Genomic DNA, 72,089 nt, shown 5'->3' on the forward strand with positions numbered 1-72,089 from the left:
TATCTGGGACCCGTGGTATTGTACGTGGCTGGGGTGAAGAACAGACCGTCAATGACATCTGTGAGGACGAGGAACGGGAAATGAGTAGCTCGGCATCCAACCTTGTGCAAATGGGGTCTTTCATGCTGTCATGTCTGTTGAGGGACCTTGTATATAAAGGATGAAGGAGAACGACCTGTACTGGGTGGCCACGCTACTAGACCCCCGGTATAAGCAGAAAGTGGCGGAAATGTTACCAACTTACCGAAAGTCAGAAAGGATGCAGCAGTTCAAAACAAAACTAAAAAATATGCTTTACACAGCTTATAAGGGGGATGTCACAGCACAACGGGAATCTAACAGGGGAAGAGGTGAAAGTAATCCTCCTACGACCACGGCGGCAAGGACAGGACGCTTTACAGATGTGTTGTTGATGGAGGACATGCAGAGCTTTTTCAGTCCTACACATCGCCACAGCCCTTCGGGATCCAGCCTTAGAGAACGACTCGACCGACAGGTAGCAGACTACCTCGCCTTAACTGCAGATATCGACACTCTGAGGAGCTATGAACCCCTTGACTACTGGGTGTGCAGGCTTGACCGGTGGCCTGAGCTATCCCAGTTTGCGATAGAACTTCTGGCCTGCCCCACTTCAAGTGTCCTGTCAGAAAGGACCTTCAGTGCAGCAGGAGGCATTGTCACTGACAAAAGAAGTCGCTTCGGTCAAAAAAGTGTTGATTACCTCACCTTCATTAACCCCTTCAGGACCGGGCTCATTTTCACCTTAAGGACCAGGCCATTTTTTGGAAATCTGACCAGTGTCACTTTAAGTGCTAATAACTTTAAAACGCTTTGACTTATCCAGGCCATTCTGAGATTGTTTTTTCGTCACATATTGTACTTCATGACACTGGTAAAATGAAGTCAAAATTATTATTTTTTTTTGCACAAAAAAATACCTAATTTACCAAAAATTTGGAAAAATTTGCAAATTTCAAAGTTTCAGTTTCTCTACTTCTGTAATACATAGTAATACCCCAAAAAATTGTGATGACTTTACATTCCCCATATGTCTACTTCATGCTTGAATTATTTTGGGAATGATATTTTATTTTTTGGGGATGTTATAAGGCTTAGAAGTTTAGAAGCAAATCTTGAAATTTTTCCGAAATTTACAAAAACTCAATTTTTAGGGACCAGTTCAGGTCTAAAGTCACTTTGCGAGGCTTACATAATAGAAACCACCCAAAAATGACCCCATCTAAGAATCTACACCCCTCAAGGTATTCAAAACTGATTTTGCATACATTGTTAACCCTTTAGGTGTTGCACAAGAGTTATTGGCAAATGGGGAGGAAATTTGAGAATTTCATTTTTTTGTCTAATTTTTCATTTTAACCCATTTTTTCCACTAACCAAGCAAGGGTTAACAGCCAAACAAGACTATCTTTATTGCCCTGACTCTGCCGTTTACAGAAACACCCAATTTGTGGCCGTAAACTATTGTACGGCCACACAGCGGGGCGTAGAGTGAAAGGTGCGCCGTTTGGTTTTTGGAAGGCTGATTTTTATGGACTGGTTTATTTACACCATGTCCCATTTGAAGCCCCCTGATGCACCCCTAGACTAGAAACTCCATAAAAGTGACCCCATCTAAGAAACTACACCCCTTAAGGTATTCAAAACTGATTTTACAAACTATTTTAACCCTTTAGGTGTTGCACAAGATTTAATGGAAAATAGAGACACAATTTCAAAATTTCACATTTTTGGCAGATTTTCCATTTTAATATTTTTTTTCCAGTTACAAAGCAAGGGTTAACAGCCAAACAAAACTCAATATTTATGGCTCTGATTCTGTAGTTTACAGAAGCACCCCATATGTGGTCGTAAACCGCTGTACGGGCACACGGCAGGGCGCAGAAGGAAAGGAATGCCTTACGGTTTTTGGAAGGCAGGTTTTGCTGGACTTTTTTTTGACACCATGTCCCATTTGAAGCCCCCCTGATGCACCCCTAGAGTAGAAACTCCATAAAAGTGACGCCATCTAAGAAACTACACCCCTCAAGGTATTCAAAACTGATTTTACAAACGTTGTTAACCCTTTAGGTGTTCCACAAGAATAAATGGAAAATAGAGATTCAATTTCAAAATTTCACTTTTTCGGCAGATTTTCCATTTTAATATTTTTTTTCCAGTAACAAAGCAAGGGTTAACAGCCAAACAAAACTCAATATTTATGGCTCTGATTCTGTAGTTTACAGAAACACCCCATATGTGGTCGTAAACTGCTGTATGGCCACACGGCAGGGCGCAGAAGGAAAGGAACACCATATGGTTTCTGGAAGGCAGATTTTGCTGGATTGTTTTTAGACACCATGTCCCATTTAAAGCCCCCTGATGCACCCCTAGGTTAGAAACTCCAAAAAAGTGGCCCCATTTTGGAAACTACGGGATAAGGTGGCAGTTTTGTTGGTACTATTTTAGGGTACATATGATTTTTGGTTTCTCTATATTACACTTTTTTGTGAGGCAAAGTAACAAAAAATAGAAATTCAGAAATTTCATCTCAATTTGCCATTAACTCTTGTGGAACACTTAAAGGGTTAACAAAGTTTGTAAAATCAGTTTTGAATACCTTGAGGGGTGTAGTTTCCAAAATGGGGTCACTTTTTGGAGTTTATACTCTAGGGGTGCATCGGGGGGGCTTCAAATGGGACATGGTGTCAAAAAACCAGTCCAGCAAAAACTGCCTTCCAAAAACCATATGGCGCTCCTTTCCTTCTGCGCCCTGCCGTGTGGCCATACAGCAGTTTACGACCACATATGGGGCATTTCTATAAACTAAAGAATCAGGGCAATAAATATTGAGTTTTGTTTGGCTGTTAACCCTTGCTTTGTTATGGGAAAAAATGAATTAAAATGGAAAATTTGCCAAAAAATAGCTGTTCAGGCACTGTTTTTATTTTTTATTATTTACAACGTTCATCTGACAGGTTAGATCATGTGCTATTTTTATAGAGCAGGTTTTTACGGACGTGACGATACCTAATATGTATACTTTTTTATTTATTTAGGTTTTACACAATAATATCATTTTTGACACAAAAAAAAACATGTTTTAGTGTCTCCATAGTCTGAGAGCCATAGTTTTTTCAGTTTTTTGGCGATTGTCTCAGGTTGGGTATCATTTTTGCGGGATGAGATGACGGTTAGATTGGTACTATTTTGGGGTGCATATGACTTTTTGATCGCTTGCTATTACACTTTTTGTGATGTAAGGTAACAAAAAAATAGCTTTTTTGACACCGTTTTTATTTAAAAATTTTTACAGTGTTCACCTGAGGGGTTAGGTCATGTGGTATTTTTATAGATCAGGTTCTTACGGACATGGCAATACCTAATATGTCTACCTTTTTATAATTTATCAGGGTTTTACACAATAATATCATTTTTGAAACAAAAAAAAATCATGTTTTAGTATCTCCATAGTCTGAGACCCATAGTTTTTTTATTTTTTGGGCCATTGTTTCATGTAAGGGCTCATTTTTTGCGGGATGAGGTGCCGGTTTGATTGGTACTTTTTGGGCGTACATGCGACTTTTTTGATCACTTTTATTACCTTTTTTGGGAAGTAAGGTGGGCAAAATTTAAATTTCCTCATAGTTTTTATTTTTTTATTTTTATGGCGTTCACCGTGCGGGGAAAGTAACATGACCGTTTTATAGATCAGGTCGTTACGGACGCGGCGATACCTAATATGTGTAGTGTATTTTTTATTTTATTTTTTTATTCAGTGATAAATGTGTTTTTTTGAAACTTTACTTTTTTCACTTTTTTTCACTTTTTTTTTGACCCAGACCCACTTGGTTCTTGAAGATCCAGTGGGTCTGATGTCTCTATAATACAGTACAGAACAATATATATTGTACTGTACTGTATTTTACACTTGTCTGAACAGATCTATGCCTTTTAGCATAGATCTGTTCAGCACCATGGACAGCAGGACGCCTGAGAGGCGTCCTGTTGCCATGGGAACCTTCCCCGTCCGCTCAGTACTGGTCAGAACTGCGCAGACGGGGAAGGGTAAGCACAGGGCTGAGGGGGGCTCTCTGGGGGCTCTCTCCCTCTCCCATCGGGGGGCTACAAAGGCACAGCAGCCCCCCGATGGGAGAGGGAGGGAGCTCCCTGCGCTGTTAACCTTTTCCATACAGCGGTCCGTACGGACCGCTGTATGGAAAGGGTTAAACGGCTGACATCGCATCGCAGATGTCAGCCATTTATACCAGGGTGCCAGCAATGTGCTGGCACCCTGGTATACCCACTAGACACCAACGATCATTGAAGGGGAGGCGGGCGGGGGATCGCGATCCCGCCTGCCGCACCGCCCGCCTCCCGCACCTTACCGGCTTTTACCGCACCTCCGCACTGCCTGCGACACCCCTTCACCACCCGCCTACATAACATCATTCAGGGGTGCAGGGGGTGAAAAATTGTTATTTTAGACATACTAAAGTTTCTGATCCCCGCGGTCAGGGACCGCGGGGATCAGAAACTGCAGAAAGCGCTACAAACCGCAGGTCTGAATTGACCTGCGGTTTGCAGCGATCGCCGACATGGGGGGGGTCACAGGACCCCCCTCGGCATTGACCCAAGGTGCCCGGCTGTGTGTGACAGCCGGGATCTCAGCGCTGTCATCATGTCTGCAGACATGGTGACAGTTTATGCCATGACGTGTATACTCATCATGGCGCGCTAAGTAGCAGTGCGCCATGACGAGTATACTCGTCATAGATCGAGACGATTTTCACACTATCTCCTTCTCTGATCGCTTCCCTGACAGGAATTGGGGCGATCAGAGAAGGAGAAGCACATAGTCCCTCCCTAACCCCCCCTTAACTGCCCCGATGCGCTGCGATTGGTACCTCTGCAGTAATGGACCAATCACAGCGATCGCGGGCGGGTCAGAGCTCAGATACAGCTCCTGCCGGCTTCTCTGGTTGCCTAGCAACCCCAGCACGCCGGCTTCACTGAAGCTTCAGCGCTTCGCTCCCTGCGCTGACAGTGAAAACCGATCACGTACATGCACGTGGGGATGCGGTGAGGCACCACATTCCCCCACGTACATGTACGTGATGTTGCGTGAAGGGGTTAAGATGAATGAGGCATGGATCCCGAAGGGACTGACAGTGGGGGATACGTTTGACTAACAAAAGGCCTGATGACATGCCTTGGCCTCAAAATGGTCCCCACGCTGCTATATTTAATGTCTGCATACCGGATGACTTTCGTGAATTCTCCGCCACCAACTAGGGTTCAAGCCGCAATGTTTTAGTCACCTTTCTGCCTTGAAAACATCAATTTTTCTGGCCACTGCTACAACAGCGGCTGCAACAATAACATTATTTTTCAGGCATGTGTAATTTTTCTGGCCTCTGGTGCTGCACTGTGGCTGCAAAAACAAAACAAAACAAAAAAAGGCACATACAAGTGTCAATTCCCCTTCGTGATCGTTACCTTGTTGTGGTGAAGGGGCTTGCATATCACAATGAAGCGATCATCACCTCTGAGTGTGTTGGCAATGTTGCCACACCCCAGATGATAAGGCCGTTGCTTCATTATGATCAGACCAAAAGCGATCGGCTGCATAATTTTTCATAGAAAAAACTTTTTTTTTTAAAGATGTATGGGTGGGTTTTTAATACATAAAATAAAAAAAATCATAGTAAAGTCTCTTAATAGTTTATTAGAAATAATGCAGACAATTTAAAAAATCCCCATCAATTCCAATACAAAGCAAGTACAAAGTTCAGAACTAAATTATTCCAGGATGTCGTAATGGTTCGTTAATTCGACAATGGTTAATCAATTCGACACATGTCCCCGGATAGGGGACGTAACAGGGATTAAACTGATAGGAATAGTACTAGTTAAGACACCACTCATATAGGGTGTCACAGCACATTGCTCCGTGCACGCGCAGTGCCCCAACTTGGGAGTAAGAGGACCGACCAAGCTGCTTTTTCCATCTCCTGGTTCCTAAAATCAATTCAGTTTGGTGTATCAGAGTTTGGTCTGTCACTGTGAAGGCATTTGAAGGTACCCGGCCTAAATTTATTTTCACAAAAGGCAATCCTACCCTGATATGGGACGTAACAGGGATTAAACTGATGAGAAGAGAGAACTACAGAAAATACCACTCATATCGGGTGGGACAGTAAATTGCACGGCACAGACGCAGTGACCGTGGATTCAAACAAATGGGAGGGAGCCAGCGTTTTTTTAACCATCTCCCCGTTCGAAAAATCAATTCAATTCACCTTTCCGTGACCCTTGGTGTTGTACGTGGCTGGGTGGAGGAAGAAACCTTCAATGACATTAACGGGACATGGCTAGCTTGGTATCCAACCTTGTACAAATGGTGAGTTTGCGGTTGGGCAAATGGACTGTTTGCGGTTGTTTGCGGTGCATTAAAAGGGGAGTTTGGTCTGTCAATGTCTGTGAAGCGGGCGTAACCCTTACACTACCTGATCGATACAACATCATACCTGATCGTATACACACACTGGATGTTTTAAACCACGTTGTTCAAAAAAAATTTTGATTGTTAGTTGATTTATGCCCTTTATGGATTAAAATCCAACTCTGCGTCAACTATGTAATTTTCCATGGGAGTTTTGCCATGGATCCCCCTCCGGCATGCCACAGTCCAGGTGTTAGTCCCCTTGAAACAATTTTTCCATCACTACTGTTGCTAGAAAGAGTCCCTGTGGGTTTTAAAAATCGCCTACCTATTGAAGTCTATGGCGGTTCGCCTGGTTCGCCCGTTCGCGAACATTTGCAGAAATTCGCGTTCGCCGTTCGCGAACGGAAAATTTTATGTTCGCAACATCTCTAGTCTCCAGTCCCCTGACCAGCCAGATTTACCAGCATCTGTTCCAGGACATGAAGTAGTGGAATGACGTTATTCATCCCGTCCTTTCAACTGACAAATAACGTGGACTTTCAAAGGGCCTTAGCAAACACCAGGTGTCACGCATGAGCTGCAACTGGCTAACATCTAAGTTACACAGGGGAGTACTCCTGTCTGCTTGGATCATCAAGAAATCGTTTATGGCCTTTCTCTGTTCGTATAGTCAGTCCAACATATGGAGGGTGGAATTCCAAAGGGTGGAAACATCGCATATCAGCCTATGTTGGGGGATGCCGTTCTGCCGCTGTAGCTCAAGGTGGGTGTGCTTTGCAGTTTACAAGTGGCTGAAGTGCATGAAACGTTTTGTGGCCATTTTTAGGTTGAGGAGGAGCAGGAGCATTGGGACCAGCAGATGATGGGAAGGACAGAAAGCTCCCTTTCGGCTGAGGTGGTGGAGACTTGACTGCCTGAAATCGGGTGCGTGCCACTGTGTGATGCAACGGTTGCTGCGGCAGGCTGGACCACCACATGGGAGCCACGGTTCTCCCAGGCCACTTTATAGTGATGCTGTATATGTCGACACAGGGCTCTGGTGCCAACATTGGCACCCTGGCCACGCTTCACCTTCTACCCACAGATCCTACAAAAGGCTATGTTCACCTACTCCGGCAGCTTAACATAAAACTGCCACATTGACTGACTGATACCCCCGCTGCTTCTGTGAACCCCTGAACCAGTGGCGCGCTTAGCGTGTTTGGCACCTGCGGCAGGTCCTTTCTCTGGTACCCCTTCAATATTTTTTAAAAAATATACCCCCTCACAGCAGTTATGCCCACATTGTTCCCCCTCACAGTAGTTATGCCCACATTGTGCCCCTTTCACAGTTGTAATGTCCTCTTTGTGCCCCCTTCACAGTAATAATCCCCATTGTGCCCCCTTCACAGTAATAATCCCCATGGTGCCCCCTTCACAGTAATAATGCCCATTGTGACCCCTTAATAGTAGTAATGACCACTGTGCTAGTAATGCCCTCTGTGCCCCCTCTATAGTAGAAATACCCATTGTGCCCCATCACAGTAATAATGCCCACTGTGCCCCCTTCACAGTAATAATGCCCAGGGTGCCCCCTTCACAGTAATAATGCCCACTGTGCCCCTTCATTGTAGTAATGCCCTCTGTCTCTGTGACTCCTCCATAGTAGAAATGCCATCTGTGCCCCCTCCATAGTAGTAATGCCCTCTGTGCCCCAAGCTGATTGAAGAAAGGGCAGCGCTCATATGAGAGCTACTTTGTCTGTTCTGTTCACCTGTTCAACGTAGCATTTGCAGTGATGAGCAGGTAAACAGAGCAGAGAAGGCAGCACTCATACAAAATAAAAAAAAGCGGGCAACACCTTTAAAGACATACTTGGAAAACATTTCATACAGCGCTACAGAACATACAGGATAATACAGCGCCACATACCTCTTTCATCCAGTGACTTCTATTCTCTGATTTAGATATTCTCTTTCCTCTTCTCCTGTTAGACCAGACAACCATGGTGACTTCTTTCAGCCACACCTCGTTTCTGCAGAGTTTAACAAACGGACATCTTATTTTCTTACTTTTCCATCATCCTCCCACCTTCTCAATACTGCACCCCCAATACTGTGTCCACTGTGCTCCCCTTTACTTTCCTGCAGAAACAGTCTACCTGAAAATACTGGTACCACACAGTGCATCAGTACAAAAACAAACCTTTATTTTGTGCACTAGTACAAAAAAAATCCCCCTTCCTTTCAGATCAGACCCTCATACAAAACCCTAAATGAGATCCCCCTATCTCAGACCAAACCCCCTTTAGAAAAAAACATTAATAAAGAAGGTGCACTACTGTGGATGCAAACAAACAAGTCTGACTAAACCCTCAAACTGGTGTTAAAATTTAGAATTTAGCCAATATATCTTTATATGAAGGACATATCTGAACCCGAGCACCGCGCCAAGGTATCTCAAGTAGCTCAGGACCTAACGCTAACCTACCTGTGCCGTATGGGCAATAGCAGGAGCCAGTAGGCGAATTACAGGAGTGTAAGGTCCGGCTCACAGCAAACTCCCTGGGAGTTGCCCATACGGCACAGGTAGGTTAGCGTTAAGTCCTGAGCTACTTGAGATACCTTGACGCGGTGCTTGGGCTCAGATATGTCATTCATATAAAGATATATTGGCTAAATTTTACATTTTAACACCAGTTTGAGGGTTTAGTCAGACTTGTTTGTTTGCATCCACAGTAGTGCACCTTCCTTATTCATGTTTATTTCATATAGCTATTTACAGCCACACATTTTTCTATCTTGTGTAGGATGTCTTTTTGTGGTACTTGTGGTCCGCTGCGGGCTTCCTCCACTGTATGCAATTTTTCTGGGGATCGCCATTAGCAACGGGCCACAAGTGCAGGATCTGCTCCCCTGGCTATAGAAGTACAACTGCATATGGGGTTGAGCACTTTCTGACTTTTAACACCATGCCATTTTCTGTAGTTTGTTTCAAACCCCCTTTAGACCTCTGTATCAGACCCCTTATAAGATCACAGTTTTAAACCTCCAATCAGACCCCCATTAGACCTCCATGTAAGACCCCCACCCCTATTAGACCTCCAGACCCCCATATCAGACCTCCAGACCCACATATTAGACCTCAGATCAGACCCCCATATCAGACCTCCAGACTCCCATTAGACCTCCAGACTCCCATTAAGCCTCCAGACCCCCATATTTGACCCCCATTAGACCTCCTGACCCCCATATCTGACCCCCATTAGACCTCCAGACCCCATATAATACCCATATGGCTATTTATGTTAGGATCATTTTGGGAATTTTATTTTTGGGGGATGTTACAAGGCTTAGAAGTTTAGAAGTAATGCTTGAAATTTCTCAGAAACTTTTTAAGGACCAGTTCAGGTCTGAAGTCGGTTTGCAGCGATTGCCGACATGGGGGGGTCACGGGACCCGCACGCGCATTTAGCCGAGGTGCCTGCTCAATGATTTGAGCAGGCACCGGCTTCCGAGTGCAATGTGATATTTCAGAGTGCAATGTGAAGTTTTTAATCACGATTTCCAAGAGTTAAATATGAAGAACTTAAAAAAATAAAATAAATAATAATAATAATTAAAAGCTTCTAAGTATTTGGAGCTCATGGCACCCTAGGCACTAAGTCTGAATATAAACCATTGATGTCTTAAGAATGCAGCCTAGTTTGTTATGTGGTGATTTTTTTGTCTGTTTGTCTTTCATTTATCTTCGCTTTTCAAATTCTATAACTTCTTAACATTTTGTTTAGGCAACATTTGCCATGATAAGTTCTGTAATACAACTATCAGTGGCTGACTGCTATGTATACACACTTACACAGAGAATGCTATCAGTCACTGATAACACCTCCCCTGTGTACAGCTATCAGTGACTCACAGCTATCCATGTATACACACAGAGAGAATGCTATCAATCACTGTTAACATCTCCCCCGTGTACACCTATCAGTGACTGACAGCTATTTATTTATACACACTTACACAGAAAATGCTATCAATCACTGTTAACACCTCCCCTGTGTACAGCTATCATTGACTGACAGCTATCCTTGTATACACACTTACACAGAGAATGCTATCAGTCTGTGATAACACCCCCTCCGTATACAACTATCAGTGACTGACAGCTATCTGTATATACACTTGCACAGAGAATGATATCAAGCAATGATAAGACCTCCCCTGTGTACAGTTATCAGTCACTTACAGCTATCCTTGTATACACACTTACACAGAGAATGCTATCAATCACTGATAACACCTCCCCTGTGTACAGCTATCAGTGACTGACAGCTATCTATGTATACATACTTACACTGATAACACCTCCCCCTGTGTATAGCTATCCGTGACTGACAGCTATCTCTGTATACACACTTACACAGAGAATGCTATCAATCACTGGTAACACTTAACCCATGGACAACTAAAGCTAGAAACAACGGAGATATAAATGTATAAATTGCTAGTTTTACTAAATATTTTCCCACAAAACTATATATATATATATATATAAATATATACAGTACAGACCAAAAGTTTGGACACACCTTCTCATTCAAAGAGTTTTCTTTATTTTCATGACTATGAAAATTGTAGATTCACACTGAAGGCATCAAAACTATGAATTAACACATGTGGAATTATGAAGGAGTGTGAAACAACAGAAAATATGTCATATTCTAGGTTCTTCAAAGTAGCCACCTTTTGCTTTGATTACTGCTTTGCACACTCTTGGCATTCTCTTGATGAGCTTCAAGAGGTAGTCCCCTGAAATGGTTTTCACTTCACAGGTGTGCCCTGTCAGGTTTAATAAGTGGGATTTCTTGCCTTATAAATGGGGTTGGGACCATCAGTGGCGTTGAGGAGAAGTCAGGTGGATACACAGCTGATAGTCCTACTGAATAGACTGTTAGAATTTGTATTTTGGCAAAAAAAAAAGCAGCTAAGTAAAGAAAAACTAGTGGCCATCATTACTTTAAGAAATGAAGGTCAGTCAGTCAGCCGAAAAATTGGGAAAACTTTGAAAGTAATGGCTATTTGACCATGACGGAGAGTGATGGGGTGCTGCGCCAGATGACCTGGCCTCCACAGTCACCGGACCTGAACCCAATTAAGATGGTTTGGGGTGAGCTGGACCGCAGAGTGAAGGCAAAAGGGCCAACAAGTGCTAAGCATCTCTGGGAACTCCTTCAAGACTGTTGGAAGACCATTTCAGGGGACTACCTCTTGAAGCTCATCAAGAGAATTCCAAGAGTGTGCAAAGCAGTAATCAAAGCAACAGGTGGCTACTTTGAAGAATCTAGAATATGACATATTTTCAGTTGTTTCACACTTGTTTGTTATGTATATAATTCCACATGTGTTAATTCATAGTTTTGATGCCTTCATAGTCATGAAAATAAAGAAAACTTTTTGAATGAGAAGGTGTGTCCAAACTTTTGGTCTGTACTGTGTATATATATATATATATATATATATATATATATCTGTTCAGCTCCTCCTGCTCTATAACATGCTGCCTGCAGACTGTGCTGCATTTTCTGGTGACTGGTTCTCTTTAAGACACTGTTTTTAATGTCCCAGACAACCTCTTGAATAGAATTCCTACATGTCTGTCAAGTTGCCATGAGCTCCTATATGTGACGGTCTGCAACAAAAGCCCTCAGTCACAAACTCTAACTTCTGTTCCCAAAACGTATTGCGTGCTGCACCCACATTGCATGATGCTTTGCCTCTGACAATCACTGTTATCCTTAGCATTCACACTCTTCTTCATTACATAAAACTTTCAATACATCTTAAACTGATTTTACAACACCTGGGGGGGAGAGGGGGGGGGGGGTTCTGATTGGCTGCCTTGGGCAACTAAGTCAGATTTCCTTAGCACTAATTTTGATAAATATCCACTATAGTCTTTCAAAGTGTGTCCTGTCACAGAGCTTTTCAATTTTGCGTCTCTGTATAATAAGTCCACAGGTGACACATTTCCCAAAACGGAAACAGCCTTGAATTTGTTGTTCTAGCCAGGTGCCTCCCTGTGGGGTCATCTGAAAGGGCCTATGGTCCTTCAGACTGCATCCCCTCCTGAAAATGATATAATTGCTGATTCAAGGTTGGGATCCAAGATGTAGGAATATAGGGCCTCCACATCGATTGAGGCCAACCTGGTGTCACAACTGAGAGTGGGGGAAACTCTCAGCCGTGCGATGTAAGAGGATGGATGGTAGCTGCTAGGCCAGAACACAGGATCAGGGAGCAGGTCACCTCCTATCGCATCCCTAATGCTGACCCTGACTCCTAAATGTATGAGCCAACCCAGATGGTAGGAGGGCTCATACTCTGGAACCTAGGGTCCCTACTGTCCCTCAGGACCAACCCTGTGCTAGGAGCAGGGTAAGACAACCTGTTCCTCCTAGACACGGAGGAACAGGAGTCTCACTGGCCAAGCTGCGAGGAAAGGGGAAACATATACAGAATATGGATATGGCAGGTGAGTGAAACCACTTCCACACCTACCTGCCACAGACACACTGACTGGAACCCGTGCTCAAATGCTGATGTCCAAACCAAACACAAAAAGGACACAGCACACAACATAACTCACACAGGAAACCAGATCCATAGCTGCAAAAGGTAAGACACCACACAAACATAATCATAACATCAGTACATATATTTTATGACCACACGGGTGGCCCTCACTGGAAGATGGTATAAGGATACCAGTAGGATGACTCCAGCATAAGGCATAAATAGCCCAAGTATCCACACTCACAAGATGCCCAGAAGCTGATTAAGGCTATTGACTCCAGATACAATGGGTCTTCTCCGTCAGTAGTGATCTGTCCTTTACATTGATACGATTTTGGGGTGTGTATGACTTTTTGATCATCACTTTTTATGAAATTTTTTGGGGGAATGTGAAGTGACAAAATAATGGGCAATTAGCGATTTTGCTGTATTTTTCCATTATGTAGTCATCTGTATCGGATAAATATTTTAATATTTTAATAGTACGGGCTTTTTCAGATGCAACAATGCCTATGATGTATATTTTTGATTTTGGGGGAAAGGAGGGTGATGTATTTTGATACAAACTTTATTTTTACTTTTTACCCTTTTTTTTTTTCCCTTTTTTTTTACACCTTTAAAAGTTTTCCTAGGGAACTTGAACACGCTTTTCTCATAGAGTCTATGAGAATTTCACTATGTTCCTATGGACCCCTGCTACAGGCAGGGACCATGAGTAAGGACACGTTTGTGGTTATCCAAAACATGTAAGTACATTTGAATCATTACTTTTGTAGCTGTGGATGGTATTTCTAATATGAATGAATAAAAGCAAGTGTTCTTATCTTCCCTAGTTTCCAGGCCCAGTTACTGTTCCCCTTTCCTACTGTGTTTAGTGTGCAGTTTTTCCCCCACACTGATCGTGACATTATAAACCGCCGAATAACTGTCATTTTGTTGTCTGTATCAGTTCAGCCATGGATGTTATCGCTGAACTGCAGTGACCGGCAGCTACAGGGGCTATCTCTGGAGGTGGATGACCTCTGCACGACTGTCTCACAGATGCAGAGACCACTGTTGGCTGATCCTAGTATTGGTTACCAGATCTGTCCTGAACCTAAAGTTGCTCTCCCGGATAGATTCTCGGGGGGGGGGGGGGGGGGGTAATAATTTTATTCGGTTCAGGGAAGCATGCAAATGGTACTTTAAGTTGCGTCCACACTCATCTGGGGACGAGAGACAGAGAGTGGGTGTGATTATTTTGTTGCTTAAATGGGACGCCCAGTCTTGGGCTTTTTCTCTGCCGACCGGATCACAGTCTCTCCGATCAGTAGATGCATTTTTCGGAGCTTTAGGTCTCATCTATGATGACGCGGACCAAACCTCCCTGGCCGAGACTAAATTACGCAGCCTGCGTCAGGGAGAGCGTTCGGCGGAATTTAGGAGGTGTGCTACGGATACTCTGTGGAGCGATCCAGCTCTCTGTAGCCAGTTTTGTCAGGGATTATCTGAGAGGCTGAAGGACGCTTTGGCCTTTCATGAGAATCCTGAGTCTTTGGAAGCCGCTATGTCTTTGGCTGTACATATTGATAGACGCCTGAGAGAGAGATCTAAGGACCCACTCTCTTGGGACGTTCTATTGCATAACGTACCGTATTCCTTTGACTCTTTGGTTGAAGAGACTCCTGAGCTTATACCTGGGGATGAACCCATGCAATTAGGGGGAGCGACTCCTGGATATGCTTGCAAAAGTAGGAGTCGCAAGCAGGGAGTATGTTTTTTCTGCGGTCAAAGGGGACATTTTGTCAATATATGTCCAAGCATTCAGCAGCAAAAAAGAGAAACAAAAAGGGGTGTCTAAATCCCATCTGACTATCGGAGGTGTGAGTGGGGAGTCAGAGAATGTGCATTTTTCCTTTGCTGGTAGTACCCGATTTCTCCTGCCTGCCGAGGTGGCGCTAGATAAAAAAAACTGTGGGAATTTAAGTATTTATCAACAGTGGGTCTGGGGTGAACCTGATTGATGCTCAGTTTGTCCACATGCATGGGTTATCACCAAGTACATTAAAAAAAGACATCCCTGTATTTGCTATTGATTCTGCCCCTCTTACTCAAAGGTGTTTGTCGCAAGTTTTGCATGATATCAGATTAAGAGGGGGTGACTTTTATCAAGAAGTTATCTCGTGTTTTGTCTTGGAAGGTCTCCCTGCACCTATGGTTCTGGGTTTACCAAGGCTTACCAAGCATAATCCAACTATCGATTGGCAAGCTAGGCAGATTCTGGATTGGGGGGACTATTGCATTGATAATTGTCTCAATACATCCTTTTCTGTTGTTACTACTAAGGCTGTACCCTCTTTTATATCTGAGTTTGCCGATATGTTTTCTGACAGTGGATGTTAGGATTTACCTTCCAATCAGGAATATGATTGCCCTGTCAATCTTATTCCCTGGGCTAAATTGCCTAAATCTGGGTTGTACAATCTTTCTGAACCTGAAAGGCAGGCCATGAGAAAGTATATTGCAGAGAGTTTGAAGAAAGGGCACATAAGACCTTCCAAGTCTCCAGTGGCTGCAGGGTTCTTTTTTGTAAAGAAAAAAGATGGAGGTCTTCGGCCATGTCTGGATTTTCGTGAACTCAATCAGATTACTATCCGTGATCCTTACCCTCTTCCTTTGATTCCCGATTTGTTTAACCAGATTATTGGTGCCAAGGTGTTCTCCAAGTTGGACTTAAGGGGGCATATAATCTGGTTAGAATCAAGGAAGGGGATGAATGGAAGACGGCTTTTAATACTCCTGAGGGGCACTTTGAGAACCTGGTCATGCCTTTCGGGTTGACCAATGCCCCAGCGGTCTTCCAACATTTTGTGAATTACATCTTTCATCACCTGGTGGGAAGGTTTGTGATCGTGTATTTGGATGACATTCTTATTTATTCTCCTGACATGGATAATCATGTGAGACAGGTGTTACAGATTCTAAGGGATAATAAATTGTTCTCAAAATTAGAGAAATGTGTTTTTGCGGTACATGAGGTGCAGTTCTTGGGTTACCTGCTGTCATCTTCAGGTTTTCGATTGAATCGTGAGAAAGTCCGTGCCTTATTGGACTGGAATCGACCCAAAAATCTGAAGGCTCTTATACAATTTTTAGGATTCACCAACTATTACTGAAAATGTTATTAAGAATTATTCGACAATAGTAAAACCCTTAACGAACATGACTAAGAAAGGGACGGATGTCTCTGAAGGGTCTGATTCGGCGTTGCAAGCCCTTTCTGCGATTAAGGAATGCTTCTCTTCTAGAGATGGCCTTGCGGTTCGCCCAGTGGTCGTTTCACGGCGAACTCTGCGTGTTCGCGATTCGCCGAACATGCGAACATATGGAGAAATTCGCGCCCGCCATATAATTTTACATTATGAAGAACTTTGACACATGACACATCCATCAGGTGGTACAGGACAGCCAATTGAGACATTTCAGCTAATGGACATACCCCCTACCTTATAAATAAACCTGATCTGGCCGCCATTTTTACATTCAGTGTTTTACCAGTGTAGGGAGAGGTTGCTGTGTGGAGCAGGGACAGGCTGTTAGGGACACCAAACGCTAGCTAATAGGGCCACAAAAGTTTGCGGAACGGGTGCAGACCCATTGATGTTCAATGGGGCCAGAATGTGCTGTCCGTATCCGTACGTATTTGCGGATCCGCACTTCCGCATCTGTGCTTCCATTTCCGCAAAAAAATGGAACATGTGAATGGACCCTCATAGTAAAATTATTAAAAGGTTACGTTTTATGTTTATGTATATTCTAATGGATTGCCTTCCTTGTACAATGTTATAATATACTTTCTATGTTAGAAAGTATATTATAGTGCATTTGTATTGTGCGGCAGTTGTGTGCGGTTCTGCTGCGATACTGCAGGTATATAGAGGGACAAGCGTTATTGGAGCAAATAATTTCTACTGGTGTGATATACCAGTCGCCCCCTGATTTAAGCGGGGTGTTATATACCATTATACTTTCTTTATAGTGCATTTGGATACTGTATAGTGCATTTGCGCATGCGCGTACGTGAAAATTATATTGCCGATATTTTGCATTGAAAAAAATGATAAATGGAGATCGCAAATTCAAATAATACATCTGGTATGTCACTGTCCATGTTGTGGGACTATTTGTGCACTTCTAGTAATTATTTCTTGGCTGCGAACATGAGCTGAAGGTTTTTCAGGTTCGCCTGCCATTAAAATGAATGGGACCCGCCGCGAACTTGCGGTTTGCGAACATTTGATTATCACTATTCTCTTCTGATCCCATATTGTGGAAGTGGAAGCATCCAAGGTGGGGGTAGTAGCAGTTTTGTCACGGGGCCCATCACCTGGTAAATGGTGACCATGTGCATTTTTCTCGAAAAAACTATCCCCCGCTGAGAAAAATTATGATGTGGGTAACAGAGTTGCTGGCCATTAAATTGGCTTTTGAGGAATGGCGTCATTGGTTGGAAGGGGCGATTCACCCGATCGCGGTATTCACTGATCACAAAAATCTGGCTCATCTGGAACCTAAGACAAGCCAGATGGGCCCTGTTTTTCACCAGATTCAATTTCACTGTCACCTATCGTCCTGGGATTAAGAATGTCAAAGCGGACGCCTTGTCACGTAGTTTCCCTGGAGGTGGTGATTTTGAAAACCCGAGTCCCATACTGTCTAAAGGGGTGGTGATACCCACCCTCTACCCTGACCTTGAGGTGTAGTTGTTAGAGGCTCAGGGAGACGTACCGGACTCGTGTCCCTCTGGGAAACTATTTGTGCCACCGGAATTGTGTCACAAGGTGTTGGAGGAACATCATTGTACGGTTCCTACAGGACATTCTGGGAGTAGGTCCACTGCCAACCTCATATCTCGCAGATTCTGGTGGCTGGGGTGGCGTAAGTGTGTAAAGGACTTTGTGTCAGCCTGTACTACCTGTGCACGGGCCAAGGTGACACATACTCGACCTTCTGGATCTTTACTTCCGTTACCCATTCCGTCCAGACCATGGACTCATGTATCCATGGACTTTATCACTGATTTACCTAATTCTTCAGGAAAGACAGTTATTCTGTTGGTAGTTGATCGCTTAAGTAAAATGGTACATTTTATTGCATTACCAGGCCTACCTAATGCTAAAACCCTTGCACAGGTATTTGTTGACAACATTGTGAAACTTCATGGCATTCCCTCTGATGTGGTCTCAGATCGTGGGACTTAGTTTGTTTTCAGATTCTGGTAGGCGTTCTGTACTCATCTGGGAATTCAGCTGTCCTTTTCTTCGGCTTTTCATCCTCAGTCGAATGGACAGACGGAGCGCACTAATCGGAGTCTGGAGACTTACTTGAGATGTTTGTATCTGAGAACCAGGAGGAGTGGTCTTCCTTTTTGTCTTTGGCAGAGTTTGCCATAAACAATCGTAGTCAGGAGTCCACTGCTGCGTCGCCGTTGTTTGGGGCCTATGGATTTCACCCACAGTTTGGCACATTTTCTGGTTCTAATACTTCTGGTATCCACGAGGAAGAACGTTTTTCATCATCATTGTCATCGATATGGCGAAAAATTCTAAATAACATGAAAAATATGGGCAACAAATATAAACGTATGGCTGACTGAATGGTCCGAACCTAAGTGTGGGTGATTCTGTGTGGCTGTCCACAAGAAACATTAAGTTGCAGGTACCTTCCTGGAAGTTGGGTCCAAGGTTTATCGGCCCATATAAGATCACGGCCATTATTAATCCTGTAGCTTTTCGTCTTGAGCTTCCTCAGGCCCTGAAAATTCATAATGTGTTCCATAGGTCTTTGTTGAAAACATATGTGGAACCTTTACAGCCATCTTTCTTGCTCCTCACTCCGGTTATGGTGGACGGTAATTTGGAATTCGAGATCATAAAAATAGTTGATTCTCGAGTTCTCCTTGGATCCTTTCAATATCTAGTCCACTGGAGAGGTTATGGACTGAAGGAGAGGATGTGGGTGCCGGCATCCGATGTTAATGCCAATCGTTTAGTGAATGCCTTTCATAGATCTCACCCAGATAAGGTCGGTCCTGGGTGCCCGGAGGTCACCCGTAGAAGGGGGGGTACTGTCACGGACGTTCCCGTGGCAGGTACCAGGAGATCGGAGAGGCTGGCAACTCGTGCGTTAAATTGACAAGTTCACTGTGGATCTTATTGTGTCTGTGTTTTGGTGAATGCCACACCCCTTGCTTCAGGTGTTGCTTGTTGGTAATTTACCTTTCCCATAAGTAGACGCTTCTCACTCTTCGAGGTGCGGTTTAGTAATTTTCTTCCTGCCTTCTAACTAGCTGGTCGGTTGTACTCTGTGGTGCTTCTGGAGTTGCCAGTTTTCTACTTTCAGATAAGTCTTGTCTTTTCTTATTGTTTTGTGTTTGTTATATTCCTGTAATGACCGGCGTCACGCAAAGGGAGGGAAATGGGAAGGCCCTGTCCAAGGGAGAAGGAAAGGTGGTGACCCCTGACTCACCTTGCGGCTGGCACCTGACTGCCCTGACGTCCCTAGACGGGTTCCTCACCCGTACGCCGATCACGTGCCTAAACCCTGGCTTTCCCTAAGATGAGCCCTATGTAGTGAACAGGGCGGTGGGATCACTAGACCGCACCACTGACACTAAGAGGAAAACACCAAGGAGAGGACAGACAATACAGACAAACATATAATCCCAGGTGGGCGACAACAGCAGACCACGAAGGCCCAACAGGGATCCGGAGGGTAACGTTCTGGAACAACAACCAGGGAACACAGCTACACAGTTCCAGTGAGTCAGTATAGAAGTCCAGACAGGAAGCTCTATATCTGGCAACCAGAGAAGTGGGAGATGGGAATATAAGGAGGTTGGGAGTCCTGGACAAGAAACAGCTGAGGAGAAGGAGCTACGGATCCCTGAGTGAGCCAAAAAGGGTTGCAAGGCAAACCCAGAAAGCTACCATAAAGAAACAGCACAATCTTTCTACATAGAGCGCGCAGCCACCCGCTGCGACTTCCTGACCCCAGGTATAACGGAGTCAGGCGTGGCTCTTGACACCCTCGTGACAGTACCCCCCTCTCCACGAGGGGTCTCTCAGGATGAGAGGCATGAAAAGCCTGAACTAACCTGTCGGCGTTTACCTCAGACGCTGGAACCCACATTCTTTCCTCGGGACCGTAACCCCTCCAATGCACCAGATATTGAAGAGAGCAGCGGACCCGACGAGAATCAACAATTTTGGATATTTGAAACTCTAGATTACCATCCACAACAACAGGAGGGGGTGGCAGCGGTGACGGTTCTAGAGGTGGAACATACTTCTTGAGTAACGACTTATGGAAGACGTTATGGATTTTAAAAGTCTGAGGTAGCTCCAGGCGAAAAGCCACGGGGTTAATGATGGCTACTATTTTGTAAGGGCCAATGAACCTAGGACCCAGTTTCCAAGAGGGAACCTTTAATTTAATATTCCTAGTAGACAACCACACATGGTCATTCACTCCTAGGTCCGGACCTGGCAACCGTCTCTTATCAGCCATGCATTTGTATTTACCTCTCATATTTTTAAAGTTAGCTTGCACCTTCTGCCATACCGATGAAAGAGATGATGAAAACCGTTCCTCTTCGGGAACCCCAGAAGACCCCCCCTCTTTGAAAGTACAGAATTGGGGATGAAAACCATATGCACCAAGAAATGGTGACTTACCAGTTGATTCCTGACGGCGATTATTTATGGCAAACTCGGCTAACGGTAAATATGATGACCACACCTCTTGGTTTTCAGACACAAAACATCTTCGATATGTCTCAAGGTTTTGGTTGGTACGCTCAGTCTGTCCATTCGACTGAGGATGGAAAGCTAAGGAAAAGGACAAGTGTACCCCCAAACGGGAACAAAAAGCTTTCCAAAATTTAGAAATAAACTGGGTTCCCCGATCCGAAACAACATCGGAAGGGACCCCGTGAAGCTTCACGATTTCACTGATGAATACCTGAGCAAGAGTCTTAGCATTAGGTAGTGCGGGTAACGCAATGAAGTGTACCATTTTGCTAAACCTGTCCACTACAACCAAGATAACTGTTTTACCCGCAGACAAAGGTAAGTCAGTGATAAAATCCATTGACAGATGTGTCCATGGCCTATTGGGAATGACAAGTGGCAATAAAGACCCTGCAGGACATGTATGAGAGACTTTCGCGCAGCACAAGTAAAACAAGAAGACACAAAATACATTACATCCTGACGCAACCTTGGCCACCAAAAATGACGAGACAATAGCTCCAAGGTTGCTTTACTACCCAGGTGCCCAGCAAGTGCCGAATTATGATGTTCCTTTAATAATTCGAGACGCAGGTTTAATGGTACAAACAATTTCTCTGAGGGGCAAGAGACCAGAGCGTCCCCCTGGGCCTCTAACACCTTCCCCTCCAGAACAGAGTGTACCGCAGAGACAACCACTCCTCTTTGTAGAATGGGTACCGGATCACCCACATTACCCCTCCAGGGAAACAACGAGATAATGCATCTGCCTTGGTATTTTTTGCCCCAGGACGATAGGTAATAACAAAGTTAAACCTGGTAAAATATAGCGACCACCTAGCTTGTCTAGGAGTGAGACGCTTAGCTGATTCGAGGTACAGAAGGTTTTTGTGGTCCGTAATCACAGTGATGGGGTGGATTGCCCCCTTTAAAAAGTGACGCCATTCTTCAAACGCTAGTTTAATAGCTAATAGTTCCCTATTGCCAATATCATAGTTCTTTTCTGCTGTAGATAGTTTTTTAGAAAAGAAAGCACAAGGATGCCATTTGCCAGGAGACGGACCCTGAGACAGCACAGCCCCCACTCCCACCTCTGAAGCATCGACTTCAACAATAAAAGGCTGGGAGACATCAGGTTGGATTAGTACAGGTGCCGAGGTAAACCTCTCTTTTAGAGAGGAAAAAGCAATGTTAGCGGTGTCAGACCATTTAGAAAAATCAGTCCCCTTCCTAGTCATGTCAGTAAGGGGTTTTACAATCACCGAATAATTTTTAATGAATTTTCTATAGAAATTTGCGAAGCCCAAGAACCGTTGCAGTGCTTTGAGGTTCCCAGGAAGATCCCAATCTAAAATTGCCTGGACCTTCCTAGGATCCATACGGAAACCTGAAGCCGATAATAAATAACCTAGGAACTGTATTTCCTGAACGGTGAAGACACACTTTTTTAAATTTTTGCATATAATTCATTCGTCCGTAGGACCTGCAGTACCTGTCTGACATGCACCTCATGAGTTTTCAGATCAGACGAATAAATTAAAATATCATCTAGGTATATCACCACAAACCTGCTGATAAGATGACTAAAAATGTCATTAACAAAATGTTGGAAGACAGCAGGAGCATTGGTCAGGCCAAAAGGCATGACTAGATTTTCCTAATGCCCCTCAGGGGTGTTAAAAGCTGTCTTCCACTCATCTCCTTCCTTGATACGAATCAGATTGTAGGCCCCCCTAAGATCAAGTTTGGAGAACCACCTAGCACCCGCAATCTGATTAAACAGGTCAGGAATGAGAGGAAGAGGGTATGGGTCTTGGATGGTTATCCGGTTTAATTCGCGAAAATCTAGGCAAGGACGCAGGCCCCCATCTTTCTTTTTAACGAAGAAAAACCCTGCAGCCACGGGTGAAGAAGAGGGATCCGAGGCCTAGGTGGCTCCGCTGTACAGCGGGGTAGCTGGTTGGCTGCTGGATCCCATTGCCTGCTGGAGCAGTGTGGAGACGTGGTGGTCGCCACACGGCACTGCGCTACGGTTAGAGTAGGTTCCCACTTAACAAGAGGCAACCTTGTCGGGGTAAGTGGGCCTATGCTCTTTGATCAAACTGTATACTAATTGCCTCTTAATAGTGCACAGCAAATGATTGATATAACCGCTGTATAGCCATGTTTTATCATAAGAAATGCTGCTTATTACATACAGTAGTCAATAGTATAGGAATGAGGAGGTGCGATTTAGTTTCACTCTACAAACCATGATTTAAATGCTCTATAGTCTTTTTTCCCCCATACTAAGTCAGCACTCCTCCCCATGTGGCACAGGTGCTCTTTACTTAAATTAGCAGTAGTCTGCACAGGGTTTTAATTCCTACCACATCTCAGTTGGAGTTCCTGAGAAGCTGTGAACAGGTGATCCCTTAGCACCAGTTCACATGCGGCGCTGGATGGCGGCCGTCGCTGTTTCTGTGCTGTGCTGGTGGAGCTGTGGGATCCGAGGCCTAGGTGGCTCCGCTGTACAGCGGGGTAGCTGGTTGGCTGCTGGATCCCATTGCCTGCTGGAGCAGTGTGGAGACGCGGTGGTCGCCACACGGCACTGCGCTACGGTTAGAGTAGGTTCCCACTTAACAAGAGGCAACCTTGTCGCGGTAAGTGGGCCTATGCTCTTTGATCAAACTGAATACTAATTGCCTCTTAATAGTGCACAGCAAATGATTGATATAACCGCTGTATAGCCATGTTTTATCATAAGAAATGCTGCTTATTACATACAGTAGTCAATAGTATAGGAATGAGGAGGTGCGATTTAGTTTCACTCTACAAACCCTGATGTATCCCTTAGCCAAGCTCTCGGAGATATAATCTTTCATGGCTTGTCTCTCCGGACCCGAAAGATTATATAACCTGGTCTTGGGTAATTTTGCAACGGGAATCAGGTTAACCGGGCAATCATAAGGACGATGAGGTGGTAACTTCTGACAACCCTTTTCAGAAAAAACGTCCTCAAAGTCCGAAACAAATTTAGGTAGAGCAGCTATGGAGGCGACTAAGCAATTGCTATTTAAGCAATTTTCTCTGCAATGCTTACTCCACTCCAATATCTCCCTGGCCTGCCAATCCACCACTGAATTGTGCGCTACCAACCAGGGAAGACCCAACACCACCGGAGTGGGAAGCCCCTCCAGAACATAACATGAAAGCAACTCGTTATGGTGGTCCCCTACCCGAAGGTGTAAGTTATGGACAATGTGACTGAGGTTTCTCCGAGACAGAGGAGCAGAATCAATAGCGAATATGGGAATAGGTCTCTGTAGCGTACAGAGAGACAAACCCATAGTATGGGCAAAATGGGCATCTATCAAATTTACTCCTGCTCCACTGTCTAGAAAGAAAGAAATAGTCTCCGTCTTAACGCCAAAAACAACAACCGCTGGCAACACAAATTGCGATGTTCGTATGGAGGAAACGTATTCCCCCACGGCTGATATCCTCCACACAGCCTGGGGTTAGTAGTTTTCCGACGGTCTTTTGTTTTTGAGGAAGGAAGGACAGACATTAATAAAATGACCCCTCTCCCCATAGAAAAAACAAACCCCACGCCTACGGCGAGCCTCAGGAGGATGGACCTGACGAGTAGTTCCTCCTAGCTGCATAGGCTCGTCTAAGTCCGTACAGACTAACTGCTGCTTGGGAGGGGTTACCAATTGCTCCGGTTTTTTCAATCTGTCCCTAAGACGTCTATCTATTCTGATAGCAAGGGACATAACCGCATCAAGGGAAAGGGGAGTCTAATACAGCGCAAGCGCATCCTTAATCCTTTCGGATGACCCAGAGCAGAACTGACTCCTGAGAGCCGGGTCGTTCCACTAGGTATCCGTAGCCCACCTACGGAACTCTGATCAATACTCCTCTGCTGGCCGCTCTCCCTGTAGGAGTCTCCGTAATTTTGATTCAGCCAGTGCGACTCGGTCAGGGTCGTCATATATGAGACCCAAGCCGCAAAAAATTCATCCACTGACCGGAGAGCCTGGGAATCAGCGGGTAAAGAGAACGCCCAGGATTGCGGGTCCCCCTGCAGCAGGGAAATAACAACCCCCACCCGCTGTTCTTCATTACCAGAGGAGTAAGGGCGCAGCTTAAAATATAATTTACAGGCCTCACGGAACGTCACAAATTTGTCCCTTCCCCCAGAAAATCTGTCAGGAAGAGCAACCTTGGGTTCCGCAACAACCTGGTTACCTGTAGCAACCGCTGGGCTTGCGGTCTGTTGTAATTGCTGCTGTTGCTGGAGGATGAATATTCCTACCTTCAAGGTCTATTCATATTGATAGGTAGATTAGGGTTGTTTAGGAGGTGACCTGTTCCTTTTCTAGTTTCCAGGCCCAGTTACTGTTCCCCTTCCCTCCTGTGTTTAGTGCGGAGTTTTTCCCCCACACTGATTGTGACACTATGGCTACTGTAGTCTGCCCCTGCCCAGCATACACACAAAACATACATCACAAGCATGATGTAGACATAGTCAAAAAGACATTTCAATGGGAAATTTCCAATATATACAAAAGCAAAGCTATAAAGCAGGGGCATTACTATAGGGGTCTCAGGTCTCAATTGAGACTGGGCCCCTAAGCCAGGGGGGTCTTCAGGGCCCCATTGCCAGTGGCATGCCACCAATTATGTATTGCCTTCCCCATCTTTCTCTCTGATAGGCTACAGGCCTCTGTTATCATCATCATCACGCTACATGAGCTGGGTAATGTACAGTTCAGGAAACAGGCCATAAGAGGCCTGCACTGCATCGCTGAAAGCTGCATGGAGGTAAGTATTTGAGTTGGTTTTTTTTTATTCGGCACCATGCATTTGTGCCACTATGGGAGGGGGTAAGAGAACTATGGGGGCATCTAATGGGGTACTAAATAGGGGCATTTTGTACTGGCACACAGAAGGCAGTATTTTTTGTACTTACACACTTTATAAGGAGGTATTTTTTTTATTGGCATGCATTATAAGGGGGCATTTTGTTGAATTGGCAGACATTATAAGGGGGTATGCTAGAGCACATTATAAGGGGGTATTTTGTACAAACCGGATTCCAAAAAAGTTGAGACACTATACAAATCGTGAATAAAAACTGAATGCAATGATGTGGAGGTGCCAACTTCTAATATTTTATTCAGAATAGAACATAAATCACGGAACAAAAGTTTAAACTGAGGAAATGTACCATTTTAAGGGGAAAATATGTTGAATCAGAATTTCATGGTGTCAAGAAATTCCCAAAAAGTTGGGACAAGACCATTTTCACCACTGTGTGGCATCTCCCCTTCTTCTTACAACACTCAACAGACGTCTGGGGACCGAGGAGACCAGTTTCTCAAGTTTAGAAATAGGAATCTCTCCCATTCTTGTCTAATACAGGCCTCTAACTGTTCAATTGTCTTGGGCCTTCTTTGTTGCACCTTCCTCTTTATGATGCGCCAAGTGTTCTCTATAGGTGAAAGATCTGGACTGCAGACTGGCCATTTCAGTACCCGGATCCTTCTCTTACGCAGCCATGATGTTGTGATTGATGCAGAATGTGGTCTGGCATTATCTTGTTGAAAAATGCAGGGTCTTCTCTGAAAGAGATGACGTCTGGATGGGAGCATATGTTGTTCTAGAACCTGAATATATTTTTCTGCATTGATGGTGCCTTTCCAGACATGCAAGCTGCCCATGCCACACGCACTCATGCAACCCCATACCATCAGAGATGCAGGCTTCTGAACTGAGCGTTGATAACAACTTGGGTTGTCCTTGTCCTATTTGGTCCGGATGACATGGCGTCCCAGATTTCCAAAAAGAACTTTGAATCGTGACTCGTCTGACCACAGAACAGTCTTCCATTTTGCCACACTCCATTTTGAATGATCCCTGGCTCAGTGAAAATACCTGAGCTTGTGGATCTTGCTTAGAAATGGCTTTTTCTTTGCACTGTAGAGTTTCAGCTGGCAACGGCGGATGGCACGGTGGATTGTGTTCACTGACAATGGTTTCTGGAAGCCCCTGGTATTCCTGAGCCCATTCTGTGATTTCCTTTACAGTAGCATTCCTGTTTGTGGTGCAGTGTCGTTTAAGGGCCCGGAGATCACGGGCATCCAGTATGGTTTTACGGCCTTGACCCTTACGCACAGAGTTGTTCCAGATTCTCTGAATCTTCGGATGATGTTATGCACAGTTGATGATGATAGATGCAAAGTCTTTGCAATTTTTCGCTGGGTAACACCTTTCTGATATTGCTCCACTATCTTTCTGCGCAACATTGTGGGAATTGGTGATCCTCTACCCATCTTGGCTTCTGAGAGACACTGCCACTCTGAGAAGCTCTTTTTATACCCAATCATGTTGCCAATTGACCTAATTAGTGTTAATTGGTCTTCCAGCTCTTCGTTATGCTCAAATTTACTTTTTCCAGCCTCTTATTGCTACTTGTCCCAACTTTTTTGGGATTTGTTGACACCGTGAAATTTTGAATTAACGTATTTTTCCTTTAAAATGATACATTTACTCGGATTAATCGTTTGATCTGTCATCTACGTTCTATTACAAATAAAATATTGACCTTTGCCATCTCCACATCATTGCATTCAGTTTTTATTCACAATTTGTTTAGTGTCCCAACTTTTTTGGAATCCAGTTTGTATACTAGAGCACATTATAAAGGGGTGTTTTTGTATTGGTGCACATTATAAGGGGGCATTTTTTGTACTGGCGCACATTATAATGGGGTATTTTTAGCTGTATTTCCCTGTATGTTTTGTAGCGCTGTATGTAATGTTTTCCAAGTATTTCTTTAACAGTTGGGCTAGAGAGAAGTGGTTAGGTCGAGAATTTGCCATGGGGAGGATGCCATTTTTATTTTTGCCTCAGGCAGCAGAAAGGCTAAGTGCACCCCTAGTACTAAAGGAAGGGGATCGAAGCAGAGGTTTTGCACCAGGGCTCATGAGCCATTAGTTACTAGGAAGATTAATACAAACTCTTTGCAGAGGTGCAAAATAGAAATAGTTGAAGAAAAAATTATAGTCAAAGATTTTAAGTCCAGAAAGAGACTGTACTGTACACTGTACTATTTGAAAATGTGATCATAAATTGACAGTAGGCTTAACAAAAAGAAAACACACTTAAAAAAATAGATACATATGATAAATGTCAGCCTGTGTTCACAGTAGCATTAGTTTTTTTTTTTTTCCAATTGACTCTTAATTGGTCTGTCAGATTTCTGTCTTTAAGGGTGGACCTCTACATTCCTCCTATGATGGGCATCAGAAACCTGACAGAATGGACACTAAATTAATATTATATAATCATCTGAAACAAATATGAAATAGCTAGTTGATATAACCAGTCATAACTATGGCCCATCCATATCTATCATTCCTCCTGTCCTGCCATTGGGTCAGTAAGATCCACAATAAACAAAGTTATTGGGCTGTGACTCTGAGAAGAGACATCTAATGAGCCATACAGATATACAGGAATTCCTAAAGGTTACAACAATATGAATCTTTTATTAGAAAACTTTATTCTCATGGTTAGTTGGTAAAATTGGGATAAGCAGCAATATACAATAAGAGAGAGCAGCAGAGTGAACCAATAATGAGACAGGAGGTGTGTCTCAGACTACCTCAGACTCCTTGTGTCACTGTCCCTGTAGACAATGTTGTTAAAGGGATTCTGTCACCTCGTTTTAGCTTATAGAGCTGCGGACATGCACGGCTAGATCGCCGCTAGCATGTCCGCAATATACCTGTCCCATAAAGCGGTGTCCTTTTATTGTGTTTAAAAAATGATTTTAAAGATATGTAAATGAGCCTGGTAAGGTGCCCAAGGGGCTGTACTAACCTTCTTGGTGCCCAGCCACAAACCCCTGTGAAGGAGCCCAGCACCGCCTGCGTCCTCCGAATCTCTCCTTTCTTCACAGTTAGATTGCCATAATCTCACGATGCACGAGCTCGCACTTGCACAGTTCCTTCCCTGAGGCTGATGCCAGCACAGGGAAGGAACACTATACCGGCACTGCGCATGCGCGAGCTTGAGCATCGCGAGATTACAGCAATCAAACTGTGAAGAAAGGAGGAGATTCGGAGGACGCAGGCGGTGCTGGGCTCCTTCACAGGGGGGCGTGGCTTGCCACCAAGAAGTTTAGTACAGCCCCTTGGGCACCTTATCAGGCTCATTTACATATCTATAAAATCTTTTTTTAATTAAACACAATAAAAGGAAACCGCTTTATGGGACAGGCATATTGCGGACATGCTAGCGGCGATCTAGCCGCGCATGTCCGCAGCTCTATAAGCTAAAACGAGGTGATAGAATCCCTTTAAGCTGTAGTCAGAGATCACTGCTCTGTCCTAATGGAGCTCAGCTAAAAAACAGACAGTTAGTAAGATCTTAGCAAAATAAATATCCCTATAGATAATGTATTACATATAATTTATGAAGACATTCACAGATGCGGGATGCCAGCAGCTCCACAAGGAGGAAGCGCGTCGCCGGCTCCTAATTACAGTCCCTCAGTGCAGCAGTGTCCTGTCCCTACACTAGTTAGAGCAGGATGGCGGTGCAACATGTGATCTGGCATTTATGCATGCAGTGTCACGTACTGCGCGGGCCAATCACAGCCATGCCAATGCTAGGCATGACTGTGATGGCTTCCAAGTGCCCACAGCTTAAAAGCATGTGGATTGTCTGCACTGCAGCCTTTCAAAGAACTTTATTTAAAATCTAAACACAAAACACAAACTTTCGCGCCAATGTCCGTGTTCGGGTGCCTGGACACCGTAATGTTTGGTAAGAACATTGCAGTCCGAGTTCTCTCATCTCTAGTCATAACATGTATAAACAATGTACTTGTAAGGCTAACATAGCTAACACATTAATTTTTAAAACTAGATTTTTATCAAAACAACATTCAATACAGAACTCAATGCTCATGTAGAATATACAGATGTGTAGTGATTGACATGGTATGACTTAGGTGTTTGCTAACCACAACCCTCGGGGGTATAATCCAGTTCAACAGTGGCTTCCTTATTTGAAAGGATTGTGCTCCCCCCTCCCTCTGCTGAACAGTCACTGGATCTCAATCTCCACGGCACACCAATTTTCTGTGTAATGCTGGTAGCAGAGAGCAAATACTGTACATATATTGTGTACACAACTGCACTCTCTGGTGATTTTCATTTACTAGGTTACAGGTTACAGATAAGTGTACATTGTAATGGCAGAGTGTTTATGGACAGCCATAAAAGCAATTGCAGTCAATCAACCATCTCCATATAAAGTGTCTGGAAGTCAATTGACAGAGTACAGCATACAGAAAATGGCAGCTGAATTGTAATGTTGGGTCTTCAGGTCAACTACGAAGGGTTCGAATGTGGTTAATGTGACTCTTCAACATGTTTGAACAACAGGAGTCAGACTACGTTACATGATCCTGTCCAGAGATGCTGAATGGTTTGTATGGATTACATCAAATATCATATAGTTAACAAATATACAGAAGTCATATAAGGCATCACAGTGATGGCCTAATTCTGAGAGGTTGCTCATTGTTACAGCTTACCACTAAATATTGATTCTATAGATGAAATTATCAAACAATACTATAGAAAGGTCTGAAATTTTTTATCTAAGTCACCTTTTCTGCCAAAATGTGTGACTTTCTTCATGACAACTGCCAAACTGTACATAAGATGTCTACACCAGCTCCTTGACATTTTATGGTGCACAGACCTCCTAATGATGAGCCAAAATTATTAGAGACCCAATTTGCTCACTTTCATGTTTGACTTTATACAATTGCCTTTTTGGATCCTATATACTGTATGTACCTGATGAATATGTATGCAAATAATATAATAAAATGTTTTGTTTTTTTCTGTGGCTAAAACATTAAAGGCCTATCCTTAGTGATTAGTGAAAAATATCATCAGAGATCTAACACCTGGGATCCCTGCTGATTTTTAGAATAAAAGAGCCATTTTGGCATCTTTCCCTTCAAGTTATATGGAGACATGGCAGCATGTCCTTATGTGTGTCTGTGCCCAGGACTACAGCTCACCCCCATTCGTGTGTTGGTCCCTTCATTCTGACTAAAATCAGGGTTCCTGGAGATTATATCTCTACTGATCAAACTTTGCTGTTCTATATTAAGGATGGACAATCACTGTTTAGCCCTTTAATTGAATATTTAATTGTGACTGTTGTTTTAGTTTATTTTTAATATAGTGTAGGGACAGGGATGTTAAACATTTTTGTAATATACTTTATTAGGAAAGAAGTTTCTTTGTTGTAGAAAACAGGGTGTAAAGAGTCTTCTTAGCAAAGCTCTAACTGAGCTTTGCAATGGAGACTCTTTCTCAAGTCTTCAGTTCTACTGAGCCCCAAAGACACAAGGGTGTAACAAGTTAGGTCCCCACGGCGATGGGCAGTGATAGGGCACATGTACATAGTAAGGGACTGGGATTGTGACAAAAGGCAGGCTGGAAGCCTCTATATGTTACCCAAAGGCGTCTTCAGTGCCCAGTAGAATGCTGAAGACTGAAGACAGGGTCTCCTTAGCAATGCTCAGTTAGAACTTACCTAAGAAGACTCTTTAAACCAAAATGACAGTTACACTTTAATGAAAAGAAAAAGCAAAATTGACATGTATTTGTAAAACCCAGTTAAACAAAATGTATAAAAATAAAACATGCTCAAAAAGTAGAAATAGTCAGTAGAATTGTGTACATTTGCTTATATAAGACACATACACTTTATAAAAACAAAGCAAAACATGTTATATATAGACATGAAGCTTGTCCTGTAAATCCCAGATGTGCTTTATTTGTACAATATGTGGGCCATAATAAATACTTTCACACAGATACGACCACCCTGATGCATGTGAGGCAAGAGAAAACAAGACTGCAAGCAATTTACTAAAAACTACTGTACATTCACTCAGCATCTCTAAAGAGCTATATGTAGTACCATGCAAAACTGAAGAACAGAGCACTTCTATAAACAAGATGAATGAAAAACCCATGCAAATACATCACTAGAATAGCAAAATGTATGCTACTTAACCACTTCATTGTTGAAGGGGACAATAGTTAACTGCTTCATGTCTAGAGAGAGCAATAGTTTGTTACAAAAGTAAATATTTTCTTTAATTTTTTTCCTTATGCAACAGCCTCAGGATACAATATTGTCAACATGCAATGGCCTTTCCTAGTGCAATGCTAAATACAGTTTGGACTTGTGGCACATATGATTGGCTGGAAGATTCAGCCAATGAGCATTGGTATTTCATTGGTAAAATACCTGTATTGGCATGCACTGATTGGCTACCTAGTAGTACCTCTGTACAGTACAGTGTGGTGCTACATGTCCTGTACTGCTCTTTACCTGTACCAAGATGAGCTGTTCCCTTGGACACCAAGTGAGGGTAGTGCCATCTAATTTTCTGGTACATAGTGGGCATTTTTTTCTGTGCATTTTCTGCTAACCCGTATCAATGTGTGTACAGAGAAAGTTTTCAATTATATTATATTTCTGCAAGTAATCAGGACTCTTAATGTCTCTCCTAGGAGTCCAGTCAGGATTTACTCTGCTTTTGCTCAGAATGCTCTGAGTCACTAAACTTACAGTCAGGTCCATAAATATTGGGACATCAACACAATTCAAATTTTTTTGGCTCTATACACCACCACAATGGATTTGAAATGAAACGAACAAGATGTGCTTTAACTGCAGACTGACAGCTTTAATTTGAGGGTATTTACATCCAAATCAGGTGAACGGTGTAGGAATTACAACAGTTTGCATATGTGCCTCCCACTTGTTAAGGGACCAAAAGTAATGGGACAGAATAATAATCATAAATCAAACTTTCACTTCCTAAGACTTGGTTGCAAATCCTTTGCAGTCAATTACAGCCTGAAGTCTGCAACACATAGACATCACCAGACGCTGGGTTTCATCCCTGGTGATGCTCTGCCAGGCCTCTACTGCAACTGTCTTTAGTTCCTGCTTGTTCTTGGGGCATTTTCCCTTCAGTTTTGTCTTCATCAAATGAAATGCTTGCTCAATCGGATTCAGGTCAGGTGATTGACTTGGCCATTGCATAACATTCCACTTCTTTCCCTTAAAAAACTCTTTGGTTGCTTTTGCAGTATGCTTTGGGTCATTGTCCATCTGCACTGTGAAGAGTTCATTTGGCTTAATATAAGCAGATAATATTGCCCGAAACACTTGAGAATTCATCCTGCTGCTTTTGTCAGCAGTCAAATCATCAATAAATACAAGAGAACCAGTTCCATTGGCAGCCATACATGCCCACGCCATGACACTACCACCACCATGCTTCACTGATGAGGTGGTATGCTTAGGATCATGAGCAGTTCCTTTTCTTCTCCATACTCTTCTCTTCCCATCACTCTAGTACAAGTTGATCTTGGTCTCATCTGTCCATAGGATGTTGTTCCAGAACTGTGAAGGCTTTTTTAGATGTCGTTTGGCAAACTCTAATCTGGCCTTCCTGTTTTTGAGGCTCACCAATGATTTACATCTTGTGGTGAACTGTCATGACTGTGACTGATCCAGACAGGTCTGGGAGGAGAAGGTCGCAGCGACTTGCTACTCGCGATAGCTTGTGAGTTTGCTCCGTGGTTCAGGGTATGTTATCTGGGTTTTGCCTTTTGAACCTTTTTGTCCTGACTGGGAGTTTGTAGGCATCCTTCTCAGGTGAGTCCTGTCTGCCACTCCCAGCTACTATATTAGTTTCACTTTCACTTGCAGTCATTGCCAGATATAGCCCTTACTTCCAGTTCTATTCTGACCTTTGAAGGAGATCGTTTGATGGTGTTGCTGTGGAGCTCTTGTCCGGCGTGGACTGTCGGGATTGGGATCGCCTTCTCTGCTCGTGACTGGATAAGTCTATCTCTGATATAGTTTGTTTGTTGCTGTCTTCCCCTGCTGTTCTCCTAGACATGAGTGATGGTGACTAGTGCTCCTATCGGCCTTTCCCCACTCTAGGCTTGTTAGTATGACTGAGGGTTTTAGGCATCCTGCTCGCCGCACGGGTTCACACCCCATCTAGGGTATCAGGGCAGACAGGTGCCAGCTTAGGGTTAGTCAGGGGTGGCCATACTATTCCCATCCGTAGATTAGGGTCCCCCTTCCCCTCCGTCTGGTGCGACACGACTGCTGCTGGGGTAGCGGTCGTGACAGTATATCTGGCCTTTTAAAAAAAAAAAAAAAAAAAAGTGACATTTCTTTTTTTTTCTTTTTTTTTTGCTTGCTGTTTTGCTTTGTATTTTTCTGTTCCACTATGGATCCGGTTATGGTTTTGGCGAAACAATTACAGGGATTATCCCTTGAAGTTGCAGGATTAAAAGCAACAGTGCGGCAGCAGCAGCAGCCATCCTTGGGTTCCACCGTTGCTACGGGAAACCAAGGTACTCCTGAGCCAAAAGTGGCTTTACCTGATAGGTTCTCAGGAGGGAGAGACCAATTTGTAACCTTCAGAGAAGCTTGCAAATTGTTCTTCAGTTTCGCCCTAGATCCTCCAGCGGTGAGGAACAACGGGTGGGTATTGTAATTTCTCTCCTGCAAGGAGATCCGCAGGCTTGGGCTTTCTCCCTACCATCAGACTCTCTGGCCTTACGATCAGTGGAGGAGTTTTTTGAAGCCCTGGGTCTCGTATATGATGACCCGGACAGGGTCTCACTGGCTGAGTCTAAGCTACGTAGACTTCGGCAAGAGAACCGGTCTGCTGAACTATATTGTTCCGAATTCCGTAGGTGGGCTACTGATACGTTATGGAACGACTCGGCCCTTAGGAGTCAGTTCTGCCAGGGGTTGTCTGAAAAATTAAAAGACGCGCTGGCGGTATACGAGGTCCCTGGGTCTCTGGAGGCTGCTATGTCTCTGTCCATAAGAATCGACAGACGACTCAGGGAGAGACTATTAAATTTTACGGAGGCCTCTATAGGGCAGGGATCGGTTTGTTATGATCCAGTCGAACCAATGCAAATAGGGGGCGCCACTAGACGGGTGAATCCTCCTAAGTTCCGCTGTAGGTCAGAGGTTTGTTTTCGTTGTGGGGAGAGGGGTCATTTTGTAAAGGTTTGTCCCTCAGAACCCAAGAGACCACAAACTAAGGAGCCGCCGGGAAAACTAGAGTCCCCAGATTGTGCGGAGGATAACAGTCAGGGCGTATTCGTTTCCTCCATACGCATGTCTCAGTTGTCCGCTACCGTTGAGGCGGGCAATAAGACTGAGATCTGTTCCGTCTTTTTGGACAGTGGGGCGGGTGTCAACTTGGTGGATTTACGGTTTGCTCAGGCTCTGGGTTTTACTCCAGAATCGATACGCAGAACTATTCCTGTTTTTGCCATCGACTCCTCCCCTCTTACTCAGAAAGAATTAACTCAGATCATTCATAATATCCATCTGCAGGTAGGGGACCTCCATAAAGAGCATATCTCGTGTTATGTCCTGGACGGTCTTCCGGCTCCTATGGTATTGGGGCTTCCCTGGCTGGTGACTCACAATCCAGTGGTGGATTGGCAGGCCGGGGAGATTGTGGAGTGGAGTGAACATTGTAAGGACAACTGCTTGAGTAGTAGGTGCTCTACACTCTCTGTAACATCTTTACCTGCCTTTCTGTCAGATTTTATGGATGTGTTCTCTGAGAAGGGTTGTCAGGGGTTACCACCTCATCGTCCATATGATTGCCCGATTAATCTACTACCTGGGGCCAAACTACCTAAAACCCGGTTATACAATCTTTCCGGCCCGGAGAGGAAGGCTATGAAAGATTATATTTCGGAGAGTTTGGCTAAGGGACACATCAGACCCTCTTCTTCACCTGTGGCTGCAGGGTTCTTTTTCGTTAAAAAGAAAGATGGGGGCCTACGTCCTTGCCTGGATTTCCGGGAATTAAACCGGATAACTATCCGAGATCCCTATCCTCTTCCTCTCATTCCCGACCTCTTTAATCAGGTTGCTGGTGCTAAATGGTTCTCCAAAATGGATCTCAGAGGAGCCTATAACCTGGTTCGCATCAAAGAGGGGGATGAGTGGAAGACGGCTTTTAATACTCCGGAAGGGCATTATGAAAATCTGGTCATGCCATTTGGTCTTACTAATGCGCCTGCGGTATTCCAACATTTTGTCAACGATATTTTTAGTCACCTTATCGGGAGATTTGTTGTGATATATCTTGATGACATCCTGGGCTATTCCCCGGATCTGGATACACATAAGATCCATGTGAGACAAGTGCTGCAGTTATTAAGGGCCAACAAATTGTTTGCTAAGTTAGAAAAATGTGTGTTCGCCGTAAAAGAACTGCCATTTCTGGGGTATGTGTTGTCAGATTCAGGTTTCCGCATGGATCCAGAGAAAGTCCGGGCGATTATAGACTGGGATCTGCCTGAGAACCTGAAGGCATTGCAACGCTTCCTGGGGTTTGCCAATTTTTATAGAAAGTTTATTAAAAACTATTCCTTGGTGGTCAAACCACTGACGGACATGACCCGAAAGGGATCTGATTTTTCCAAATGGTCACATGCAGCCAAAACTGCCTTTGCATCTCTGAAGGAGAGATTCACCTCGACCCCTATTCTCGTACAGCCAGATGTCTCGCTTCCTTTTATTGTAGAGGTTAACGCATCAGAGGTGGGGGTGGGAGCGGTACTATCTCAGGGCCCGTCCCCTGGTGAATAGCGTCCGTGTGCTTTCTTTTCGAAGAAATTGTCTACTGCAGAAAGGAACTATGATATTGGCAACAGGGAACTTTTGGCTATTAAGTTGGCTTTTGAGGAGTGGCGTCATTTTTTGGAGGGGGCGGTTCATCCCGTCACGGTGATTACTGATCACAAAAACTTATTATATCTGGAGTCTGCTAAACGTCTCACCCCTAGACAGGCTCGGTGGTCGTTATTTTTTACTAGGTTTAATTTTGTAATAACTAGAGTTGAGCGAACACCTGGATGTTCGGGTTCGAGAAGTTCGGCCGAACTTCCCGTAAATGTTCGGGTTCGGGATCCGAACCCGAACCGAACTTCGTCCCGAACCCCATTGAAGTCAATGGGGACCCGAACTTTTGTGCGCTAAAAAGGCTGTAAAACAGCCCAGGAAAGAGCTAGAGGGCTGCAAAAGGCAGCAACATGTAGGTAAATCCCCTGCAAACAAATGTGGATAGGGAAATGAATTAAAATTAAAATTAAAAAAATAAAAATTAACCAATATCAATTGGACAGAGGTCCCATAGCAGAGAATCTGGCTTCACGTCAGCAGAGAATCAGTCTCTTCACGCCATAGCAAAGAATCTGGCTTCATGTCAGCAGAGAATAAGTCTCTTCATGCCATAGCAGAGAATCTGGCTTCATGTCAGTGCAGAATCAGTCTTCATGTCATAGCAGAGAATCAGGCTTCACGTCACCCACCACTGGAACAGGCCACTGTCACACATTTAGGCCCCGGCACCCAGACAGAGGAGAGCGGTCCCGTAACAGAGAATCTGGCCTTATGTCAGCGCAGAATCTGTCTTCATGTCATAGCAGAGAATCAGGCTTCACGTCACCCACCACTGGAACAGGCCACTGTCACACATTTAGGCCCAGGCACCCAGGCAGAGGTCCCGTAACAGAGAATCTGGCCTTATGTCAGCGCAGAATCTGTCTTCATGTCATAGCAGAGAATCAGGCTTCACGTCACCCACCACTGGAACAGGCCACTGTCACACATTTAGGCCCCGGCACCCAGACAGAGGAGAGCGGTCCCGTAACAGAGAATCTGGCCTTATGTCAGCGCAGAATCTGTATTCATGTCATAGCAGAGAATCAGGCTTCACGTCACCCACCACTGGAACAGGCCACTGTCACACATTTAGGCCCAGGCACCCAGGCAGAGGAGAGAGGTCCCGTAACAGAGAATCTGGCCTTATGTCAGCGCAGAATCTGTCTTCATGTCATAGCAGAGAATCAGGCTTCACGTCACCCACCACTGGAACAGGCCACTGTCACACATTTAGGCCCAGGCACCCAGGCAGAGGAGAGAGGTCCCGTAACAGAGAATCTGGCCTTATGTCAGCGCAGAATCTGTATTCATGTCATAGCAGAGAATCAGGCTTCACGTCACCCACCACTGGAACAGGCCACTGTCACACATTTAGGCCCCGGCACCCAGACAGAGGAGAGCGGTCCCGTAACAGAGAATCTGGCCTTATGTCAGCGCAGAATCTGTCTTCATGTCATAGCAGAGAATCAGGCTTCACGTCAGCCACCACTGGAACAGGCCACTGTCACACATTTAGGCCCAGGCACCCAGGCAGAGGAGAGAGGTCCCGTAACAGAGAATCTGGCCTTATGTCAGCGCAGAATCTGTATTCATGTCATAGCAGAGAATCAGGCTTCACGTCACCCACCACTGGAACAGGCCACTGTCACACATTTAGGCCCCGGCACCCAGACAGAGGAGAGGTTCATTCAACTTTGGGTTGCCTCGCAATATAATGGTAAAATGAAATTAAAAATAGTATTGAATGAGGAAGTGCCCTGGAGTAGAATAATATATTGTTAAGGAGAGGTAGTTAATATCTAATCTGCACAAGGGATGAACAGGTCCTGTGGGATCCATGCCTGGTTCATTTTTATGAACGTCAGCTTGTCCACATTGGCTGTAGACAGGCGGCTGCGTTTGTCTGTAATGACGCCCCCTGCCGTGCTGAATACACGTTCAGACAAAACGCTGGCCGCCGGGCAGGCCAGCACCTCCAAGGCATAAAAGGCTAGCTCTGGCCACGTGGACAATTTGGAGACCCAGAAGTTGAATGGGGCCGAACCATCAGTCAGTACGTGGAGGGGTGTGCACAGGTACTGTTCCACCATGTTAGTGAAATGTTGCCTCCTGCTAACACGTTCCGTATCAGGTGGTGGTGCACTTAGCTGTGGCGTGTTGACAAAACTTTTCCACATCTCTGCCATGCTAACCCTGCCCTCAGAGGAGCTGGGCGTGACACAGCTGCGTTGGCGACCTTATGCTCCTCCTCTGCCTTCGCCTTGGGCTTCCACTGGTTCCCCTGTGACATTTGGGAATGCTCTCAGTAGCGCGTACTCGCGCATCTTCCTATCACGCTCCAGTGTAGGAAGTAAGGTGGGCACATTGTCTTTGTCCCGGGGATCCAGCAGGGTGGCAACCCAGTAGTCCGCACACGTTAAAATGTGGGCAACTCTGCTGTCGTTGCGCAGGCACTGCAGCATGTAGTCGCTCATGTGTGCCAGGCTGCCCAGAGGTAAGGACAAGCTGTCCTCTGTGGGAGGCGTATCGTCATCGTCCTGTGTTTCCCCCCAGCCACGCACCAGTGATGGGCCCGAGCTGCTTTGGGTGCCACCCCGCTGTGAACATGCTTCATCCTCATCCTCCTCCACCTCCTCCTCATCCTCGTCCTCCTCGTCCTCCAGTAGTGGGCCCTGTCTGGCCACATTTGTACCTGGCCTCTGGTGTTGCAAAAAACCTCCCTCTGAGTCACTTTGAAGAGACTGGCCTGAAAGTGCTAAAAATGACCCCTCTTCCTCCTCTTCCTCCTGGGCCACCTCCTCTTCCATCATCGCCCTAAGTGTTTTCTCAAGGAGACATAGAAGTGGTATTGTAACGCTGATAACGGCGTCATCGCCACTGGCCATGTTGGTGGAGTACTCGAAACAGCGCAACAGGGCACACAGGTCTCGCATGGAGGCCCAGTCATTGGTGGTGAAGTGGGTCTGATCCGCAGTGCGACTGACCCGTGCGTGCTGCAGCTGAAACTCCACTATGGCCTGCTGCTGCTCGCACAGTCTGTCCAGCATATGCAAGGTGGAGTTCCACCTGGTGGGCACGTCGCATATGAGGCGGTGAGCGGGAAGGCCGAAGTTATGCTGTAGCGCAGACAGGCGAGCAGCGGCAGGGTGTGAACGCCGGAAGCGCGAACAGACGGCCCGCACTTTATGCAGCAGCTCTGACATGTCGGGGTAGTTGCGAATGAACTTCTGCACCACCAAATTCAGCACATGCGCCAGGCAAGGGATGTGCGTCAAACCGGCTAGTCCCAGAGCTGCAACGAGATTTCGCCCATTATCGCACACCACCAGGCCGGGCTTGAGGCTCACCGGCAGCAACCACTCGTCGGTCTGTTGTTCTATACCCCGCCACAACTCCTGTGCGGTGTGGGGCCTGTCCCCCAAACATATGAGTTTCAGAATGGCCTGCTGACGTTTACCCCGTGCTGTGCTTAAGTTGGTGGTGAAGGTGTGTGGCTGACTGGATGAGCAGGTGGAAGAAGAGGAGGAGGAAGCTGAGTAGGAGGAGGAGGAGACAGGAGGCAAAGAATGTTGCCCTGCGATCCTTGGCGGCGGAAGGACGTGCGCCAAATAGCTCTCCGCCTGGGGCCCAGCCGCCACTACATTTACCCAGTGTGCAGTTAGGGAGATATAGCGTCCCTGGCCGTGCTTACTGGTCCACGTATCTGTGGTTAGGCGGATTCCCGAGGAGGAACGATTTGCGTCTTCACTTTCTTCAGTGTGGCAGAGTGTGCAAGAAAGTTTGAAGAGAATTGGTGGTAGATACAAACGTGCGGCTGATAGGAAGCGCTCTGAAGGTCCGGACCTTGGGGTGAATGACTTGGTGTGGTTGTCTACCAGAAATATCAAGTTGAAGGTTCCCTCGTGGAAATTAGGTCCGAGATTTATTGGTCCTTATAGGGTAATTAAGATCATTAACCCGGTGGCTTTTCGTCTGGAGCTACCTCAGACTCTAAGGATCCATAATGTCTTCCACAGATCTCTGCTTAAGAGATATGTAGAACCTCCTGAACCATTGCCACTACCGCCTCCACCGGTGGTTGTTGATGGCAGTCTTGAGTTTCAGGTAGAAAAGATTGTTAATTCACGATATGTTCGCCGCTCTCTTCAGTACCTGGTGCACTGGAAAGGTTATGGTTCCGAAGAGAGAATGTGGGTTCCAGCATCAGAGATAAAAGCGGACAGACTCATTCGGGCTTTTCATAGCTCCCATCCGGAGAGGCCTGGTCTTGAGGGTCCAGGGGCCCCTCGTAGAAAGGGGGGTACTGTCACGACTGTGACTGATCCAGACAGGTCTGGGAGGAGAAGGTCGCAGCGACTTGCTACTCGCGATAGCTTGTGAGTTTGCTCCGTGGTTCAGGGTATGTCATCTGGGTTTTGCCTTGTGAACCTTTTTGTCCTGACTGGGAGTTTGTAGGCATCCTTCTCAGGTGAGTCCTGTCTGCCACTCCCAGCTACTATATTAGTTTCACTTTCACTTGCAGTCATTGCCAGATATAGTCCTTACTTCCAGTTCTATTCTGACCTTTGAAGGAGATCGTTTGATGGTGTTGCTGTGGAGCTCTTGTCCGGCGTGGACTGTCGTGATTGGGATCGCCTTCTCTGCTCGTGACTGGATAAGTCTATCTCTGATATAGTTTGTTTGTTGCTGTCTTCCCCTGCTGTTCTCCTAGACATGAGTGATGGTGACTAGTGCTCCCATCGGCCTTTCCCCACTCTAGGCTTGTTAGGGTGACTGAGGGTTTTAGGCATCCTGCTCGCCGCACGGGTTCACACCCCGTCTAGGGTATCAGGGCAGACAGGTGCCAGCTTAGGGTTAGTCAGGGGTGGCCATACTATTCCCATCCGTAGATTAGGGTCCCCCTTCCCCTCCGTCTGGTGTGACACGACTGCTGCTGGGGTAGCGGTCGTGACATGAGCCCTCTGTATTCACTCTGGTGAAGTCTTCTCTTGATTGTTGACTTTGACACACATACACCTACCGCCTGGAGAGTGTTCTTGATCTGGCCAACTGTTGTGAAGGGTGTTTTCTTCACCAGGGAAAGAATTATTCGGTCATCCACCACAGTTGTTCTCCTTGATCTTCCGGGTCTTTTGGTGTTGCTGAGCTCACCGGTGTGTTCCTTCTTTGTAAGAATGTTCCAAACAGTTGTTTTGGCCATGCCTAATGTTTTTGCTATCTCTCTGATGGGTTTGTTTTGTTTTTTCAGCCTAATGATGGCTTGCTTCACTGATAGCGACAGCTCTTTGGATCTCATCTTGATAGTTGACAGCAACAGATTCCAAATGCAAATAGCACACTTGAAATTAACTCTGGACCTTTTATCTGCTCATTGTAATTGGGATAATGAGGGAATAACACACACCTGGCCATGGAACAGCTGAGAAGCCAATTGTCCCATTACTTTTGGTCCCTTAACAAGTGGGAGGCACATATGCAAACTGTTGTAATTCCTACACCGTTCACCTGATTTGGATGTAAATACCCTCAAATTAAAGCTGACAGTCTGCAGTTAAAGCACATCTTGTTAGTTTCATTTCAAATCCATTGTGGTGTATAGAGCCAAAGCAAATTAATTGTGTCCATGTTCCAATATTTATGGACCTGACTGTATATATCACCGAGGTCAGCATCTCTTCCCTCTATCATATGTAACTTTTAGATAAGACAGCAGAAATCACCTGACAGGTTTGCTGTAAAAGTGCATGATTGTACATTGCATTTTCTCAATCAAAATGCATTCTATAAATTAGCATTTTTCCAATTCCACAGTTTTTGAAGCATTTTCCAAATGGTTTTTATTAAGGTCTGGAGCGCTACTTAAAGGAGTTCTCCAGGCTACATATATTGATAGAAACATAGAATGTGTCGGCAGATAGGAACCATTTGGCCCATCTAGTCTGCCCAATATACTGAATACTATGGATAGCCCCTGGCCCTATCTTATATGAAGGATGGCCTTATGCCTATCCCATGCCTGCTTAAACTCCTTCACTGTATTTGCAGCTACCACTTCTGCAGGAAGGCTATTCCATGCATCCTCTACTCTCTCAGTAAAGTAATACTTCCTGATATTACTTTTAAACCTTTGCCCCTCTAATTTAAAACTATGTCCTCTTGTAGCAGTTTTTTTATTCTTTTAAATATTCTCTCCTCTTTTACCTTGTTGATTCCCTTTATGTATTTAAAAGTTTCTATCATATCCCCTCTGTCTCGTCTTTCTTCCAAGCTATACATGTTAAGGTCCTTTAATCTTTCCTGGTAAGTTTTATCCTACAATCCATGGACCAGTTTAGTAGCTCTTCTCTGAACTCTCTCCAAAGTATCAATATCCTTCTGGAGATATGGTCTCCAGTACTGGGCACAATACTCCAAATGAGGTCTCACTAGTGCTCTGTAGAGCGGCATGAGCACCTCCCTCTTTCTACTCTCCCTATACACCCAAGCATTCTGCTAGCATTTCCTGCTGCTTTATGACATTGTCTGCCTACCTTTAAGTCTTCTGAAATAATGATCCCTAAATCCCTTTCCTCAGATACTGAGGTTAGGACTGTATCACTGATTTTATATTCTGCTCTTGGGTTTTTACACCCCAGGTGCATTATCTTGCACTTATCAACAATAAATTTTAGTTGCCAGATTTTTGACCATTCCTCTAGTTTTCCTAAATCCTTTTCCATTTGGTGTATCGCTCCAGGAACATCAACCCTGTTACAAATCTTTGTGTCATCAGCAAAAAGACACACCTTACCATCGAGGCCTTCTGAAATTTCGCTGATAAAGATATTAAACAATATGTGTCCCAGAACAGATCCCTGAGGTACCCCACTGGTAACAAGACCTTGGTCTGAATATACTCCATTGACTACAACCCTCTGTTGCCTGTCCCTCAGCCACTGCCTAATCCATTCAACAATATGGGAGTCCAAGCCCAAAGACTGCAATTTATTGATAAGCCTTCTATGTGGGACAGTATCAAAAGCCTTACTAAAGTCTAGATAAGCGATGTCTACTGCACCTCCTCCATCTATTATGTTTGTCACCCAATCAAAAAAATCAATAAGATTAGTTTGACATGATCTCCCTGAAGCAAACCCATGGGATTTTAGATGTTCCACAATCCTCTCCTTAAGTATGGTTTCCATTAATTTCCCCACTATTGATGTCAGGCTTACTGGCCTATAGTTGCTCGATTCCTCCCTACTACCTTTCTTGTGAATGGGCACAACATTTGCTAATTTCCAATCTTCTGGGACGACTCCTGTTGCCAGTGATTGGTTAAATAAATCTGTTAATGGTTTTGCTAGTTCACCGCTGAGCTCTTTTAATAGCTTTGGGTGTATCCCATCAGGCCCCTGTGACTTATTTGTATTAATTTTAGACAGCTGAATTAGAACCTCTTCCTCTGTAAAGACACATGCATCAAAAGATTCATTAGTCTTCTTTCCTAACTGAGGTCCTTTTCCTTCATTTTCCTTTGTAAAAACTGATTGATTGAGGCAGTCAGCTAGTTCTTTATCTTCTTCCATATACCTTCCTTCTTTTGTTTTTAATTTGGTAATTCCTTGTTTTAGTTTCCTTTTTTCATTTATGTATCTGAAGAATGCCTTATCGCCTTTTTTCCCTGACTGAGCTAATTTCTCTTCTGCCTGTGCTTTAGAAGCTCTTATAACTTGTTTGGCCTCTCTCTGCCTAATCTTATAAATTTGCCTGTCATCCTCGTTTTTTTTATAATTCCTAAATGCTATCTTTTTGTTTTTAATGATTTTGGCCACTTCTGCTGAGTACCACAGTGGTCTCTTCCTTTTTTTGCTTTTACTGACAAGCCTAATGCAATTTTCTGTTGCCTTCAATAGTGCCACTTTTAAGTAGTCCCATTTCTCCTGGACTCTAATGAAACTGTTCCAATCTGATAGGGACTCGTATACCACTAATCTAATTTTAGAAAAGTCAGTTTTTCTAAAATCTAAAACTTTTGTTTTTGTGTGGTGTGACTCAGTCACTGTACTTATAGTAAACCACACTGACTGGTGATCACTAGATCCCAAGCTTTCCCCTACAGTAATATCATATACCAAATTCCCATTTGTAAATACTAAATCTAAAATGGCCTCCTTCCGATTTGGCTCCTCAACTACTTGCTGTAGAGATAATCCCAGTAGGGAATTTAGAATATCTGTACTCCTCGCAGAACTAGCTATTTTGGTTTTCCAGTTTACATCTGGAAGATTGAAGTCTCCCATAATGATAACTTCCCCCTTCAATGTCATTTTAGCTATTTCCTCAACTAGTAGATCATCTAATTCTTTGACTTGGCTAGGTGGTCTATATATCACACCTACACGAGTTACCTTATGATTATCAAGCTGCAAGGTAACCCAAACTGACTCTAAATTATTCTCGCTAACTTGTATCAAATTAGATTTTATGCTATCTTTCACATACAGGGCCACCCCTCCCCCCTTCTTGCCTTCTCTGTCTTTCCTGTATAGAGAGAACCCTGGTATTGATATATCCCAGTCATTACTCCCCTTGAACCACATCTCAGTAACAGCCACTACATCTATATTCTCAGATGCCATTATAGCCTCAAGTTCATTGATCTTATTCCCTAAACTGCGAGCATTTGTAGACAAGAATCTGAGCTTGTCATTTCTTAACCTTTGTGCTACTGGCATCTTCTGGCATTGTTTCGGGGGGCAGTTGGACTGCTGGATTATCACTCTTTTACCCCCCTTTCCTAGTTTAAATGCTCCTTAGCAAATACTTGGAACTGTTCACCGAGGACATTCGTTCCCTTGAGAGAAAGATGCAAACCATCTTTCTTGTACAGTTCTTTTCCATTCCAACAAAAGCTAACATGAGACACAAAGCCAAACCCTTGGTTCAGACACCATTCACCATCCATACATTGAATTCCTTAATGCGCATCTTCCTGTCATGCTGAAGGTTATGCACAGGCAAAACTGCAGAGAATGAAACAGTTGATGCAACCTCCCGTATATCCTTTCCAAGTGTGTGAAAAGCTTCTTTCACCTCTGAAACCTCATTGCAAGCCAGATCGTTTGTCCCAAGATGGACAATAACATCCACTTCGCTTTCCTGCTTTGCTTGCCTAACAATATTAAGGATCCGTCGTCTATCCCTGCTAGCGGTAGCACCAGGGAGACATCTCACAACACCATTCTCCTCAAACTTCACACCTCTTATGATGGAATCGCCCACCAACAGCTGCTTACTATCAATCCTCACCTTCTCCTTTTTGTCTTTGGCTGCAGTCTTACATACTTTAGGCATGGGAGATGAATGTTTCTCACCCACCGTGCTTGAGCCATCCTCCATGTTGCTCTTGCACTCTGAAAGTGCTGCAAATGAATTATGGAGAGCCACAGACTGTGGGACATGTCTTCTATTCACAACTCTCAGTCTACCAGAACCTACAGTAACCCATATTCCATTTCTAGGGGGCCTCTGTGGCAGCGGCATTGCAATGTTCTCAGCCTGAGTTTGTTTAATTGTTAATTTACAAATCTCATATTTCAAAAAGGGAATTTCCTGCTGCATTATGGAGAGCTGTCTACAGATCAGACAGTATCCAAACCTCTGAAGAGTTGAACCTGAAATAAAAGCACAACAATTCCTGCACAGAACCAGGTCTGCCATTGTAAAGAGGGGAAAGATTTGAAACAAACAAATATTACTTGTTTAGATTGTATTCACCTCCAGATTACCTCCTGAGTATCTCCTGAATATCTCCAATGCACTTGTAGATCAGCACTTGGTATAGCAGCCTTGGAAAAGCAGCAAGCTATAAAATGACCTATCTTCTGGAGAGGTCATCAATATTTGATGGTGGGTCCAACTCCTGGTACCCTCATCAAGTGCTTTGGGTTACTAAGGCACTGTAAACTATACAGTGTATGGAAATGGAGGCAGACAGCTCTATACACTGTGTAGAGGCCCTGCCAGGGTACTTCAGCTCAGGTCTGGATCAAGTGAATGGGAGCTGAGTTTTAGTATGGTGGTGCCAGAAACTATACAGTGTACAGAGCTTTCTTGTTCTGCTCCATACACTGTTAGATTCCTGTGTTGTAGCAGCTTAAAACAGTTGATGTCAGGTGTCAGACTCCCACAATCTGATATTGATGACCTATCCTTATAGATCATCAATATGTGTAGCCCAGAGAATGTCTAAGTGTATGAATCTCTTGTACTGTATCTCCAAAAAGTGAAATGCTTAAATTCCAGCGTCACTAGGGGGCAATCTACAGCTGAATATCAATTCAATTTAATTCAACAGAGCAAAGCAAGTAAATGCAAGCTATAGAACTACATTTACACTATAGTCTTCCTTTATTTGACTGGTATTTGCCTTCTATAGTGTGTATTTGGTCTGAGATCTGTATGATTTCAATGCAAATTTCCTATCTAACAGTAATTTAACAGTTTTTTCCTTCATGTCCATCAACTACCCTATGAGAGGATTTGGATTTAACAGAGGATAGTCCACCATTCCGTACCATTCTTTCATCAATTAGTCAAAGTGAAGCAGCTACAATGAAAATTTTTCTGGAGTAGAATAGAGGTCTGCCCACTTGGAGGCTACAGGCCTAACATAGCCTGTAGTTTATGAGGGTGAATAGCAGGGCATGGAGCCAAAGGCATCTAAGCTCCACCACATCTTGGAGTACCCTTCTTGCAAGTGGCTCGTAATCTATGTGGGTGATCAACCTATTAATCGCAACTCAAAGGGCTGTCGACCACTGCTCTAGAGGACCCAAAACATCTGTGAAATACATGGGTCAGACTTTTGACTGCAATGGGCATTATATAATGCTTGATTTCCCCTCTGGGACCACTGCAGAAGAATGAAGCACTTTCTGTCAAGGTCTCACTTTAGGTCAAAACATTCACTATATAAATAAAACACAACCATATTTTGGGTGCATCTATGGTAATATATAGTGGAAGCCCACTTTCAGAAATGTGTCCTAATATTTCTGCTAGAGGAAAAAAATCTGGAAAATACACATAAACAGAAATATGGCTTTTACATAACCATTTTTATCTGTGGATTTCTTTCATGACACTTACTTGTATAAAGCAGACACATCTGGTTTACTGGTTCAGACGCCACACCCTAACACTGAAAGGAACATCAAATCAGGAAGGAAGAACATTAACCTTCAGTACCATATAAATAATCCAATTAGTAGAATAAACATACAGTAGCAGGCCTTGATGAGATCTCTTACGCCTTTGTTTCACCTGATTATTGTTGCTAGAAACAAATGGATCAGAGCACTTCAACAGAAGATGGTTAAACTTTAGCCTAACTAAGCAAAACAAGAAAATGTCAAATACAGGTGAAACTCAAAAAATTAGAATATCGTGAAAAAGTCCATTTATTTCAGTAATGCAAATGAAAAGGAATTGCATAAATGCAGCTTAAAATTAGAGTTTTGTGAAAAGGTTCAGTATTCTAGGCTCAAAGTGTCACACTCTAGTCAGCTAATTAATCCATACCCCCTGAGCAAAGGGTACCTCAAAATTGTGACTTTGGGGTTTCATAAGGTGTAAGCCATAATCATGCAAATTATAACAAATAAAGGCTTGAAATATCTCGCTTTGCATGTAATGAGTCTATCTCATATGCTAGTTTCACCTTTTAAGTTGCATTACTGAAATAAATGAACTTTGCACAATATTCTAATTTTTCGAGTTTCACCTGTATATCCTATATGTTCTCAAATAGTCCCATCAGTAAAGCAATGCTTATCATGCTGAGAAGGCCATAGAATATACTATATATATGCAATAGCGCTTATGTACCCTTTATTACTTCAAAGTATTCCTGCAATGTTCAGTCTTCAAGTGGGATTAAGCCATTACACATTATAGGTATCCAGTAGAGGGCACTCAATGACTGTGTAAAATAAACTCAAATCTTCTTCTATTCAGCCTCTGTTTAAGCGACACAACTTTGGTCTTTAGCAACGTGCTTAAAAAAAAATACAGTACAAGGGGTAAATATTAGCAAACTGTTGCTTAAGTTGCTTAAGACCTAATATACACTAATACCCTTAAATGATAAGCATTTTATGAAATAAAAAAGCCAATATTTCTGTAGACTCGCTTAATGAGTTCAGAAAAAATGCAACATATTAACCCTTCATAATTGAATAGATAACTGCATAAACAAATAAATCCATTTTAGATGGACCTCTGCTGTTGCCAAGTTTAAACAAATTTTAAAGGGGTTGTCCCAGCCAGACAACCCCTGCTCACAGTTAATCTGTCCTGGTAATCAGATGATGGGCACAGGTTCGGCTGCTCAAACCACTGGCCATCAGCTGATATTGGTCATGGACTCTATGGATGGCCATACATTTCACAGGGAATTAAGCAGTGCCTACTGTAATGAAAGCGAACAATAGTCACACCTAGCCTGCAAAAGCTCTTTGCAGTTTCTCTTGGCTCTAATGAAGCGGAGGAGAGCCTGCTCTGTGACATCCACATGTCCGAATAGGAAATATATCACTGTTATGACAATTTCTTGAATGTACAATATGCTAGAAAATGTTAAGCCCTCAATGACTACACATCGTATTTTATAGATAGATGGACATAAAGACAGAGAGGGAGAGAGAATGATAGATAGATAGATAGATAGATAGATAGATAGATAGATAGATAGATAGATAGATAGATAGAATCTAAAATTGGTGGCACTGAAAAGATTTTTTACCCCTATGGAGGAATCCATATTAGTGAATAAAAATCACATTTTACTTCCGGTTGAAGTAATTGGAGTAATGCCAATTTGTGTTTTGGTTTATCTGAGAGGAGCCTGAAGTCGGGGTACCTGTGTCTCGCACCCCTTTCTTTGCGTGTTCTTAGACTGAATATCTTGGTCAGTGATGGCGAACCTTTTACAGACGAAGTGCCTCAACTGCAACCCAAAACCCACATTTTTATCGCAAAGTGCAAACACGGCAATTAAACCTGAATACTACAGTTCAATATAGTATTTCTTCCATGTACTAAATAATGTAGCTATAATAGCCTGTCTACATTTAATGTGCTCCCTGTGCCATTCATAGTGTGCCCTGCGCTGATGAATGGCAGGAAAAGTCTAAGGCATATTGGTACACCATAGACTTTTTCCAGGGTGTGGGTGTCCACAGAGAGGTTTCTGAGTGCCACCTCTGGCACCTGTGCCATAGGTTCACCACCACTGATCTAGGTATGGTGCTGCTCTCTTTTTTTAAAAAAAAATTCAGATGTCTATTTTATCGCACATTCCACTAAATGTAAAGAACTGATCAAGGCTACAAAGCAAACATTAATCTACCCATGTGCCCTTCTGAATATTTGTGATTTCCTAAGGACCTTGACTACAGACAAGAGAGGAATTTAACGATTCATGTTTCGAAACATGCAGTTACTTGAGGATAGGAATACAAAAAATGATAGGTTTCTCTAATAGTGGACATATGTGTATTCCAAGCCAATAATAAAGAATTACATTTACACAAACTGTTGACTATGACAGTGTCCATGTTTGTATATTTGCAGTACATTGTAATTCTGATTATCAGTCACAGACAGATGTAAATTCTCTCTTATCCAAATGAACAAAAACTGCCTCTCTAGTGCCATCTGTTGGATTGCCACCCTATAAGTCAATGTCTGGCCCTTTAAACCAGCCTTGGTACCTAGGAAATATGTATGTTAAACCAGAATCTTTTCCATAATAAAAAGACACATACTGAGGTTTCTGGATTTTTGCCCCTCGTCAGTGCAGAGCAGGGTACTGTTTTGGCTGGGTGACAGGCCTTTGATGTGGGTGGGGTCTGAGGAAATTAAGTTTCTCCATGTGTAGACTGCCAAATTGGCATAGAGAGTCTTATAGTCTAGGCAATACTCCCTTGGAAAAAGGAATTGCAAACAAGCTCTTATCCAGGAGGACAAACTTTGACTCTCTAGTGCCACCTATTGGATGGCTAGCCTATAAATCAGTGTCTGGCCCGTTAAATAGGCCTTGAAACAATAACTACATCCCTTGTTACACAAAATATTGCCATGATTTATATCTACTCAAGGCAAATTAAAAGCTTAACACGCTCCTAATCTGCTACCTTGGGATGTCTATTCTGAGATGCTGGGTAAGTAAATGTTTTTGACGTATTTGAAAGCACCCAAGAGGCTTTGTGCCCAGTATGTAAATTGCTAAGATATTTTCCAAGAAATGTGGATGAACCCAAGAACTAGATGCTGTGTCTTAGGAAGGACTATATAATTGCACAAAACACACTTATTAACTTCACTAAGTGGGAGCTTCCAATCCTGCTTAAAGTTAATATGATCCTGATCCCCATAACTAATGGCTTATGAGCATGAAAAACAATGATATATGCTCTTTGGGAAAAAATAAATAAAAACAGGCTCCCCAGTGCTTAGTCTCCCTGTCTGACTGGCATGCACTAAACTTTCCATCTTCTCCAAGCACTGCAGATTCATGTAATCGATTATTAGTGTCAATGTACTATAGGCATTCAATGCCAAAACAGTCTGAGACACATCCTGTGGAGCATCTGCTGATGTTTTCCTCTCACAGATTAAGGTCTGCAGTTTCTACTACATTTTCCTACCATACAGTTAAACAAACATCAACCTTTACGTGTGAATCTGTGTGTTAATACCCTGAAATACTACGTATTTTATTCACCAGTGGGATGTCAAGTGAGGGACTCAGAGTTACGTTATTGATACAGAGTGAAGAAGTGAGTGCTGACAATTTTATGTGGTACGTGACCAGAGAGGATATTTAAGCCAACAATTCATCTCAAGATGTCCAGAAAGCAGGATTTTAACATAATTTTATGCGGTTAAGTACACATTTAGTACTAGCTCAGTGAAAGAAGGCATGTCATCAGGTACAATGTTATATAGACACACATTTATTTTGCCTTAGGAGTGTAACCTATTCACGTGGGAGAGAACTCTCTTCCAGACAATCTTCTCTTACATGTGGCTCAGATGTACAGGGGAAACAATCTAGAATCCAACGTAGCTATAATGGACACACAACCAAACTTTACCAGGGTTCACTAACATATAGATGCCTATAGAATAGTGGTCTTTAACCTATGGCTCTCCAGCTGTTTCAAAACTACCAGGATAAAATATCCCAGGATGCCTATGATAAGCAGAGCACGATGGGTGTTTTACAACAGCTAAAGCTACAGGAGACTACTACTAGAGATGTGTAAGGTGTAGTCAGAGCCCAACTTTAAAAAGCACTGTTGCCCAGAATCACTGTGTACATATGCATATGTGCAGCGTGTCTTTAATATAACTGCATGTATGTTGATAAAGTAAGGTGAAGGCTTAAAGTGGCTCTGTCACCAGGATCAACCCTATTAAACCAGACATACTGGCTGGTAGGGCTCATCATGCTGATTAAAACAATACCTTTCTTTTGTCTGCATGCTGAACAGGTGCTGAAATCTCTGTGTTTTTATTCATATGGAAATGAGAAGTTCGAGCACCAGGATGTAGGTCTGAACCCTTTGAGCACTGGTTTCTAATACCCCCTGTATTCTGCACTCTCCCCCCTCCCTGTCACGATCAGTGTAGGGAGGAAACTCCACACTGAACACAGGAGGGAAGGGGAACAGTAACTGGGCCTGGAAACTAGGGAAGAAACAGGTCACCTCCTAGACAACCCTAATCTGGGCCCTAACAATCTATCAATATGAATAGACACTGAAGGTAGGAATATTCATATGCAGGATAACTAGGCCTTTATATCCCTATTAGGCCCTGGAAAAGGTTAGAACCAGAGACAACCCATTCCTCCCCAGATGGATGAATGGAAGTCTCTGTCTCAGGCCCAGATACAAACAACAGGGAATATAACAAACACAAACAAACGCGACGCTTAACTTCTGTAGAGAAGGACGAGCAGGAACGCCAGAGACAAACTCACACCAGCTCAGCCAAACCCAAATGAAGCTATCTACCGCATAGTCAGAAGGGTGGGGTCAAACTATAAACGGTAGAAGGGATGACCACTGAGCAACAGCTGAGAAAACGGAAGTGGTCATTAACCCTATCAACACTGAATCAAGATAAATCAAGGAAGCTGTTAGATTCATCCACGCTCAGCCAATTTCCTTGATTTCCTGACATCAGTCACCTGAGGGACTGTGACAGTACCCCCCCTTCTACGGATGACCTCCGGGCACCCAGGACCGACCTTATCAGGATGGGCTCTGTGAAAGGCCTTCACCAGATGATTTGCATTAACATCGGCCGCTGTAACCCACATACCATACTCTCCTCTGGTCCGTAACCCTTCCAGTGGACAAGATACTGGAGGGATCTACGGAGAACTCAGGAGTCCACAATCTTGCTGATTTGAAATTCTAAATTACCGTCCGCCATGAAAGGAGTGGGAGGCAAGGAGGATGGCTCAACAGGTTCGACACATTTCTTCAACAACGACTTATGAAATACATTATAAATTTTCAAAGCCTGAGGAAGTTCAAGATGGAAGGCTACAGGGTTAACAATGGCAGTGATCTTATATGGACCAATAAATCTTGGGCCCAACTTTCAAGACGGTACCTTAAGCTTAATGTTTCTTGTGGACAGCCACACAGAATCACCAACTCTCAGGTCCGGACCATTCATATGTCTCCTGTCAGCCACACGCTTATACCTGTTGCCTATATTTTTCAGGTTATTTTGAATTTTCAGCCAAATTGAAGACAAAGAAGAGGAAAATTGTTTCTCCTCAGGAATACGGGAAGTTTGAGAACCAGAAAATGTGCTAAACTGCAGATGAAATCCATATGCTCCAAAAAAAGGCGACTTATCAGTGGACTCCTGTCTACGTTTATTAATGGCAAACTGAGCTAACGACAAGAATGAAGACCACTCCTCCTGGTTCTCCGAAACAAAACATCTCTAGTAAGTCTTCAGATTCTGATTGGTGCGCTCCATCTGTCCGTTCGAGTGAGGATGAAAAGCCGAAGAAATGGACAATTGTACCGCCAGTCGAGTACAGAGCGCTTTCCAGAATCTGGAAACAAACTGAGTCCCTCGATCAGACACCACATCAGAGGTAATGCCATGTAGTTTCACAATGTTATCGACAAACACCTGTGCAAGAGTCTTGGCATTAGGTAGAGCCGGCAATGCTATAAAATGCGTAATTTTGCTAAACTGATCAACAACCACCAGGATCACGTTCTTTCCCAGTAGAATTTTGTAAATCCGTGCTTAAGTCCATGGACAAATGAGTCCAAGGTCTGGACGGGATGGGTAACGGAAGAAGAGATCCAGAAGACCGAGTATGTGTCACTTTTGCACGAGCACAGGTACAACAGGCTGACACATAGTCCTCAACACACTTACGCAGCCCGGCCACCAAAATCTGCTAGAGATAAGATCGACAGTGGATCTACTCCCAGGGTGTCCAGCCAAGACAGTACAGTGATGTTCCTCAAATACCTTATGACGTAAGTCTGAAGGAACAAACAATTTCCCTGGAGGACAAGAGTGCGATGCATCCTCTTGGGCCTCCAACACCTTAGCCTCAAGATCAGGATATAGGGCATATATGACTACCCCTTCAGACAAAATAGGACTAGGATCTTTAGAATCAACTCTCCCCAGGAAAGCTGCGTGAATAAGCATCCACCTTGATGTTATTATCCCCAGGGCGGTAGGTGACAATGAAGTTAAATCTGGTGAAAAACAGCGACTATCTAGCCTGCCCTGGATTCAGTCATTTAGCCGACTCAAGGTAAGCCAGATTTTTGTGATCAGTAGTTACCGTAATAGGATGAATTGCTCCTTCCAACCAATGGCTCCATTCTTCAAAAGCCAACTTAATGGCCAGCAATTCCCTATTACCCACATCATAATTTCTTTCAGCAGTCGAGAGTTTTTTTAGAGAAAAAAGCACATGGATGCCATTTACTAGGTGAAGGACCTTTCGACAAAACTGCTCCCACCCCTACCTCGGATGCATCAACCTCTACAATAAATGGCTGAGACACGTCCGGTTGCACCAAAATAGGGGCTGAAGCAAAACATTCCTTTACAGCAGAAAAGGCTTGTAATGCCGCCTCAGACCAAACAGAGAAATCGACCCCCTTCCTAGTCATGTCTGTTAAAGGTTTAACCACAGTTGAATATTTCAAGATTAATTTACGGTTGTAGTTGGTGAATCCCAAAAACCGCATAAGCACTTTCAGATTTTCGGGTCAATCCCAGTCCAACACCGCACTGACTTTCTCGGGATCCATACGAAAACCTGAGGTTGAGAGCAGATAACCCAGGAATTGCACTTCCTGAACAGCAAAAACACATTTTTCCATCTTCACATACAATTTATTCTCTCTTAGGATCTGTAACACCTGTCTCACATGATCCTTATGAGTCTCCATGTCTGGAGAATAAATTAGAATATCATCCAGATATACAACAACAAATCTCCCCACCAGATGATAAAAAATGTCATTGATAAAGTGTTGAAAAACCGATGGAGCGTTGTTTAACCCAAATGGCATGACCAGGTTTTTAAAATGGCCCTCAGGGGTATTAAATGCGGTCTTCCACTCATCCCCCTCCCTGATCCTTACCAGATTATATGCCCCCCTCAGATCCAATTTAGAGAACACCTTGGCACCGACATTCTGACTAAACAAATCCGGAATCAAAGGAAGGGGGTAAGTATCACGGACGGAAATACGGTTGAGCTCACGGAAGTCCAGACATGGTCTACGGGTACCATCTTTTTTTTTTTTTACAAAGAACAACCCAGCAGCCACTGGGGATTTGGATGGTCTGATATGACCCTTCGCCAAGCTCTCGGTGATATACTCTCGCATAGCCTTTCTTTCGGGCTCCGAAAGATTTTACAACCGAGATTTGGGCAGTTTAGCTCCAGTAATAAGATTGACAGGACAATTATACTCCCGATGCGGGGGTAACTCCTGGTTACCACTCTCAGAAAACACATAAGAAAATTCGGAAATAAATGAAGGTACAGTTATAGTGGTGACCACAGAGAAAGATGCATTAAGACAGTTGTCCATACAAAAATCCCTCCAATCGAGAATCTGTTTTGCTTGCCAGTCGATGGTAGGGTTATGTTTGCTTAACCATGGTAAACCCAAAACCATCAGAGCAGGCAGACCCTCCAACACAAACACGAGACAGATTCCTGATGGAAATCACCCACTCTTAAATGGATGTCATTTACCACCAGCCAGAGACAGGAAAAGGAAAAAAAGAGGGTTAGTCACTGGGCCTTCAGAATGATGATCCAGGGGTAACTTCGCAGGGCGCCAAAGGTGGGGCAGAATAAGTGTCTTTTGATTTCACCTGAATATTAGGGAAAAAAATGTGAAATGAAGATAGTAGAACAGGTGAGGGCAAGCTGCCAAATGGTCTCAACCCACCTTGAGGGCCTCAAGGTGGGTGATTGGAAAGAAAGGAGTGGGGTAGCGTGGGGACGCTAAAAAAAGGACCACAAAAAGGCGCCAATATCCCTAGTATCTAGGCTTGTGGGGGTATATAACCCAAGGATAGCAGTTTATGTTGTTAGGTGTAGATAAAACAAATAGTAAAAGCAATGATAAATTGCAAGTATAAAATTGAAATATAAAATCAAAATTTTAGTGACTCACTTCACCCAGGAGGGTAATGTGGGATAAAGCTCAAGAACCTCCTGCGCCTGGATCGCCAGTAGAGTCTTTAGAGATGAACAAAGATCACTCTTGAGTCCTTGTTCTTTCTTTCATTCTTTTATTCCAAAAGCCAGGGTTGGGGGAGTGAGCAGCTCACTAGGGATATTGACGCCTTTTTGTGGTCCTTTTTTTAGCGTCCCCACGCTACCCCACTCCTTCCATTTACCACCAGCGACAGGCATTTTTGGGTAAGAGGTGCAGAATCAATAGCAAAGACAGAAATGCTTTTCTCTAGTGCACTAGTAGTCAACCCATGAATACGAACAAACTGTCCATCAATCAGGTTAACCCCAACCCCACTGTCGATAAATACCTCAGTTTTGGACTCTAGCACCATCTCGGCAGACAGGAGAAATCGGGTACTACCAGTAAATTACAAAAGTAAGTATTCTTGCTCCTCACCCACACCACCAATAGTAATTTGGGGATTAAGCGTTTTTTTTTTTTTTTACACCTTGACGCTGAATGTACGGACAAATATTCATGAAATGTCCCTTCTTTCTACAACAAAAACAGACTCCCTTCATATGACCAGAGCTCTTACCAGCAGTCCCAGGAGCAGCTCCCCCCAACTGTATAGGGTCCTCACAAGGTGTAACCACAGGTGTCTCTTTACCATAAGTGTCAAAGGAAGCCGCCACCTTATTTGACAGTACGTCCTGAGGGTGAGGACCCTTAGATCTCCCCCTCAAGCAGCTATCTAGACGTACAGCAAGGGACATAGCTGCTTCCAATGACTCAGGTTTTTCATGAAAGGCCAATGCATCCTGCAGCCTCTCAGATAGACCCTGACAGAAGTGGCTACTGAGAGCAGGATCATTTCACTCCGTAGCCCATCTCCTAAATTCAGAGCAATAGATTTCCGCGGAGCGTTTTCCCTGCCGCAAACCACGTAACATGGTCTCAGCCTGAGAGATCCGATACGGGTCATCATAAATAAGACAAGGCTCTAAAACATTCATCTACCGACTGGGGGAACGGTGATCCAGTCGGCAGAGAAAAATCCCAAGACTGTGCATCATCCTTAAGCAAAGAAATGATCATACCCACACATTAACACTCATCCCCAGAAGAGTATGGACGCAGCTTAAAGTACAACTTACACGATTCCCTGAACCAAATGAAATTGTCACTACCCCCAGAAAGTCTGTCTGGGAGGGCCACCTTAGGTTCAGGGCAGGCCTGGTTCCCACCATCGGAACCAGCCACTTGTGGTCTCTGAATCCCTAAGACTGTTGCGCGGAGGTCAGCTACCTCCAAAGACAGTCCCTGCAGCTGTTCGACCAGTACAGACATAGGATCCATAGCTGCACTGACCTGAATGAAATGGCAGTTTATATGGCGGTAGATAATGTCACGATCAGTGGGGGGGGGGGAAAACTCCACACTGAACACAGGAGGGAAGGGGAACAGTAACTGGGCCTGGAAACTAGGGAAGAAACAGGTCACCTCCTTGACAACCCTAATCCAGGCCCTAACTATCTATCAATATGAATAGACCCTGAAGGTAGGAATATTCATATGCAGGATACCTAGGCCTGTATATCCCTATTAGGCCCTGGAATAGGTTAGGACCAGAGACAACCTATTCCTCCCCAGATGGATGAATGGAAGTCTCTGTCTCAGGCCCAAATACAAACAACAGGGAATATAACAAACAAAAACAAACGCGACGCTTAACTTCTGTAGAGACGGACGAGCAGGAACACCAGAGAGAAAAACTCACACCAGCTCAGCCAAGCCCAAATGAAGCTATACACTCACCTAAAGAATTATTAGGAACACCATACTAATACGGTGTTGGACCCCCTTTTGCCTTCAGAACTGCCTTAATTCTACGTGGCATTGATTCAACAAGGTGCTGATAGCATTCTTTAGAAATGTTGGCCCATATTGATAGGATAGCATCTTGCAGTTGATGGAGATTTGAGGGATGCACATCCAGGGCACGAAGCTCCCGTTCCACCACATCCCAAAGATGCTCTATTGGATTGAGATCTGGTGACTGTGGGGGCCATTTTAATACAGTGAACTCATTGTCATGTTCAAGAAACCAATTTGATATGATTCAAGCTTTCTGACATGGTGCATTATCCTGGTGGAAGTAGCCATCAGAGGATGGATACATGTTCTCATTCTGTTTACGCCAAATTCGGACTCTACCATTTAAATGTCTCAACAGAAATCGAGACTCATCAGACCAGGCAACATTTTTCCAGTCTTCAACAGTCCAATTTTGGTGAGCTCGTGCAAATTGTAGCCTCTTTTTCCTATTTGTAGTGGAGATGAGTGGTACCCAGTGGGGTCTTCTGCTGTTGTAGCCCATCCGCCTCAAGGTTGTGCATGTTGTGGCTTCACAAATGCTTTGCTGCATACCTTGGTTGTAACGAGTGGTTATTTCAGTCAACGTTGCTCTTCTATCAGCTTGAATCAGTCGGCCCATTCTCCTCTGACCTCTAGCATTCACAAGGCATTTTTGCCCACAGGACTGCCGCATACTGGATGTTTTTCCCTTTTCACACCATTCTTTGTAAACCCTAGAAATGGTTGTGCGTGAAAATCCCAGTAACTGAGCAGATTGTGAAATACTCAGACCGGCCCGTCTGGCACCAACAACCATGCCACGCTCAAAATTGCTTAAATCACCTTTTTTTCCCATTCTGACATTCAGTTTGGAGTTCAGGAGATTGTCTTGACCAGGACCACACCGCTAAATGCATTGAAGCAACTGCCATGTGATTGGTTGACTAGATAATTGCATTAATGAGAAATAGAACAGGTGTTCCTAATAATTCTTTAGGTGAGTGTATACCGCATAGTCAGAAGGGTGGGGTCAGACTATAAAGGGTAGAAGTAATGACCACTGAGCAACAGCTGAGAAAAGGGAAATGGAAATTAACCCTATCAACACTGAATCAAGAAAAATCAAGGAAGCTGTTAGATTCCTCCACGCTCAGCCAATTTCCTTGATTTCCTGACATCAGTCACCTGAGGGACCGTGACACTCCCCTTGATGGACAGAGTTGGACATGCTGAGGCAGAGCTGTGTTCTAGCATCAACATACCATATACTCTATGTTCTATAGCTTCACTACACTGAGATCTGCTCAGAAAGCTAACATGATGGGAGTTTGGTTTAGATGAATACCAAAAGCAAAGAAGGGGCACACTCAAAAAGGCGCACTTGAAAGAACAATGATACACAATTTATTCAACCTAAAAACATATCCCCTAAAATCAAAAATACATAAAATGCAGGCTCTATATATAAAACTTCTATACCAATAGGAATGAGGCCCGTATATCGATATACCCGTCCCAGGGTAATTCCTATAGCATATATAACGGCGTACTGCCGCGTTAGTCAATGACCAAGAAGGTCCATATACGTCGATTTCGTAGTACTGGGAATATGGCACAATATATCAGTATGCCGCAGCCAAATTGATACAGGTTTAATGGTCAAAACTGTGTAGGACCTATTGCCACTGACTTCTGATCCTACACAGTTAGAGTCCAATTGATATATGTGGCACTGTCAACAGTTGGTAGCACAGCAAAGAGTCACCTAGTACATTTGGAGTGCTGTAGTAAATATTCCCCAGGAGCTGGGTCTTACCCGTCTTCACTGCCTCTTTTGCAGCGCTGACTCCAGGCGGCCGCACACCAGCGGCGTCCCACGTGGTGTGCTAGACCTTAACGTGGCGTCCCACGTGACTTGGTTACTAAGGAGACTGGGTAAAGCTGAAATGACGTCACTGATAGGCGACCGCTTGCTCAGACTCCGGACCAAGATGATTCTCCTTTCTTTTCTTATTGTAGATTTCAATGCAACAAAGATGATTCTCCTTTTCTTTTTCTTATTGCAGATTTTAATGCAACGCTCACTCGTTACGCCAGACGCGTTTCGAGGTGCTGTACCTCTTCCTTAGTGGCCAACTGAGTGACCGTATCCTCACCCTTATATATGGGACAACTTCTCCCATAATGCTCCACATTATCATGCATTAGCTAATCTCCGGAGTGGACCGGGGTCTTATTTCTTCTTCCTATCATACTCCCTAACCGCCTGATATAGCGATCATCCTATACATAGAGTCACAATATCTCCATAAAAAGAACATATATAATTAAAACATAAATAATCCCGTATATGTAAAATCATATATAAAATTACATATAAGACATAAGATGCTATTTGCATCCACACAAATAGGATCTGGAGAAGTACGCATGGTCACGCAGTCACCTATCGAAAAAGTGCACCAAAAACGCATAGGTGTCAACCTGCGTTTCCTGTGCGTTTTATCCATTTATCTAACGGGGTGCCATGTGTGAATGGATTATGCTTCCCCATGAAGGTGGATACCCTATAGATACCAGAGATTCCTCAATATTCAACCACCTTCTCTGTATAGGGACCCGAAAATGAACCTTGATCCCAAATATATTATATCAAATATATGTTGTTTTCCAGGGACCCTCTGAATTTGGAGATCCCCGGTTCCCAAAATTTGGGGATGATGAAAAAAGGGGTGAAGTGAAGTATAAGGGAGAGCTGTCCGACAGGGAGTGGAGATCGGAGTGTCGATAAACGACCAGACTCCGATGTCCCATCCCCACCCATTTGCAGCACTAGAACCCTCAGTGACTGCCTGTTATTATTCAGCACCATTCCACAAGTAATCAAGGATTGTTTGCCTCCTGCAACTGTAATACCCAATAATACAGGCTCAAGAATCATGTTTTAACAGAAGCATAGTTTGAGTATTTTTTTCGATTATGGCAGGAAGTCTTCTACTCTAATATCAGAATAGTGGATCTGGTAATAGAATTCAGAACTAGAATTCATGACTAGAATCCTAGGCAGCTTGTTACAGTATGCTCATCGCTGAACAGTAAGAACATGTTCCTAGAAGTGAGCAAATATGTAGCTTCCTCAGTTATAATCAGACAACTCTGTTAAATGCCTTACTAATGTGTCTTTTGCTGCCAGAGAGATTCCCCAATTGAAAGATTCCTCTTTTAAAGGGGTTTTCAAGGCTGACAATCTCTAATTATATGTCCTACTATGTACTTTGTTACATTCTAGGATCTTTTCAGAAAACCACAATACTTAAAGAGATTACCTGACTTACAAAAATATTACCCCAAACCAGTAATTGTCATAAAATAAATAAAATAAGGTATACTTACCCATCTTATCTCTTATCTCCTTCCACTCCAATTCTCCCCATTGGGCTTTGTTTGGCTGGATCGATGATGGGCCTCTATACTCCACCTCACTAGTGCAGCCAATCATTGGCCTCCGTGGTCTTGTGCCGTACACAGTTGAGGTCAGTTATTGGCTGCAGCAGTCTCCAATGAATAGGGGAACATCAGAGGAGACAACCCCTTTTACCTTCCCAAAGGCACCCATAATTCACATGTAGTAACCGCTGCATGTTACTCCCTAGGTGATGGCAGCTGTAGCTATTGGTTTGTACCTGTAATACCAGTGATGTCACTGCATTGCTGAAATTAGGCACCGGAAGTGTAACTTCTAAGCCCCAATGTGAACTAGCCAACTTTACTCTCTATATATTCTGTGCTGTTGAGGCCCTTCAGGAACCGGGCCTGGGTGTCTCCTCAATCTCTAAACAACCTATAGTTAGGTTCCATCTTGGCATCACAGCCAGATGTATGTTGCTGTCAGTTGACAATAGTGTCTTCCCCAAAAATATTTTCCTGTCAATTTTACAAAAAAATAAAAGACAGAAAACATATGTGTTGCTGACAAAAAAAAATTATTTTCTCAGCCATTTTTTATAATTCTTAATGTCAGAAAGTCTTTAACAAAAGGTCAGGTGATAAAATAGTAGATGCAAGAGCCAGTTCAAAAATAATGAATATATTGCATATATTTCTATGAGTTTCTAATGCTTATCTTATATAGTTTTAGAGGACACAGAAGTCTAATCAACATTGCAGAAAAGTCGTAACAAGATACAAAGCTTCATATATGCACTGCCTGATAGCACCATTCAGACGCCCTCACATCCAAGGCCACAAAATAGCCTACATGGGCTTGCACATTCTTCATCACACAAACAGCTCCTGCTGTCCCCTTCCTCAGTTCATTATTAAGTCCTACTGTGTCTGGTTGTAAATAGTTTCTTCCTAGCCCCTAGAGAGGTTCCATTGCATTGTTTGGCTGTGATAAATAACTCATTCACTTACTAAAGTATGCTAAGCTTAGTAGGGAATTCAAAAAATCTCCAGGAAAGGTAGGACTGCATTGTCTTCACTTATTTGGACTTGAAAGGGGAGGTATCAGGAATTTTGGCCAATGTGAAGGGCACAATAGCCTATCCTTGACCGAAACATCAGTGAAGGCCACCTGCTATTACAAGAACTGTAAAGCTGCCTAGTTACAAATGGTCCTAAGCTACGCAGTGTTCATATGTATTCAATGGCCAATACTTGTTTAAAAATTACTATTGGAAACAAAAAAAGATTTCAAATAAATAAAAAATACATAAAATATGTGAAATACAGACATAAAATAAAGAATATGCTTTATTAATATCACATCTATGGCTTTTTTAACATTGTGGCCAATGGGTAACATACTCCACTAGTGGCTTACCTGTATGTCGGAGGCTTCTGTTTGAGGCATACAAAGGGAGAATGCTCATGATGTTTAGCTCTGGTGCTAGACTCTGACAATATGTGGAGAGAGCCTAATCCATGTCATGCTGAAAATTGATTGACAGAAGTAACTTTTTTGTGAATAGAATTTTATTTATTAACTATTATTTAGTATCAAACATATGCAATTCACTTTCCCCACCCCAATGAACAATTATGGTGTGCACCACAATGTGCGACTTTTTTACATCACTAGTAAATGTCCCTAGTAAATGTATTTTACTATAAAAAAAATCCACAAGAAATCTTGTCTGTATGTTTAATGTATGCCCTGGGAAAGCCCACAGTGCATGTATAAACAGACCCATAGACCCATATTCAAAGGTTCCATTTTCTTTGGTATACATAGGGCTTTTTTTCTGTTAGATGGAATAACGCAGCAGTAAGTGCTACCCAGCCAGACATATCCTGTAAAAAAAATTATTACCGTATTTTCCGCCTCATAAGACACACTCCCCCCCCCCCAAAATGGGGGGAAAATGCCCCTGCATCTTATGGGTGAATGCTGACAGTTTTACATCGCAGGCTGCGATGAATATGCAAGCGGGGATGGACTGGGAGGAGGAGCTGGGGGCCGGCAATTGCGGCGGGGCGGTACAGTCACTGTAGTCCGGCCCCGCCGCTCCAATGCTGCACTATACAGATATAAAATGTCTCATTCCATTAAAAGTGATTAAACATGCCCCCCCACTCCTAATATTACCGTACATCCTAACAGCTTCTGTAGAATGCAGGCAGGCCGGGCGGGCGGCAGCGTATCTCCCTGATGTCACGTGCCTGCGCCGCCTACTTTATGAATGAAGCAGGCGGCGCAGGCAAGTGACGTCAGTGAGTGACGCGCCGGCTGTCCGGCCTGCCTGCCTGCATTGTACAGAAGCTGATCCCCCCTGTAACAGTGCCATCCACAGATTCCCCCTGTAACAGTGCCATCCACAGATCCCCCCTGCAACAGTGCCATCCACAGATCCCCCCTGTAACAGTGCCATCCACAGATTCCCCCTGTAACAGTGCTATCCACAGATCCCCCCATAACAGTGCGTCATTCACAGATCCCCCCATAACAGTGCGTCATCCACAGATCCCCCATAACAGTGCATCATCCACAGATCCCCCATAACAGTGCCATCCCCAGATCCCCCCATAACAGTGTCCTTCACAGATCCCCCCATAACAGTGCCATCCACAGATCCCCAGTAATAGTGCCATCCACAGACCACCATTAGTTCCAAACCCACCAAAAGCACACCTTTTGGTTAAAAATATTTTTTTTCTTATTTTCCTCCCCAAAAACCTAGGTGCGTCTTATGGGCCGGTGCGTCTTATAGGGCGAAAAATACGACCATTACCATAATAGTCTATGGGTGATAGATGCCACTTTTAAGCATCCATCAGAATCTTCATTTAACACATACACTGAGAGCTTTTCATACATAAACATTTAACTGAAGCCAATAAGGCAGTGTGAAAAGACCCTTACATAATTTAGAGTATCAATGACATGAACCCCAAAGTAAAAAGTGTGAATGGCATCAGAAAAAGCAGCTGTAGCTTTATATTTGCATGAAGTCTATTTAAGTTGATACTGTTACTTTTTTCGTATTGATAAATGTGGTGCCTACTGCATAGTAAATGAATATTGGGACACCTCTTGGTGATGCACCAATATTAAATGGGTTATACATGACCCCATCTTCACCCAGGCATCCCCTCTGAGTTGAGCATTGTAGCATTTCATGGTTAGAGGCTCTTCCTTGTCCTGCGCTGAATCGGGCAGGGCAAGGGCTTTTTCAGCAGATCCAGTGACGTTTCGGGTCTCACCATGGGAATACTAAGTGGAGGCTTCCATCTAGCAGTGAGCCCGCTGATGTCAACGGCACTAATAGGCAGGCTTTAACACTGCCCAACAGTACTAAAGCCTGCCCATTAGTGCCAGTGATGTCATTTGGAACACAGCTAGGCGGAAGCATCTGCCTAGCAGTGTAAAAATATAAACAAAAAATGCTCCAATGCTCCACTCAGAGAGGCCGCCTGAGTGAAGAAAGAGAAATGTCTGGGTTCAGCTCTGAACCCAGACAACCTAATAAATTAAACCCTCTATATTGCCGAGTGGAATATTACAATTAAAGGGAAGTACTCCACATTGTATTAATAAATTAAATCAGTTAATAATCTACACGGCAGGATAAATAGTAGTTTATCCACAGAACCTATTCGGAAATTACAAAAAAATATAGCATTTTCTGTATTTTTTAATACAGAGAAACTAGGGAACATGTCACTATTAGACAAAAGTAAGAATTTCAAAAATTTCAAAAATTCTGAAGTTTCCATGCAGATAAAATGTGATAAGATGGGATTTTCTAAACACACACAACCTTCTAAACAGTATAAAAAAGTAGAGTACATGGATGAGAGATAAACCCTAAACATGTTAAACTAAATTTTATTATGTAGCTCTGCCGTAATAAACAGGGCTAAAGGTGAAGGTAGCTTGAGAAGGCTAAGAGGTTAAAAAGTCACTTGGCTTCAGAAAGTGAGGGCAACAAAACAAAACATTTTCTAAAAGTCCCATTTTAATTTTTGCTTAGGGCCATTTCCATACTGAAACTTGAACAGATTTGTTGCATAGTGGAAATCTTGAGAACAAATAAAGTCAGTGGATTTTTTTTCTCCTATGAGGCTGACGGACGATCATAAGAAAATGTGTTAACACAAATAAGAAAGGCATAAAAATATACTGTGAAGACCTTGCGAGATCTTCAGAGATGCATTAATCACCTCTGACAGAATACACATGAGGGTTTTCATTAGATGTGAAGTCTACTTATCTCGTCATTCTGTTATCTCTGATTTCAACAGCGGCTCTTAGAAATGTTGAGTTCTAGCAATGAAAGAAAAATGACCTCTTAAGCACGGTGCCATTTTTCTTAATGCTGGATGACATTCCACAGGATCATTATTTTAAAAAAAGTACAAAAAAGTACTAAATATTTTGATCCTTAACCCATTCAAGTTCTAGAGCAAATGAGAAAGAGTGTAAAAGTTGAGGCTGGAAGAAGACAAGAAAAATGTGAGGAGTCTTTACACAAAGTAACAAGCAACGACCCCAAATTAGTGGATCTATGAAATTCAGTGTTTTCCACAATTTATAAATTTTTATACAATTTACAAAAATGGTTATCATAGTTACATTCTGTGATTTTCATTTGAATCCTACCATTTAGGGAGTTTACTATACAGGGTGGAAGAGGTGTCAAATGCACCTGTACCCTGATGTCAGAGGTGACCCAACCGCACCTCTGCCACTTAAAAGTAGACATCGGACATGAGGTTTGGGTGGCCCAATTGCAGATTTTGCATTGGGGTCTTAAAGAATCAAATAAGTCTCTGTTCCGACTAGCACTTTATTTATGGGTTCCAGCAACCGAGCCTGCAGCACTATAGTTGCCATCATAAATACCAAAAGCCACTGTCTAAAATCAATGTGGTCTATGGGGTTCTGCTGTATCTAGTTGATATCTGGATCCAACTTAGCTGTTATGGCTTTACTATGAACAGAAGTCATAATGTTGGTGTGAACACAGCCTTACATTCCTGTTATCAATAATTACTTATGTAACTGCACCAAAGGCATAACTATAGATGGGACGGCTGCTATGGGTCCCAGAGGTTGAGTAGGCCCACTCAGATGGAGCCATGCACAGCAAGTTGACAGCTTTCTGTAATCTATCACACTGCCATGTGAGTCTATGGTATATCCATACCTTTAATTATTGCTAATTATGCTGCTGTTTCAGACAAACATGATACAATGATAAAACTGAAATTCTTTATCTCATGATAACTGACTAATGGCACATTTACATGGGACTATTGTCGGGCTGATTATTGGAAACGGTTGTTCGTACGAACGTTCGTTCTGGCTCGTGTAAAGGTGCAGACGATCACTTGATCATTGTATATGTGGCACTAAATCATCTTTTCCTGGCAGGAGATTGTGCTATGTAAACAATGATCTGCTGCCCCGAAACAATGAATCTGTATGATGATGAGTGAATGCAGTAACCATTGCTTGTCCTTATACTGTGGAGGTGATCGCTGCACATAAATGCATCTGTTAGGCGAGCAGGCAGTTATCGGAAAGGAATGGTCCCTCTTAATTATTGCCTGCTCACTCGGTGTGTGTAAATGTACCTTAAACCTTCTCTTTTATATGTGCATTGCTTATAAAATGGCAATCCACAAGTAGATGGCTGAAAAGGTGAAGTATTTGTTTACAGGCTTAGGCAGAGCATTGACCTCTACCCTGACCTGGATGAACATCCTCTCAAAGGGCAGAAGGTAATTTAGTCTCTTTGCTAGTTCATTCCCAGGTCCTTCCTGCTAAGAAATGTCAATTGCATCCAATTATACCCAGTGAGTTTAGGTTTTAACAGATGTCTGTGGGTGACAGATGCTAATGACTCTGGTTCAATAAATACAGTAAGTAAATAAGAAGAACACTGAGCACTAGTTAATTGTACATTGAGTTATAAATCAATAGACTTGGCAATGTAGATTTTGAACTGTCACCTGATTTTTTTTTAAAACTGTTTATGAAAAAAAAGTGTGTACACTTTAGCAGAATCAATCATTTATTGTCTCAAGTCTTAACTTTTTGTATGTTCACATTTCAAAACCATTTACAATTATAGACATATACAATGTATCTACATAAACTGATAAGTAAATACATATGTATATTTTTATTAAATACATTACTTATCCCTTACTGAGTTCCACAATTCTACACACTTCAGAGCTGATATCTCTGAAGTTTCTATAGTCATATGTATTTATGTAGCAGGATTTGGGGAAGGCACCCCATAATAATAGTGATTAAATTTGATTCAGTACAAATTAATTAGTCCCAAATCAATTCTACCTCCCTCAAAGTTTTTCCATTAGCATCTAATTAAAAGCACTTCCCCTCTCATGCTTATACATGGCTGACAAATAGTTAAAGAAATTAAGCTGTCAGTTACGGTATTCCACACTAGGTGCAGGAACGTTAAATGGGCTCTTAGTAATTGGGGCTTCATCAGATGTTCATCTCCTAGGAGTAAACATTATGGGAGTCATTTATTAAGACCGGCAATTTGTACTCCGGTTTTAATATCTTTGCGCTGGTGGAGGACGCACCTAAGTTATGTAGAGGCACAGGCTCTACATAACTCTGGCGCTTGGTGACGCCGGCACTGTGACATGGTTTAAACTACATCAGCTCTCTTGCCGGTGTAGTTTCAGACCATTTTCAAATCCATAAAGTGGAGTAGATAATGTTAAATGAGATGGGTCAGCAGTGTTTCCGGCCCATGCCACCATCCCTCGGAAAAGTGTCATGAGCGGGGAGAAGGCGCAGATTTTCCTGCAAAACCCCTTTGCGACAAAATCTGCACCTTAAAATACACCAAAAAGTATTTTTTTTGTCATAAATGACCCCCTATGAGTCTATATTAATAACAGTAATTGATACAGAAAGATGTGTAAATGGTGTAGATTTTCATTATACCAAGAATACCACTAAAAGTGGAAAACTCTTTCAAAGGGGTTTTCTGGGACAATCCTTTTATGTAAAAAAAGGGTCAAGGGGAGTCACCTCATTAAGCCCCTTCGCTTTCATTTCAACTGTGCTCCAGGCCTCGTTGCTCACAATTACTTTGTCTCCAGCTCAACCCACAGGTAATGGCTTGAAGTTCCAGCTCAGGCAGTCACTGGTTGAGGCGGGTCATCTTTGTTATAGCCTGAGCATGCAGTTCAAGCCATTTCCTGTGCGCTGAGCTCGAGACAAGGAAGTGTAGAGCAATGTAGACTGGAGCAGTATTGGAACAGAAGTGGTGGGGGATCGGTGAGGCAATGAATAGTTAATATGGTACTATCATGCATGTTACAGTTTATTCACTTATCTGACATTTTTTTGAGTCCATGACATATTTTTTTTCGCATTGCAGCATGCCCTAGTTATATTTTTTTCCATAGACTGCTTTATTGACCTTAACAAAAGGAATGTCCAAAATGTGTAACCAAAAAACACTTGCGTGAAGCTACACTGCATTCACTGGGCTGGATTCACACTCAGCTTTTTACAGCATTATTTGCTGTGTTTTCTTTGGCCTTTTTAAGTAAAAAAAAAAGACAGTGGTCAGATGTCACTTTAAACTCTATATGAAAGTGTTAAAAAATCAACATACACAGTGTTTTAGTTTGCTGCATTTTGGTGCCATTTTGGGTATTTTTTTTTCCTTGAAAAAGCCACCAATAATGCTTGTAAAAAACCCAATGAAAATGCTTGAAACTCATGCTGAATTTTACAAGCATTTAAAAACGCTGAAAGAAATGTGTTTAAAGGAGGCCTTGTCTTTGTGAGACTACCCCTTTAAATTAATTGCTTAAGCCCAACTCTCAGTTCTTTTTTTGTAGCTGTTATGCCCCTTGTTCATAAGCAGCCAAATTTAATGAATCTGTGTTTCCTTTGGTCTCTTACTTTTATTGATATGATGAAAGTCCCTCTGTTTCTCTGAGCTGCATGAAATCATTAGGAAGGAGAGTGAACACATATATTCCATTAATAAGGCAATCACATGCTTAATTTTGACTGACAAGCAAAGGAGCAAAACCACAGCGATTCATTAATTGTGGGTGATTGAACAAAAATTCCACCTCTGCTTCTTTTTCATCACAATAAATAGCTTGATTTTATTTCAAGGCCCTAGCAAGGTCAACTCCTGGAAGTTAGAAATAGACTTTTCCATCTACAATGTACCAACAGAAACCACCATGCCTTCTTAGTTCAGTTTGTGGCCGTACATAGATACTCCATCTAGTGGCTGATTTTGCCTGTCACTGTTTTGTACCAGTGCTGTTCCCGTCCCTTCGATGTAGCAGGGAACATTCCAGGAGTAGCCTCAAGAAGAAGCCACATTTTATAGACTGGGCTGTAGATGAAAGACACCATTTTCCATTCTATAATGTGGGAATATAGTTGGGGAGAGCATGGACTCACCTTCCACCTACTCATCTGGCACTAGTTACATAGACTGGTGTTTCCAACAACAGCCAGCTGAACATTCTAAAGTTATGGTCAGCAGACTGGCTCCCCTATGGTCATCTCGGTTAGCTTCTTACGTTTCAGCCATTTTGTGTTTCTACATGTGTTAATCCTTATTTTATAGTCTATTGTTTTCTAGTTTCACCACATCCTGTGACTCAATAAATTTGCCAGACATCCCATACAGTCTAGTTACTGAAGAATGGATTGTGTCAAACTGCTCACAATCCACGTGTAATGAGGACAGGACAGAAACCAACCGGTTGTTCTAATGCAAACCAAACAGCTCCATCCATTTTATTATGTGTAATCTCTGTTTACCAAAATATACACCAATAGACTGTAGTCCATAAATTCGGGTAAACTCATATTTGGGCTGGTCATGTTCATCAGTTATACTGCAACACGTAAAGGCAGCATTAAAGGGGTTTTTTGAATTTTTTTATACTGATGACCAATCCTCTGTATAGGTCATGAGTATCTGATTGGTGGGGGTCCAACACCTGGGACCCCCACCGTTAAGCTGTTTGAGAAGTCTGTGGCGCAGGAACAACTTTTCCTAGGCCAGTGATGACACGTTCATCGGTCATGTGGCCTAGGAGCAGCTCAGCCCCAAAGAAGTGAATGGGGCTTAGCGAGATGTGAAGCACAGCCGCTATACAATGTATATCGCTGTGCTTGGTAACCTGTGAGAAGGCAGCAGCGCTGGTGCCTTCTCAAACAGCTGATCATCGGGGTTGCGGGTTTCGGACCCCCACCGATTAGATACTGATAACTTATCCAGTCTCCTTTTAATCATAAAGCAGTGAACAGTTTAAAAGGGGACAAGGGAACAGATTTAATCAAAGCATGGCATAACCCCTTTAAGAATGAAGAGCAATCTTCCTATGCTGAATTATATCATTAATCCTCAATGAGCACTTTGGATACAATAGAAGGATCAGCAGCGAAATGGTCTTTCTTGGAAGGAAAGCTAATCTGTGGCATAGCTGAGAGGTCTGACTAGATCCAACACAGCTCTGAGGACATTTCACCTTGTAACTGGGTCTGTCATGGGGATATGTAGTATCAGTGGCATAACTAAAACTGACTGGGTCCCACAGCTAATTTTTAAATGGGATCCCCCATCCTCAACACTCACATCCGGGAACCCCCTTCTCCTGTGCAGCCCTCACTCCTGTGGATATAGCTCTACCAGACCAGGCCTGGCAGCCGATATATAATGTCATTGTATAATGCTGATGAAGGGGCCCTGATGATAAAATCTTCCATTCCTCCTCCAGGACGGACCCATTCTGAATTCGGAGCCATTTTCACTATGGCTCCGTCCATGTGTAGTCTAAAAAAATTATAATCTTATCTGACTATTATTTTTACAGGTAGCATATTTGATGCAGAAATTTCTGCAACTGAAAATCTGTTCCATATACCCGAATGTGCTTGTTTTGCATGAATGGAACAGTTCCAGAAATTTTTGCAACAAATCCGTCACATATATAGTAAGTGTAATAATATGGTCTATGACCCATAAACTATAATACTATAGTCAACTAAATAAAATAAAAAATAAAATAAAAAAATAATATTAACAATAAAAAGTGATACAAAATATTAATAAACCATGAATAGAAGAAACTCATAATAAATTCCACGTGGATGTCTCAACGCTAATCTACTAACTAGGCAATAAATGTTATATTTAAAGGGAGTCTATCACCAGCATTTCACTTTTTTAACCCTTCCCACAGCTCCCTAGCATGCTTACAGTTAATAACAACGTTACCTCGGGCATCAATCTTGGACTCATAGAACCATCAAAAACGATCTTTATAAGATATGCAAATGAGGGCTCGCAAGTGCCCAGGAGCGGCGTTACTCTCTTAGGTGCCCTGCTTGCTCAGCCTTTTCATTGCG

This window comes from Bufo bufo, chromosome 5, assembly GCF_905171765.1.
Source record: "Bufo bufo chromosome 5, aBufBuf1.1, whole genome shotgun sequence".
In the NCBI taxonomy this organism is placed as follows: domain Eukaryota; kingdom Metazoa; phylum Chordata; class Amphibia; order Anura; family Bufonidae; genus Bufo; species Bufo bufo.